We start from the raw sequence: 72,089 nt of genomic DNA, 5'->3' as shown, positions 1-72,089 counted from the left end.
TCTGACTCAGTAGTGAACCACTGACCTGCACAGTGTTAGGGGGCATATGCTTTTGCAAGGAGTTTTGAATGAGATGTAAAACCAGTTATGATCATTAACCATCTGGTTGCACTTCAGCAAGATCCAGGATGAGAAGCCTGGATTTGTGGCCTAAATCAAGATTGGGGTTATTACTTTTATCTACTTTATCTCCTCTTTAAGGACACTAGGTAGCTACTAGGTGAGTGGGAAATTCTGATATGGATTAGAAACTGGACACTTCAGTGGGTCAGCGGGTGGGGGATAGCAGGGAACGTGCTGGTATTTGTATTAAAGCAATGACAGCTTGTATTTTATAGTTACATTATTCCCTGATTCGAATATTATGTAACACAGTAACCAGAGCCTGTGGAAATCTGTAGTGTGCTGTTCTGTCCCTCCTGCCCAGAAAGCCCTGCCTTCCAAGATGGGGGGTGACCTTTTGCCTCTGCAGACACATCCTTACAGAAGAACAGCCTGTTCACCCTGAGGATGAGGGAAGAAAAAAGGTGCCCCATTTTTTTCTCTCAATAACCCTCTCCTAGTGAGAATGAATAGCTTAGCCTGGAACACATCACAGTACAAAGTGATTGGGATTAATGTTGCTACTTTTAAAAGATTACTGGTGTCCAAAATTCAAACAAAATGTTTGGCTGTATTCAGAAAGAGAGAGAGAATAATGCTGAAAATGTCCTAATTCCAATACAGTCATCTATATTGGCTCACCCTCGCCATGTATACTCTGATCAGCTTCATTACCTAATCCCAAATAGGATACAGCAGAGACAGAAAAGATCCAGAAAATGGCAATGAAATCAATAAGAGTGGGAAAACTTCCTTACAAGGAGAGATTTTAAAAAATGACAATTGAGAGAGGTCAATAAGAGGTAACAAATATCGGTGACACATAAAATAATTTATGGTCTGGAGAAGGTCAACAGAATGCTCCTATTTACCTTTTCTCTTTCTACAGCAACCAGGAGATAATCGATGAAAGGGCAACAAATGTAAAACTGATCAAAGAAAATGTTTTACACAATGCAGAATTAACTTGGGGTCTTGAAGGGAGGGATTACATTGCCTGCATTGCTTAACAGCAGGTTATTTTATTTTTGTTGTGGTATCATTTTTTTAAAACATGTAAGTAACATGTGCTGTGTGTCAGAGTGAGTGCTGCATAGTGATTAAAACAGTCTGGAGTCAGCAGTTCGAAGTTCTGTTGGTAGAGTTCTCTTTGGTGAGTCACATAACTTCCCACAGAGTTCAGTTTCCTCCTCTGTAAAATGAGGTACTTCCCCACCCACAAGTGTGTTGCACAGTTTAATTAGGGCATGCTGCAAGGCCTACCTTTCTGCCCTGCCAGCTGAAAAAGTTGGGATCTAATGAGGAATGATGATTCATGGGGGGTGGAGGTTTGGTGGGGTAAGTGCCACCTGTCAGGCTGTATTGGGGTTTCACTTTTTGCTGCAGGTTTTGCTTTGTTGTATTTTTACTTTAAATAATGTCAAATGTGCCCAGAGTAGCAGATGGACTTCTTTTAATGTGTTGTTAAAAATAACTATAATGAATTAATTAATGCTTGTAACTTTCTTAGAGCCTCCAATGGAAGGCACTGTAAAAGAGCATAGCATTATCATTCAAGTATTTATTAATGATTGCATATAAAATAAAAAATCTTTAAACACTTAAAAACAGAGAAATTAAGTTTATTTTTTTCTTAGTGTTTGCAAAAACACACACATTGTAAAATGACTTGTTCTTTTAAATTTATGTTAAACTGGTAGCAAAAAATACATATGGTTACATTCACTGCCGAAGATATGCTCTGTTGATCATCCTTTAGTGCATTTTGAATGATAGTTGGTCTATAGGGACCAGTGAAGACCTCCAATTAATTATTACTGGAGAACATGAAATCATAAACAAAATTCCTTGTAATAAATTTTTAAAATGAGATTGCATGTTTTATTTACAGTACTGGTCCATTTTGGGCTTTAAATCTATGAAAGAAAACAAACATGCTTTTTATCAAACTGAAATAAAAATATCAATAGTATTTCTTTGTTATCAAAGTAGGACACACAATATATAAAGTGGACTTCTAAAACTCTGTGGGGAGAAAAGCCAGGGATCACTGAACTGGAAGAAGAGATTTACTTTTTCCTGTTTGTGGTAAGTGAACGATAAGAATATATAAGCAGTAGGGAACACCAAATGCTTCAGAGCAATGAGATTACTTTGTAGCTTGTAAAGGTAGCTAATACTGTTTGACTGTGTTTTAGGGGAAGTTTATTTTTTAAAAGAGCTATTCTAAAAAAAAGGTAATTACCAAATTCTTTAGTAGCAGAAATTGATTTCTCTTTGGGTACAATAGCAATAATGCATAGGAGATCCTTCCTAGAGACGATTACTATTATTACAGTAGTGTTCAGAGGCCACAACTGAGATCAGGGCTCCATTGTGGTAGGTGCTGTACACATGCATAGTAAGAGACCATTCTTACCCCAAAGAGTTTACAATCTAAATAGACAACAGAGACAAAGAATGGGAGAAAGGAAGTATTATTTTCCCCATTTTACAGGTGGGGAACTGGGGCACAGAAAGATTAGTGATTTGCCCAAGAGAGTCTGTGGCAGAGCCTGTAATTGAAGCCAGATCTCCAGAATTGCAGTCCAGTGCATTAACCGTAAGACCATCTCCTCTGAGCTAGTCTACAAAGCCATTCCCGTCTCCTTATTTAAACACTTCCTGAAGACCCATTTCTTCCATGACACCAACAGGATGCTAACTGATTAAATCCTCCACCTATTTGTTTTGTTTATCTAAGTGAACATATCGAAGTGGGGGAAGAGAGTCAAACATTAAGATAGAGGAGCATATGGACACTAGGGGTATGTCTACACTACCCGCCGCATCCAAGTTGTTCGTGTAGCTGAAGTTGCGTAACTTAGATCGTTCCCCCCGCCCCTCCCCCCCACACACACACGCAGTGTAGACCAGGGCTAGGACTGAATCTTGTGAGTGATATGGGCTTAGACAAAGGGGTTGAAGTGGGGAATTAGGAAGGGAAAGATAATGTGTTTATCTTAATTTTTTTTTAAAGGAACTAATAAAACAGGTGGCCATCCTCACCAGATCACTTTGCTTGGGTCTTATATCTCTTCACTCCACCCTCCATCTGTCATTAATGTGTGTCTTCACGTCAGTCAGAAGAGCGACTGCAGCTGGGATACATATACCCAATGCTAGCATTCATCCAGCTGACCTGGCTAAAAATAGCCGTGGAGATGCAACAGCATGGACTTCAGCGGGGGCTGGCAACACGAACAGGCACCCAGTGTTCCAGCCAGGCTTGTACAGCCCATGCCGCTGTGTCATCATTGCTATTTTTAGCCGTTCTAGCTAGATTAAAGCTAGCATGATATTGCCTACCTGAGCTGACTCTGAATCACGCCTCTGAGTGCACTGTAGACCTACATTTTGTCTTCTTGAATTGTAAACTCTTTGGGGCAGGGACTGTGTCACCCTTTGTGTTTGGAAAGTGACTAGCACATCACAGGGGCTACCTCAATTTATAGAGCAAATAATAGCAAATGGGATTACGGGGCTTCTTTCAACTAAATTCACAGAAATTCCCATAATCCCCCTTCTCCTCACCACGTCACATCAATTCCTCCCATCCCAAATCAATTCATCTACTTTCCCCTGCTCCATCAAACCAATTTATCCTCCTTTATCTCATCAGATCAATTCACCTCTTTTCTTCTACTTCATCTAGTAACTTTATATAGAGCCATTTTAAGGCTTAGGCACTATAGAACTATGGCTAGGGCCTCTGCTCCTGGATCACACGCTGACACCAGAATCTCAACTTTCATTAAAAAGAAAATATATTAGCCGCCATGGCTGCAAAGGAGCATTTGTAACAGGGTGTAACCAGTATCTGCCTGAGTCTGCAGACAGCCTGAAACAGCCAGAGATGTGAACAGCCCTCCGCATCTTTATTTAGAAACCTGCTGCTTGTGAAGAGTCCCACTGATACCACTTCAATAGAAGGCTGTAAGGGAGGTGGCCCTCCCCGGTGGCCCTCCCTCATCATAGCTGTGCTGGGATGTTGTTAGCAAGGATACACACACACAAGGTATGCCTGCACTGCCAAAAAAAAGCTGTGGCAGCGAGTCTCAGAGCCTGGGGCTCACAAGGCTCCTGCTACAGAGCTAAAAGTAACAGTGTAACACCTTAAAAGTAACAGCTTAATCCTGCTCATTCTATGAGACCCAGCCTCCTCGCTGGGTTTCAGAGTCCGAGCTCCAGCCCTAGTGGGAACGTCTGCCCTGCTATTTTTAGCACCATAGCAGAAGTCACGCAAACCCAAGTCTGTAGACCCAGACTCTGAGACTCACTGCCACTTTATTTTTTTTTGGCAGAGTAGATGTACCCAAAGAGTCCTCTGCTAGAGTGAGTGGGGGTCTGAGTCATCTCTCCTCTGGGACGAGGCCTCAGCCCACCTAAGGACAGAGAGCAGTGAGCCAAGGATAGCGGTGGCCGGGCCTGCTCAAAGAGGAGCATTGGCAGGTCTCCCATGAGCCAATTAGACAAAATTGTGTCCATTGCCTGTACCACTGCTATCCCCCAAGGAGAGGTGGGGGCACAGCATGGGGGTGTGGCAAAAGGGGGGTCCTATGTGAGGTATATCTAGGATCCCAAACTGCTTTAATCCAGCAGAGAGTTTGTCAAATTTATTTAACCCCTTTCTGCCCACTCCATCAAATCAATTCATCACCTTCCCCTTCATTTCCTCTTTGTAGGCTCCTCAGCATTGCTATGTAACTGTGGTGCCTGCTACAATGTCTGCCTGCTGTGGTGACTGCCTTCTCTTCATCCCTAGCCCTCAGGCCTGGGGAAGAGCCACCAAGCAGATATATTCAGTTTTCCCTTCTACCCCACAGCCCTGGGAGCAGCATTTCTGAGATCTTTACTGTCCTTAGCCCTGAGGGCCAGTGCTGCCAGGACATTCACTTTCCCCACACCCCTAGCCTGGAAGAGTGGCATGTGGATCCTCACACACCCTCCAGGCCATTAGGGGTCTTCCTCTTTGCTCCCAAAAGGGGAAGGAGTGGAAGCTGCAATGTGGGCTCCCCTCACTCTTCCTGCTATGAGACTAGCATAGGGGGAAAGATGATTCCTAGTCACAGATCCTGCTCTGAAGCTGCACCAGCTTGGCTTTCTCGTCTCACCCCCATTATGAATTAAATGGCTTGCAGAAGAAGTGGTGGGTGATTCTGGCTTCAGGCAGGGTAACCTTGGGCTCTGTGTGGTGGTTGGGGTCTGTGTTATGTTGGAGATCAGACTAAATGATCTAATGGTCCCTTCTGACCTTACAGTCTGTGTGGTTGTTGTCTTCTCTCACAATAATCACATCAGACCATGAAGTTCGAGAACAAATTCAGCAACTCATACAGTGTCCAATCTAAAAAGCTTCAATTTCCTTACAATATTACATTCAAAAGTTTGGATGGGCTAAACATTCCACCAAGATTATCAGACTCACATATAATGATGAGGATACAGCTGTTGCAAAACACACAAGACCGAACATTCACCAGTAAAGACAAAGATAATTTAAAAATGATCTAACTGATCACAGATCTAACTGAATACCTTGGCTTTGGAAAGATCTTTCTCATACAGGATCTGAAAGATGCAACAGAGAAGCTTGAATCAAGAAAATCTCCTGGGTGGTACCTCATCAATGGCAATATGATAAAGCATTTTTCCTCTACAAGGATCCAGCCTTTCACAAATCTCTTCCCAAAGCCTTCATCTGCATTCAGCTATTTTCACAGTGACCTCTTTTGAGATTTTTGTTCAATTTTAGTCTGGCCTCCTCATCTCCAGGGTTCTGATCAACCTCAAATCAAACTTGATTCCTTTCCTTAATAAGATTTTAATGCCAGTATCATTTCAATATTAAATCTATTTCTTCATTTTGCCTCTTGGGATGCTCTTCTTTGCTGATTTCAGCACTACAGATTCAAAATCTTTCTCAAGGTTCTTCCATAGGTGTTTGAGAAATACTATTCTCACGCATGTCTGTGAAATAGGACCAATCAACCTAATAACCTAATAAACCTAATAAAAGTTTCACCTATTTATCAGCTGGGATCTCACTATCTTCCTATTCCAACAAGTGAGTACAGGTTGAGGATCACTTCCAACATCCTCTAAAACATTCCATGTGCAGTTTATGGACATGCTCCTGTTCACCAGAGGTACATCTAATGCTGACTATGTTCCAGACGATCTTGGCATATACAAACCTATGAATGACTGGACCAGTTTGTTCCTTTTTCTGGAGTTCCTGCTCTGCTCCTTTCCACAATGTACAGCCCAACGGTGCTGGAGGTGACTAACTCCTGAATAATTGGATAGCTATTATTCTTCCAAAAACTCTGGGTGCTGTTGGTGCCCAAGTCATAAAGAGATTTCTCCAAGGAAATGCAGTGCTCGGTTGTACCTATCAGGCACACACTCCTGTGTGGAGACAGTATGGAGCCACACCACCCCAAAGGAAGCACTGGGAAACCAATTGCCTCTGGGAACACAGAGGCAGTGATCCGACGACTGCACCTCTTTATGGGGTACCACTGACTACTCCCTGAGCAGCTGAACAGCTCTCTGCCCCTTCTCACACCTCCTATTGCACACCCAAATAAACAACAGGTAACATCTGGCACTAAAATGGTCAAACTGTTCATGTGCATCCATCCATTGATAGTTTGTCCTCTTGACATTAATCTCAGTTACTTCTGCATCTTTGCCCTTCTTAAATTAGTATGCATCGCCTGTCTTCCTTGATCTGATACAACAGAATAAAAAAAACATTGAGAGAACTCAGTGGCTCTGAGAATTTCAAGGCAATGGCTAAGTAGACCACCAGTAAGGACTTTAATTTTGTGTTTATATGTTAGTTATCAGAGGGTGGGAAGGAGGCAGATTTTAAATCATTAGGCTACTGCACAGCTAATCTTCACACTTGATCTCATCACCATTTCCCTCCTCTCCAACTCTTTTACTATTTCCTACTGTTTGCTATACCAACTGTTGTGTCATGACTAACTGTTGTGTCATGTCTTAACTCAAATTGTGAGCTCTTTGGGGCAAGGTCTGTGTATCTATCTAGTGCAATAGGGCCCAGATCCTGCAAGGGTCTCAAGATGCTGGTATAATCCATATAATTAATAATAACTGCATACTATGCTATATTACTGTACCTTATGGAGATCTGCAAGGGAATTTGATGGGCATTTCTTGATCCACTGGGATATCTTAATTTATCCATGGCTTTATTTGGTTCCTGGATGCTTTAAGAAGAAATGGGTTGCTCTTGGCATTTTCTTTCTTTCTATATCGAGTGGATCTTTTCTTCATCTGTTTCTGTATCTCTAATCCTTACAGTGAAAATGCTATAAATATCCTTTGTTTACAAAAATGCATGGCAGACTGACAGTGCATGAAAGGTACTGCTGTGTAGGTCCAACCAGAGATGGGAACACTATGATTGGTTCATCTCTCTAGCAAAGGCAACACCCATGGACGTTTCTGCAGATCAAAGGGCCTTGTGTGCATAAATTTGGTTTACTGGCAGTCCCAGTTCAGATTATGAACTGTCACTTTTGTTGCTACTGCTGCCGGTCAAAAATGAGAGAAAGCCATGAGAGTGGGAGAGTTCTTATGGTCCTAACATCAGAGCAATATCCCCAAAGACCAGAAAAATGCCCCAAAGACCTCCAGAGTGAAAAAGCAGATTGTCTTTAAGAAACACGCCCAGCGCTAAGAATAGTATCGGAAAGGAAAACTGTAAAAGGCTGAGGACAGGAGCAACTGAGGCCAACACATATTTCAGTATTTCTTTTAGAAGAGTTACAATATTCTCGTGTAAAGTTATTGTGCCTTTGACAGAATTATTCAGTCGTGGCTGTTTTTTCTTCTTTTAGCCTTGCATACTGATTGCTATTGAACAGGAGCCTACAATACAAACTGTGCTAGGACTGATGTCTGATCTACATTTTTAATTGCATTGTTGTCTGTGCCATCTCTTTAACACCCTTATAATTCCAGCAAGAAAGGAGAGAATAAAACAGTCAAATTACCCTGGGTACATGTCCGACAGTGGCCCTTTGTAGTACCTTGGACCAGTCAGAGCTGCAACATGCAGACTCAATTATTTCCTGGTCTTTCTCCAAAAAAACTAATGTATGTCCCCAAACCCTAATATTGAAAGTTAGGGTAATCTCTAGAGTCAGACACCCTAAGAATACTAATCAGCAGAATTTAGCCCTTCACATATGTTGTAATTTGTTTTACATCCTCCTGTGAAAGTTAAAAATGAAGAAATATTAAATAAGAAGTGAGCAATTTGCAGTACTCTGCTTCTAAGTGCATCTACCCATGTCTGTGTGCTGTGAGTGGATGAACCTGGATGTGTACAAGGAGACATGAATACACATGGCAATCAGCTAATGTTGATTGAGTTGTCAAGATTAGTATAATTTATTTGCATTATTCTGGTGTTGTCAAGTGAAGCTGTGCAAAAATATTCACCAAAAGTGAAATTCATGAGTTAAAACTTCACATTTAAAAAAAAAATCCAAACACTACTTTTCTCATCGCAGTTTTGGAAACAATTGCCATTATATAAAAATGTTTGTTTTATCATCACTAAGCTCTCACTTGCTTTACTAAAAGTGGGAAAGTTTGCACAGACTGAGTCAGACTATGAACAAATCAAAATTAAGTTGCTTAACAAGATTCAAAAAGGGATTGGACATTTTTCTGGAAATCATAACTATTCAGAATTATCATATGATGAAAAAAAATTTAAAAGGTGTAAGATATTAAATCTCATGCTTCAGGGTTTAAGCCAATCTCTAACTATTAGAGATCAGGATGAGACCTAATGTACGGGGCAGATTGCTCCACACCTGCTTACTTTAGGGTTCTTATACATTCCTCTACGATATTTGGTACTGGCCATTGTTGGAGACAGGATACTGGACTGATGGACTTTTGGTATAATCCAGTATGGCAATTCCTATTATCTGTGTTCAGATTATTTTTAGTCCCTGGCACATATAGAGGGTATGTGGGACCACACACCTTCTGGTAGTGCCAAAAAGGATTGGTACCCTCTTAGCAGCTGACCAGCTCTGCAGACAGGTGAGGAGGTAAAGGGTGGAGACATGGCATGATCCTTTCCTTTTGGGATGATTTGTGATGGGTGCAACAGTCACTGTGCTTGCTCAGTCCTCTCATAAAAAAGGATTGGCCCCCTGGCACGGTCTTCCCTCTCCCCAAAGTTGCACCCAGGCATACAACCAAGGACAATTTAACCAACTCTGAAAAATGATGTGAAGAGTGGACAACATGCCCAATTGAATCCATAATGTGAAACAAGCAAGTTTGTCAGTGCTCCTTTCCAAGCACAGTGTTGATGCTCTTTTCCACATTCTAGTTATGGAACATACAGAGTCTCATCCTTGTGTCTCTGGTGCCTTTGAAACCATCCACCACCAGTTTTCTTGAGACCCTTCCTTCTTTGGCTCCCAAGACACTCTCCTTTCTTGGTTCTCCTCCTGTTTTGCTGACTGCTTATGCAGACTTACCTTCGGTGGTAGTGGTTCTTCCTCCTGCCTCCCCCTCTCTATAGGTCTTCCCTGGGAATATGTCGTCCATGGTCTCTTCTATTTTTGCTTCTACACTTACCCCATAAAATGATAAGAGGTTCCGTACTGTGTCAGACCATGGTCCATCTTGCCTAGTATCCTGTCCCTGACAGTAGCCCATATGAGATCTTGTGGAGGAGTGTACAGATTAGAGCAATTATGGAGTGATCTACCCCATCTTTCACTCTAGGCTTCTGATAATCAGAGGTTGAGAGTCGCCCTGAGCGTAGGGTTGCGGCCCTGATCATCTCGGCTAATAGCAATTGATGGACTATCACCCATGAACTTAGTTGGTTTTTTTAAACCCAGTTATATTTTTGGCCATCACAACATCCCATGGCAATGAGTTCCATTGGTTAGTTATGTGTTGTGTGTGGGTGATCTCAGCTGCTCTCTGGTTCTCTGTTATCGTCTGTCTGATGTCCACTGTAAAATCCACCTCTCCACCATGACCGTCCTCTTTTACACAGACTCTCATCTCTTCCTGTCTGTCTGATATTTCTTTGTGGATGTCCTGCCCCTTCTTTAAAACAAAATTGGCAAAAAACAAATTTAGTATTCATCCTCCTAAGATTTCTCCTCTCCTTGCACTCTCTGTCATAGAGGATAGTTCCACTATCCGCCATGAGACTGAAGCCCCAAAGGAATTATCCCTCTGTTCTTTCCCAGGAATCCCTCCAGGAAACCAAGATGCAGCCTCATATTCTGAGCTGAGCCTAAAGACAGAGTCTAGCCTTAAGTCCTTATTAGTAATAATTACAAAATAGTTAATAACTGCAAGCATTCTACTTACTGAATAGCTGCACAAAGATCAATAGGAGAAAGATCAGAACTGAGCCTTTCTGGTCCTATCTTTGTGGCTTATGAACTTCAGGACAAACTTACAAAGCAGGGTGCAATGGCACCGTCCACACAAACCCATATCTGCAAGGCAATAAACACAAGTGGCCATTTGCATGCATGCATCTGAATCTTCGTGGAGTGACTAAGATCAGGCTGGAGGTTACACATAGCCTGGCATGCTTTACTGGTCATTTGAAAAGTTGGCACATAAAAGAGACCACACCATATGTGCTAGCCACTGAGGGGCTGGCCACACCCCTAGCTAGCACCTCAGACCCCCTTAATGTCATAGAGTTCTGGCCAGCTGGGATCTCTTCACTCTCCAGAGTGCTAGGTACAGTGTTTGATCTGATGCATGTTTGGAAAGAAGGGGCTCCCTCCACTCTCACCTCCAGCATACCTGCATGGCACAGGAGCGGTTTTGTCCCTTAAGTATCATGGGTGGGATTTTGAAAAGCTCTTGGCTTACCTCTTGGGTGTTTTACCAGTGCGTGCATTGGGAGCAGAGTTAGGCTAAGGCTAAGTGCTTTTGAAAATCTCACACTAAGGAATCATGCATCCCTTTATCATTCAATTTGAAATTATTACTGTAATTTACTTTCAACATTTTTACTGGGGAAAAATGTTAACTATCAGATTATTTCTTTCAAAAATACATTTTTAAAAGTCATGCTTTTTGGGGGGGAAGGGAGAAATAAAATGGAAAAAATATTCCTTTGTTGTAAACAGTTGTTTTATAAAAGTAAACAAATAATGAATTCTTGAAGTGCTCAGCCATCACCGTTTGAACGTCTGTGGCAGCATCTGAAAGACAAAAAGGGAAATAATTGATTAGTGGATTTTGTTTGATCTGTTCAGGGATCAAAGGGACAAAAACTGACTGCAGGGATGAAAGGGGGGAGAATTGCTTTCTGTACTGAGTTAGTTATCTGGTTATTCATATGCTCTTATTGTGTGTTAAAGTTGCATGTGCCTGACCCTCTGTCAGCCTGAGGGAGAAAAGTACAGTATACAGTCATTTTGAAAGGTCCTTATTAATCATAGCTGAAGAATGTCATTTTAAAGTGTATAGATAAGAGCATCCTGGGACTATTTTTCTTCCTGTCCTTAACAGAGCTGACACACAGTTGCCTGTATTCATAATTGTGGGCCCAACTCAGGCCATATAGGCCCCAATCCTACAAAAACATACATGTGCTTGACTTTCAACATGTGAGTAGACTCTGGGTCTTAGCCATCATACCCTGCCGGAATGATCAGACATCTTACAGTGCCCACTAAATACTGTGGGTGTAAAACGGTGCCTGCATTTACTTATACATTATAAGCACTAAAAAAAAAATCCCAGGTTTTGAAAATCTGGCCCATTGTGTGCATATCTTAGTATGATATATTTATAAAATAATTAAACTGAAAACAATCATAGCTATATCATGCCATTTCCATGTATGATATTTTGGCTGTTGATTGCTTTTTGGTTGTGTTACGTATTATGTGTACACTGTAGTAAGTTACATATTATACCTCTATTGTAATGTAGATATCAAAGTACACTATACTGTACATTATATTATTAAACACATTACACTGATTACCTAGGAAAACAGACATAAATAATATCATGCTTCAGCCTTTAACATGTCTGTTCCTTCCACTTGCCATAATCTGAATCGGTACCAGATATGTGGAGTTATCCTTAGAGCAGAAGGGGTATTGTCTGTCTCCTATTGCTACCATGAAAATGCTATCTTCCAAGTCCTCTTTGTCCTCAGCAGTAACAGCTCCTTTATGTTTCCCCTTCAAGTCCAGGTCCCTGAATACTAATCCAGCTAATTGATATGAATTCACATATAGCACATTAGTATTATTGTAGGTAGGAAAATTATGGTATATAGTATATTTTATATTAGGGCTATCCACAGAGGCTAATATCTCGGTTTGTTTTGTGGAGGTTGGGAATTCAGCTACTTGAGAGGCTTCATTCTGGGGGAAAAAACTATATAAGGCCTAAGCTTGGTAGCCCTTTCAGTGAGTTCTCCAGAAGATAAAAATGTGGGGGACTTATTTGGTTCTGGAAGCAAAACAAGCTTCTAATGTTGTCTTGTTGCCTAGTAGCTCAGCCGAGCCGAGCCATGGATGAAAAAAATATAAATTGTGTGTGGAGATCCATGCCTTCATCCTCTGTTCCCTCCTCACGTCTTTCCAAACCTGCAAGATGTAGGGTCTAACCAAGGCCAGCATGTGTCCCTAGTCACTGCCAAGGAGGAAGTTCGCTTTAAATCCCTACAGGTACTGGGAGAGACTTCACGAGAGACAACTTTATTTAAACAAGTGTTTGAGGAGATTAAGAGCACTTCCTGAAAGAGTTAGGGCAGGCAAAGGGCAGAAGACCCATAATGAAAGGGTTGTTTCCTCCTCATTCATTTGGTGTGAAGGGACTTCACGCTCTACCAGGCAGGCTGGAGCACTGCACACTTTGTGTGAGTGGGGTGGGAGGGTGACGGTAGGGAATGAAAATGTATGTTGAACAAAAATCAGGTACAGTATTTGCCTTCTGAAAATGTAGCAGGAATTAGTTTTTTTTCTTATGAAGGAGGAGTTGCATTGGAATTCTGACTTAAAGAACTGTCCTCCTCTACATACTGCATTGTAAGCAGTATTATTAATTATCTAATACTAATATCTTTAGCATTAAAGATGTACAGTAGTTAATAACGTTATCTGAGGGCCTGCACCCACTCCCATTAAAGTTAGTTGCAAAATTTCAGTTGACTTCAATGAGAGCAGACTCAGGCCCTGAACTAGAAGAAAATTTAAGTGCAGTACTTATAGAGATTATGAATACTCCTCTTCATGCTTACCATGTCATCTCATAGCCATTTTCATGATTTTGTCTCATGTCCATTTACTTACTAAACTAAACTGAGACCAAATGGATGGTTCACCTCTTAAGTAGCTGTGAGAGCTGGTAAAAAATATATATTTCAAAATATTTCAACAAAAAGGGGACACACATTTCAAAGAAGTTTTTAAATGAAATGTTCCCCATTTTTGATTAGTTCTTACTGTTCGTTTCTCTTTGTCCTTTCCTGTTTTTAAAAAAATCTGTCTTTTTTTTGCAGTGTATTTCTCTGACCCAAGAGAAAACTTTTACTGGCCTGAATATTTCCTAGTTACCAGTTTTGATTCCTGTCTACTCAAAGCTTGTATTTACTCTTTCCATATTACTTGGAGAAATAGCCTGTTCCCATGGAAGTCAACAGAAATTTTATGGGATTGGGCCAAAATATATATAAGAAATCTTTTAGATGTCTACATATCTCCAGTGTTTTGTTTAAGCTACTCAAGTAGCTACTATAGAAATCAAATAGCTTAGTTTTCTGCATCACTTTTTGATTTTCAGAAAATCATTCTAGTCCCTCAGTTTAGTGAATTAATTTTCAAATAACAGCTTTGTACTATAACTACTGAACCCAACTCTACACTGTACTCTTGAAGGATTCATTCAAGTACTCTGCAGTCCTAGTGATCCATTCCCTTCATCTCACATTGCCAGTATCACTTTGGTCCTAGAATAATTTAGACACCATTTGTATTACAAGATTTCCATACATAACATACACACCTGGCATGTTCTGCTTTCTCCCCTTTCCCATTTCTCAGTTGTTTCTTTATTTCACCTTTCCTTCTGACAGGCCTTCAATGCTCCTCTCAAGACTGGGACACTATCACTCTCTCTCTCTCTCTCTTGACTTTCAAACCTGGTCCATTTTTTCCCTATAATTGTCTTTGTAGTTCCAAATTCACCAATTTCCCTTTCAGTTCTGATACAAATACTCATCCAAACTCATTGATGTCACTGTCCCCAGCAATAGTTGCGCAACACATTTAACAAAGATGACACACAATAATTGTTCTTTTAAAAAATTAACTCATTTTAAAGATATTCACTCTCTTTCTACAAGGGGCGATTACTCTGTAACATCCTGCATGACTGTAACATTCTCAGCAATATCACTGTTTATCCAGAACTGTTCATATATTTAGTCATATGATGAAATAATATTGGCCAGGAACAGATCCCAGAGGGAAGTTAGGCAGAGGCCAGCACCACTGAGTTTCTTGTAAAGTCTAAGGCCAAGAATGAAACTTTAAAGAACACTTAGTTTTACATTAACAACCTTTCAACTCCAACACCACTTCTTTTTACATGGCCTGGCTTCAGTCCTATCGCAAAGCCTAATTTCCATGGGAATTACTAGTGGCCTTGACTTGACACTTTAATTAGGTAAATGCAATATTGAACTTCCGTAATCAGCATGACTAATGTTTTACAGTTGCTTTTCTCAGTACATTTCACGAAAACCAATTCACCAATCTGTTGTAGTAGCCAGGCAAGGTACTAACAAACTTCAAAAAGACTTTATTTTTTAAAGTGAAAACCTCTTTACCAAGCTGCTGCTGCACCCTCAAAAAGAAAAGGAGGACTGGTGGCACCTTAGAGACGAAGAAATTTATTTGAGCATAAGCTTTCATGAGCTATAGCTCACTTCATCGACTAACATGGCTGCTACTCTGAAACCTGCACCCTCAGTAGCTCTCCCTCAGCCCCTTCAACTCCTCTCCCCTCCTTCCTGTTTCCTGTCCTTTCAGACTCCCAACAGCCAGTCCTCCCAATTCTAATAATTACAAGCAACATCTAAACACCACATTCCCTCCTCTCTTAAGAAACTCTCCCAATTACAATAAACATTGTTGTTCTAACCACAGGAAAAAATAGGAAACAAGGCACTATACTGTTGACAGAAATATTACACTAAAACACTATAGATACTACATAACATAGTCTCTAGTCCAGACAGGTGGTCGTCTGGGTCTGACAGGCCATCGCTCAAGCCCTGGTTCCAGTGCAATGTCTTGTTGTGTTGATACTACGGTGAAGTCATCCAATGCAGACTGGGTGTTGGCATAATCTCCTCTTGGTGCATAGGCAGGTGCAAGATAAGAAGCATTCCATACCCACCCATCAGAAAGTCGATAGGTGTAAGGTCCCTTCTTTTCTATGATTTTAAGAGGAGCTGTGAATTTACGGTCCCCTTTGCGTAAAATTCCAGGTTTTCATATCCTAATGAAGGAACCACACTGAAACTTTGGTTCCTTAGCACCCTGCCGCTTGTCTGTGAAAGCCTTATACTTTGCTTGGTTCTGTTCAACTGTTTTTCTCACATCATCCTTGGTTGGGGCCTCAGATCGTGCCTTTAACAATTCAGCAATGTTCAGTTTAGTATTCATCTGTTTCCCATGCAATAACTCTGCGGGTAATCTTTGTGTTGTGGCATGTCATGTAGCCAGTATGCTTGCAAGAAATCAGTAGTGAAGGTTATCGACAATCGCCCTTCCAGTTTAGCTGTTTGCAAACTCTCTTTCAAACTTCTGTTAAACCGTTCAATTTCCCCATTGGCTTGAGGGTAGTATAGGGATAACCTTCTGTGTAAAATGTTCCTCTCTGCTAGAAAAGTTTCAAACTCCAGGGAAGTAAATTGACTACCATTATCTGAAACCAGTTCTTTGGGGTTACCATCCCTGCTAAAAACTGAAGAGAGGAACTTAATTACTGTAGCAGAAGAGATTTGCGATGTAAATGCTACCTCAGGCCATTTACTGAAATAGTCTATTAATGTGATGGCATAACGACAGTCAATTGGAGCAGTATCAAAGAGTCCTACAATGTCAATCGCCACTTTTTCCCATGCAGATTCAGGAAGAGGAACAGGCTGTAATGGAGGGGTACATGTCACTGCTGTCTTATCATGCATTTGGCAAGTGACACAGGATTTTATGACAGGTTTCAGAGTGCTTCAGTTTGAGAGTCCATCTCTGGCCACCAATACAGATCCCGTAGTCGTTGTTTGGTTTTGACAATTCCTTGATGAGTATTGTGTGCCAGGTGTATGAGTTTTGACTGTAATTATTCTGGCACAAGTAGCCGGGGTGTACCTCGTAGCACACAGCCATCAAGCAAAGAAAGTTCATCCCAAACTCTAAAATAAGGCAGCAAAACTGGGTCACGGTTTTTAGGGTTACTGGGTCATCTCTTTGTCAGAAATTCCCATAGGTTTTGTTGAATTGGACACGCTGAACAAGCAGCTTGAAATTGTTCTCTTGTAACTGCAGTAAGAGTGCTTGTAATAAGCACAACTATTACATCCTCATCCTCCGGTGGACCATCCGATGAAGGCAAAGGCAGGCGAGAAAGGCAATCAACTACCACATTTTCATTTCCAGGCTTATATTCCAGTTCATAATTGAAAGAAAGTAGTCTTGCAGACCATCTAGCAATACAATATCCTGCTCTTCCCAGTCCTTTCATGGTGAGCAGCATCGTCAAAGGGCTGTGGTCTGTGCGCAACTTGAATGTGCGGCTCCACAGGTAAGTTCTCCATTTTTCAGTTGCCAAGACACAAGCAAGTGCTTCTTTTTCAACTGTAGAATATTTTCTCTCAGCATTCATTAGTGTCTTTGAAGCAAATGCAACAGTCCTCTCTGTGTTGTCCTCATGAAGTTGTGTGAGGACAGCCCAAGTCCATAATCAGAAGCATTTGTGGGCAATGCGGGACTGAATAATGCAAGTACTGGACTATGTACAATCAAGTCTTTCACTGTTTTGAAACTAGCTTGTGCATCCATTGTCCACACTAAGGTTAAACTTCCCCATAGTGATTCTCGTAACGGTTCAATGACAGAAGCATAATTGGGAATGAATTTTGCATACCAGGAGGTAAGACCCAAGAAGGAACGTAAGGTTTGCAAATCTTTTGGAGGAGGAGCATTTGAAATTGCCAGGATATGAGCTGGATCAGGTTTTAGTTCAGCCTGTGAAATTGTATGCCCCAGAAAGGAGAGTTCAGTTTTTCTAAATTTGCATTTGGACCTATTGAGCTTGAGGCCTGATTTGCTGATGCAGTTTAGTACAGATTGCAGGTTATTGTCATGCTCCTCCGAACTATTTCCAAACATGATAATATCATCCAAATAGCACTGAACTCCATGTTGATTCTTCAAAATCAATGACATCATTTTTTGGAAGACACTTGGGGCTGATGCAAGACCGTATGGAACACGTTTAAAACGGAATAGTCCCTCATGTGTAATAAATGCTGTGAGGTCTCTGCTATCTTCATACAACATAACCTGGTGGTATGCGCACTGCAAATCAAGAGTAGAAAACATATTTGCTCCATGGAGTTTGGCAAATACTTCTTCTATGTGAGGAAGAGGATGGCTGTCAATCACAATAGCTTTATTTGGCTCCCTTAAGTCCACACAAATGTGAATGCCTCCACCCTTCTTCTGCGTCACTACTATAGGTGAAACCCATTCCAAGGAGTTAATCTTTTCAATAATGTCCTCTTGAACAAGTTTTTTAAGTTCCTCTGAAACAGCTTCCCTGACTGAAAATGATAAGCACCGTAATTTCTATCATACAGGCATCACATTGTTCTGCATTTTAACTTTATGCAGAAACCCATAAGCACAGCTGAGGTTCTCCTCAACCTGGTGTGTGTACCACAAGAGTGCTTTGCTGAGGAAGATCAATTTGTCCATTAACTACCCTGAGATTTTAAGTAGCCAATAAATCTCTGCCAAGGATAGAAGTTCCTTTGTGGACAATGTAGAACTCTGCAGTTACATAGCAATCACCAAAAGCAGCTATTGCTGGCAGGCAGCCACGTACTGGAATATGGTTTTTCAAATAGCACACCAAGTGAAGCTTGGGTTCAGTAAGAGGCACATCTTTAAAGTAATGCAAATAAATGGAATCAGGTAGTCTAGATACTGCTGAGCCAGTGTCCAACATTAGCTGAATAGAGTGTGATTTCCCTGAGGGTATGGCAGAAATGTTTACCATGCACTTTATTTGTTCTGGTATATGTGCAGTAGTGATTTTGTCCATGCTCAGCACAGTAACATCTGGTATTGTAACTGCATGCACCTGTTGATTGAACTGGCTCCTGCGACATACTTCAGCAAAATGCCCAATGATTGCACTGAGCTCCTTTTGCCGGACATTGTGTGTAGCTTGCAAGGTGTTGTGAGGATCCACAGTGAAAGCATGCTTTTACTGTATTTTGAATTTGCTGATTTGGTGGTTTTTCATTAGTTTTACTCTTGTAATTGTTTGTCTGCAGCTATAGTGAACTTTTCTGCAAAGGAGTCACAGCCTGGACTGTGCCTTTTTTATCCATGCTCATTATTTTGGCTTCAGCTGTAGCTGACTCAATCTGGGTAGCAATGGTTATTGCTTTTTCTAGTGTAAGTTGTGGTTCTAGAAGTAAACGCTCTCTTACACAAAGCCTGGTTGTTTTCTCAAGGAGCTGGTCTCTAATCATCTCATCTGCCATATTCCCAAAGTCACAAGTTACAATCAGACTCCTCAGGGAAGCAATATACTGCATTATAGTCTCCCCTGGTTTCTGCTTACGCTGGTAAAATCTGTAGTGATTAGCTACTACATTCACTCTTGGTACAAAAACGTTCTTTAATGCAGTGAGTGCAGTCTCATATTTATCGTCTGCAAGGGGAAAAGTGTAAAATATATGCTGCCCTTCTGCTCCAAGGCAGTGGATTAGCAGTGCATGCTTTCTTACTTCAGAAATCTCTGTAGCATTGTTCCAAGAAGATAATTCTCAAACATATGGATCCAGGCAGTAAAAGCAATTGGAGGCTCACCTGGGCTTTGCAGAAAGGGTGCAGGTGGGATCAAAGGCAGAAGATCCATCCTCATTGCCAAAATGTTGTAGTAGCCAGGCAAGGTACTAACAAACTTCAACAGGACTTTATTTTTTAAAGTGAAAACCTCTTTACCAAGCTACTGCTGCACCCTCAGTAGCTCTCGCTCAGTCAACTCTTCCCCCCTCCTTCCTGTTTCCTGTCCTTTCAGACTCCCAACAGCCAGTGCTCCCAATTCTAATAATTAGAAGCAACATCTAAACACTACACAATCACAATTTATTACCCTTGTCGGCAGTCAAAGCAGACACCAAAGACTGACATGGCAAGGAGAATGAGCTACCTTCTCATTCCCAAAGGTGGTTCCTTGAGGCATGTTGGCTTGGTGATGTGGAGAATTTGTGCTCCACCCACCTATGCATTATTGCCCATCCTGTGGATAATTAGAGAGCATCAGTGTACAGGTCAGTCAACTGGGGCACTATTCACAGACAGTGGTACATTTTAAATGGTTAAAGTATCTGTATTGATAAGATAAAGTGTGATAAAAAAAATGCATATAAAGCCCCAGGTTTATTGTGCTCTCAAAAAATGTATAAAACATTTACAAACACCAGCCCCCCCATACTTCTACTATAGGTCAGAGGAGATGCTACCTATACCCCATTGCCAGTCCTTTCCCACTAAATATACAAGTCATTGGGAACACAGTGTTTGTACAGCTTTAGTTTACAGTTTTTCAAAACGGATTGAGCTCATAAAAAGACCAAAAAATGCTCGAATTTAGTCTCAATTTATAACAGTGCCAAGTGGAGTCCTCTCCTTTAGCGCTTCATTCTTGTTTATCCCCAGTTCCTGGAGCAGAGGAATTGCTCTTCCTCTGTGATCAAAGATTTGGGGCTTTGTGGAAATGTTTGTTTATTCCTTCTGAGACAAATCCTCACTCATTCAGTTGTCAGCCAAAAAACTACTCTTGACGCTTATTCTGCATAGGAACTGCCTGAACAGCTGTTCGATGCAGACTGCCAGATCTACTCATAAAACTCACTGGTAGATGGAAGTCAGAGGAACTTCTAAACTCCCTTGTGCCAGAACACACTCAACATATCTCAAGAGATCTTTCCCCATTTCCCCTTCTCAAAAGGCTTCATAAGGGTAAGTAAATGAGATTCAGAGATTTTGCCTGTCTGGTCAAAAGGTCAGGTTAATCCCCCTCTCACTGTAAGCAGGCTTTGCCAAATTTTCTCTGTTTAGTGAATCTCATAACAGTCAAAGCTTCTTGTGCAGCGCTGGCAGCTTGTGAGCCAGATTCTCAGATGGCTTCGCTCTGGGGCTTCCCTGACGCTATGCTGATTTACACCAGCTGCAAATCTCACTTCTCACCTGAAATTTTGGAGGAAGGACAAGAGTGACTCAAGTTCTGATGCAGGGTGAAAGGAAGATTCTCTTTATTCTATCCCTGAATTCTTCTTACCTCTGTAGCAGAACTAGTTGGAAAATGGAAAACATTTTACATCATTTTTCACTCTTCCCTTCCTTCTCTATTTTTTCCCATCAGAATTCTATTTTAGTGAGAAATATCCAGTCAGTTCTACTCTGCATCAACATCATCAGAAGCAAGACTTCAGACAGAACTGAGTGGGAAGGGGAGGGTTCTGTATGTATCTATCTAATCATACACCGTGTCAAGGTTCCTTCCCCACTCTGAACTCTAGGGTACAGATGTGGGGACCTGCATGAAAGACCCCCTAAGCTTATTCTTACCAGCTTAGGTTAAAAACTTCCTCAAGGTACAAACTTTGCCTTGTCCTTGAACCCTATGCTGCCACCACCAAGCGTGTTAAACAAAGAATAGGGAAAGAGCCCACTTGGAGACGTCTTCCCCTCAAAAATATCCCCCAAGCCCGACACCCCCTTTCCTGGGGAAGGCTTGATAAAAATCCTCACCAATTTGCATAGGTGAACACAGACCCAAACCCTTGGATCTTAAGAACAATGAAAAAAGCAATCAGGATCTTAAAAGAAGAATTTTAATTGAAGAAAAAGTAAAAGAATCTCCTCTGTAAAATCAGGATGGTAAATACCTTACAGGGTAATCAGATTCAAAACATAGAGAACCCCTCTAGGCAAAACCTTAAGTTACAAAAAGACACAAAAACAGGGATATACATTCCATTCAGCACATCTTATTTACCAGCCATTTAAACAAAAGGAAATCTAACACATTTGTAGCTAGATTACTTACTAACAAGTTCTAATACTTCATTCCTGTTCTGTTCCCAGCAAAAGCATCACACAGACAGACCCTTTGTCGTCATTGTCCCTCCCGGCCCCGCCTCCAGCTTTGAAAATATCTTGTCTCCTCATTGGTCATTTTGGTCAGGTGCCAGTGAAGTTATCTTAGCTTCTTAACCCTTTACAGGTGAAAGGGTTTTGCCTCTGGCCAGGAGGGATTTTATAGTTCTGTATACAGAAAGGTGGTACCCTTCCCTTTATATTTATGACACACCTAAGCATTGATTCTGTGCTTACATCTTACCCTTTAATCTTTATGTTCTAACTAAAGAATAATAGATAATACTTTAATATCTAACCCTTCTCCTGAGGTGGTCTCTCGGCTAAAGCATACGACTGAGAATCAGGGGACCTGGGCTCTAGTCCTAGCTTTGCTACTGACTTGTTGTGTAATGTTGCACAAATCATTTAATTTCTCCACAATTCAGGTTCTCTGACTGTGAAATAGGGGTAACATTACAACCCACTCCTTCCCCACACCTGCCTTTGTATAGCACTTCTGAGATCTGTGGAAGCAAAGTATGCAAAGTGCTACATAAGTATTATTAACTATTAATGTCAAAGCACATCACAAAGATTAAATAATTCTCATATATCCCTATGGACTAGGTAAGCATTTTGAGCTCAAATTCACAGACAATAATAAAACATAGCTCTTATATAGCATTTTTCATCAGTAAATCTCAAAGCACTTTGCAAGGGAGGTCAGTATCATTGTCCCCATTTTACGGGTGAGGAAATTGAGACAAGAGAAGGTAATCGACTTGTCAAGGTCACACTTCAAGTCATTGATAGTTCCATGTCTAGAACATAGGACTCCTGATACCCAGTTTGCCCCTGTAACCTACAGATTTTGCTCCCTCCCTAGGGTTGGGAACTTCTTCCCAAAGTAACAAGGTTCTTTCTTTCTTTCCCCCATCCCCAGTCTTTCCTTGCTCCTCATATTTATTTCTATGGGAATTTTATGATTATTTGTAACTGTAAAGTAGCCAAGAGTTTCTGAGCCTTCCATCCACAGGGTCAGAAGGTCCCTATCAGAGTAATGTAACCTTCTGTAGCCACTAGTGATTTATGTTAATATAATCCTGGAACTAACAAGAAATATAAAATCCATGGTGCGTACAGAAAGAAAAGGAGTCATAGGTAAAAGTGTTCTCTTGGAATTTAACATTGCCGTATGACACAGGAAAAATAATTGGCCCCTACTTAAAGGTGTGAGTAAAACCTCCTTGCCAGTTGTCCATGGATATTAGCCTAAAATTGGTTAGTCTCTAAGGTGCCACAAGTACTCCTTTTCTTTTAGCCTAATCTCAGTTATTCAAAGAGGTGTTAGCATGTACCCTGGGGATTTGATGAAAACGGGAATATATTTTTCCCCCATCCCTCCTCAGCCAAAAAAAAATCAACCCGTTACCTGTGCTATGGTATGTACATCCAGGCACCACTGAATTAAATGTGAGTTGACTGAAAAGAGGGTTCCAGTAGTTTTGTTCTCCAGGCCACTGCAGTGTAATTAGATTCTCTCTCTGGTAGACAGAAAGATATGACCCAGATCCAGCCCTGAATGCTCTCATTGTACATAGTACCAATAGGGATAGCCGCCTCTTTCTGGATAAATAATTGTTTGCTGTAAGGGAAAGAGGGTTTGGAACCATTTTATGGAGAAAAAGTCAGCTCTTCTTAATTCAGATCAAAGATCAGTTTCCATTACGAGCCTGGCTTTGTCTCCCTTCTCTCTTAAAATGCTAAATAACAGATTCAAATTTGGTATGTGAGAGCTAAGGCTGAGGTAAACATTTTCTATAATATGTTAAGTAAATCAGATAAGGGGTTAATAAGTTATGGGATGTTAAAAAGATAGATGTTCAGAGTCCAAAAAGTCTTTTATTACAATGTAGAATGAAAATGAAATGTAGGAAGGAAATAAAATATAGTTTACTGGATTCATCTAGCTGATATCTAGGGCACAGCACAAAATTTGAGTTGATTAAACTCTGCTATAAAATTGTTAGTAACATAAACAAGTACTTTATTGACTTTATACTCTATGAAGGGCTAATATATTCTATTTGGATAATAGCATATTGTATTTGATTATACAAATATGTGTAATATGCAGAGCAATAAGACACAGACTCCGCTGTACTCTGGTTAAGGCCAGAGATGGAATACCCTATGTGAAGCAGAAGTTCATTACTCAAATCTGAACTGAAGTTATTTGTCACTGGACCAAAAATAAAAGTAGCTGCTTTGCACTCTTGACCCAACAGCAGTAGCTTACTGCATACGTTGTTTATTCACTGAAAATATTTATACAGGGGTAGGCGTACCGGAGGGGAGAACTGAAACCTTGTGGTAGAAGAAGGGTAAATCACATTCTTTATCTGAAATATTTGCCAAGCAAGAAAGAGCCAGATTTACTTCATCCTCTCAAGCGGTCCACAGTTCTCCTTCTCAACCTTCTCCTCCATTCTTCCTTTTTCCTCTAATAAGAATTTAAAATCCACACACCATGTTGGGATACTATTATGAGGGTGTCTTTTTAATCCCTCTTTAGGCATCTGAGACTGGTATTAACGCCATCAGCATACTCCAATCTCATAAATTCCACACTGTAAAATATACTGTTTTCTTTAAAATGCACATATATTTTACTCTAGATTGCCAAACTCCACCCGAAACATTTCTTATTCAATCTTCAAACAAACATGTAATTTTTCAAACATCACAATGAGCTCCTTATTTCTGAACCCTGTAGAAATCTCAGTAGGATACACTGGAATTTCCCTTTAATTAGGCCTTCTAATAGAAATGTCAAAGGGAGACACAGTTACCTTAAAGCATAACAGAAAATTAACAATTTGTTTAACTACCATATTTCTCCAAAACAGCTTCTTTTTGATGTTGGGAGGCCACGTAAATCAGGCCACATCGCCAGGAAAAAGGGGCAGCTTTGGTGCCACTTTCAAATTGAGTCAAATGGACAAATGTAAGCAAGCTTCTTGTCTCTCTATTTTTTCCTGTGCTTAGCATGAAGCTGTGACTTTTAGGAAGTGGCAACAGTGATATTTCGTGCACATTAAATGCTAGTGCATATTAAATGCAACAGTTCAGCCTCCAAACTGCATGCTTAGATTTCTAATAGAAACGCTTTTCAAGCAATGCACCGGAAATAATTATACAGAAATGTGTATTTAAGAGAAATAATTTAGTACAAAATGAAAAAAACACACAACATCTTGATACATAGCAGCCCCAAATGGATAATTTTAACTTTGCTATTTAAAGTTCAACTGGGATGTTTAAGCAGGGAAGGAAGTCAAAGAGGTTCCAGAATGAGGTTGTTATTACGGTGGTGGTGTATGTCTTGTTTAAACCCCACTACAAAGACACATTTGTGTTTTATTTCCATCTGTTTGTTATGAGACAGACTATGACACCTTTACACACATTGAGTAGAACCTTTCTTCACAAGTAGCCCATTGACTTCAGTGGGGTCCTCAAGGTACAAGGTACTATTCAATGTGAGTAATGGTGTGGCAATCTATCTCTATGTCCCTATTAACCTTTCCCCCTGGGAATCTCCTTCAATGGCTACCATTGATGCAACTCCACTGGTAGTAGCAATGGAGGGGAAATCTAGCAAAGATAAGGCAACAGATGTCCCCACGCACATTAGCTACTGTTTTGTCTAGATCTGCGCATATTAAATCCCAGTGCTTTGCCTACATGTTTGTGCCCACTGATGGAGCTGCACAGTGGGAAATGTTGAGGGTAGAGATACATAATGTCGACAAGGCTTATGAGTCCAAAGTCAGACTTGGTGTAAGAAAGAAAGGCTCTCTTTAGCTGTGAATGGGTGAAGATGACATGGTGTAAATAGGCTAATGAGATGTTACATTTCATCTGAGAAAGTGAGAGAATCCTTCTGAGAGCAACCATCAATAATACTGATAAGATTTAGTTGTACTGATTATTCTAAATGGAACTTAGAAACATAGATAAAAATAACAATTTTAGGCCTTTACTATGAAAGAAGACATCATAGAAGTGCAAAATAATTTAACGTTCATAGCAGACCACCCTTCAGACACATGTGGCATATTAAATGCAACAGTTAGTAACATGAACAAGTACTTGTTTATTGCTGTAGGTGCTTGCGTTGGACTCCCCACCCTGTGGCAATGTTTTTCGTTAAAACCTGATCAATAGAATTGGTAACCTACGATGAAGTTAATTTCAGCAAACCTGACACGACAGAAGACATTTAAAGCCATGCCCTTTTGTGGTTGAGCTCATTTCCATCTTCTGGTTTTTCATCATAAACCTTAGTCCTCTCCTTCTCTGGTGACAAATCTAGGTATCTCTTAAATTGTTTTATATCCCTGACTATATTCCCCATTCCTGGTAGCTTGTGACTGCTGTTTATTTTCCTTTACATGAAATCATCTTGATTTAAATCTGTAAAATTCTAGGAATCCCCTACCTGACTTTAAAGAAAGCCACCTGTTTCCAGCTACCTCGTGACTAAAAAATCCAATGAAGTATCTGCCATTGCAGATCTACCTGTGGCACACAGCCATTGCCAGGTTCCAAAATTAACCAGGAACCGAAAATGTGTTCTTCAAGTTTAAAACACATTTTAAAAAGTACTTTATAATCCCCAAATATCAGTCTAATGTGTATGCAGGCTTTAAAATGGCAAATAAATACATTATACAACAAAATAAACACAAGATGCCTGATTCTCACTTACGCTACACCACTCTGGCAAGATAAAGAGACCTTAAAATATGAGTCAATTACATTTGCATCTAGTCTGAGGCCTCTTTACCCTACATAACTGTATAATGCGGGTTTAACATGAGAATCAGGGTCTAGAGAGTTTCTTCTGCCTGTCTGCCGTTTTCTGAGATCAGGATCCTGCGTTTTCCCTGATTGTTTGAGGACATCCGGCCATCAAGTGTAGGGAAATGCTGTTGTTTTCCTCATCATCAGTTTTCCTATATTAGCTCTGGTACTTTGACCTTAACATTCAGCATATGCTTGAGGAATCAGCCCCTGTCTGGCTGAAAGGAGGCAGCCTTTTGGGTTGGAGTTCTGTTTTTCTTTCAGTGCCCTCCTCCCCATGGCTTTTTCTTTCCTCCCTTCCTCTAGGCCCTGATCCTGCAACATCTTGCTCATTGGTGCCTCAAGCCACAGTGTATCTACCAGCTCTCCCTATAGGGACAGCAATCTGCCTCTGGAAGTTACAGGGCTTGGAGTCTTAATATTTGTCCAGTGTTTTGGATGCTTGGATAAAAGATGCTGTATAAGTGCAAACTGTTTCCATTTTACTCAGGGGTGAAAGTAACTTAAGGGACTTACCGATACACAGGGCCGGGGTCCTGAGCAGATGGGTGGGAGGGGGGTCCCCTCGGGTGGAAGGGGCAGGGCCTTTAAATCCCCAAGCCCTTTACATCGCTGCCACTACCCTGGGGCTCCAATGGCGATTTAAAGGGCCCAGGGCTCCGGCTGTGGTAGCTCTGGTGGCAGGACTTTGGGTGCTGCCGGGAGCCCCAGGCACTTTAAATCACCGCCGGAGCTACCGGCAGCGGGGGCTCTAGCGGCAATTTAAAGGGACCAGGGCTCTGGGCGCTGCCGGGAGCCCCGGGCACTTTAAATCACCACTGGAGCCCTGGGGCTGCTGGACGCCGCTGTTATCCCGGAGCTCTGGCAGCGATTTAAAGGGCCTGGGGCTCGGGCTGCAGAAGCACCCGCCAGGAACCACAGGATGTTTAAATCACCGCTGGAGCCCCATAGTAGCTGCACAGCGGCTGGGAGGCCCGGGGCTCTGGTGGTGATTTGAAGGTGATTTTAAAACTAAGCTTCCATCTTTTTTACCCCTGTAATACATTCATCTTTTTTCTGGCAGTTCACTGAGGGTGAAAAATTGTGGACACAGTTCACCGTGAGCAAAAATTGTCCCACAAAAATGAAGGTTTGAAAATCAGGCTTCTACATCCATTGATTACCATAAAGCGCAATGTAATATAGTAGGTGAGTGCAGACCATGGTTATAAACGTCAAGGTCTATGGTAGGTACAAAAGCCAATATTATATCCATTAAAGGGGCTTGATTATTTAAAGGCATTTACACTGTTGGTTGTTTTACACAGGTTATTTACACTGTTGATTAAATTGCTTGCAAAGCAGTCAGATTTCCATACACAAGTAGTCTAACAGAAATATTATGCAGCCAGCAATCTGCCAGTTGTCTGTTAACAGAGACAGAGAGTAAGCCACTTACTACTGTTTTTACACAATGAATCATTTTTGTAAAAAATGTAGCAGTCTAATGAAAATTCAAATGTATTGCTTTCCCAGATTCAAACAGAAAACCAGGCACTTCATATACTCTGTAAATAAGCCTTGTTTGCCATCATGTATCAGCTAACAAGCAATTTCAGTTTTACATGCAAATTTCAAATAAAATTCTTCAAATGAAAACAGGTAGTTTCATTATGCCTCCATAAACAGACACTTTCAAAATATTTAGACATCTGTATATAATACCGTTTAAACTGTTTGTTCTAAAGCATAAATAGGCATCTCAGTGTTTGAGTTACTGCCTGATATGTTTCTCATTTAAGGAGAAAACATAAAAAATAATTGGAATAACCAGAGCCAGGAACAATGCTTACACAGCATGTCAGCATCTTTTATTGTGTCTTAAAGTAAATGCCACAATTGTTGGATTACTAATCCTCTAGTACTAGACATTTTTAACTCTGTACAGAATGAAGCCAAAACAAATGGTATACATAGTGGGTAAAATGCAGCCTGGTGAAGGGGGTACACAGTGTATCTGCAGAATTGTGGGCAGACTGGCTATTCAGAAATGTTGGCCTCATTGAATTCAAGGTCTCTGTGCCAGACCCATATAAGGCGACACAGAGGTTATTGGCCTTGGTGAGGGGCTGGACAGGAGTCGGGGAGAGAGCATAGGATTGCTAACCTAAGAGAACAAGGAGTCCGGTGGCACCTTAAAGACTAACAGATTTATTTGGGCATAAGCTTTCATGGGTAAAAAATCCACTTCTTCAGATGCATGGAGTGAAAATTACAGATGCAGGCATTATATTGACACATGAAAAGAAGGGAGTTACCTCACAAGTGGAGAACCAGTGTTGACAGGGCCAATACAATCAGGTGGATGTAGTCCACTCCCAATAACTGATGTGGCGGAGTCAATTCCAGGAGAGGTAAAGTTGCTTTTGTAGTGAGCCAGCCATTCCTAGTCCCTATTCAAGCCCAAATTAATGGTGTCAAATCTGCAAATGAATTTTAGTTCTGCAGTTTCTCTTTGAAGTCTGTTTCTGAAGTTTTTTTGTTCAAGTATGGCTACTTTTAAATCTATTATAGAATGTTCAGGGAGATTGAAGTGTTCTCCTACTGGCTTTTTTTTTTTTTTTTTGTATTCCCATTCCTGCTGTCCAATTTGTGTCCATTTATTCTTTATTCTACCTAAGAGAAGGATTCCTAATCCATATATAGCACCACATTCTGACCACAATGCTCACTATCGTGCCTTATAGCAAGCCCGTCTCTCCCTATTAGCAAAGCCATAGCATAGGCTTACCTTACAATTTCCTCTTTTATAGCATGATAGAAATTGTTGCTATACTTGCCACTGTCTCTGTGGATAGACTGAGCCCAATCCAGCTAATTAAAGAGAGATGTGCTATACCTGGGCATATATAGGGCTGCTAGTGGGCAGCTGAAGTGGGAAGACCTGAGACAGGCTGAACCCTGGGGAGGGAAAGCCACAGTGGAGTGGAGCTAGCTCCAGTGGTGGGTCCCTGGAGCAAGAGACCAGGGAAGCAGCCCTGTGGCCACTGCTCCAGCAAGCGAGCAGAGCTGGCTGAAGCTGGGAGGCTGCCAGGAGCTGGAGTGCCAGAGACCCCTGTGAGGGGTGGCCCTGAAGCCTGGGATTTTGACTGAGTTAAGACGGTATTCTTGTTTGTTTGTTAACCTCTGCTATGAAAATAAACCCCCTTGACTGAAACCGGGTGCGGTCGCGCATGCTCTGGAGCCAGGGAAAAGCGATAACCTTGGTGACAGTCACTAATGTTACTAGCTGATTTTTTTTTAATATTCAATTAATAAACAGTTGTCCAAGGACAATGCAGGATGAATGTCTAAAAATGTGAAAGACAGATCATGTCATTTTAAGCATAAATACTTACCTGCTGGAAAAGCGCCTAATAATGCAATGCGTGCTACAAGCCACATGTGTACCACATAGGTATGTGAAAGTGGGATGGTGTGATGACAGTGCTGAATCAAGTAGACACTTAGAGCTCAATCCACTGAAGTTAAGGGAGAATCTTTCCATTTACTTCGTTGGGAGCTGGATGAGGGCATGATAATATGGTAATTGGCAGAAATATTGTAGATCTCAACCATTTTATACATTTATGCAAGACCATAATCAACTTAAATATCACATTTCTGTCTTAAAATTTTTGGCTACTGCGATTACAAGCAATAGTTTTATCTCCTTTTCAGTTTGTTTACTTTGTGCATTTAACAACGCTTTGTGTGTAGTCAGTTCCCACTGTATTGTAAGTTTGTGTTTGTGCGAGTCTTTCACACAGCATCTGGGAAGAGAGAAACATTGAAAAAAATAGGTAAATGTGATTGCAAACCCACAGAAATAGGCACAGGGACTCAAAATAGTGACATTAGTTGAAACTGCTTTTGATGCAGTGCTAAAAACTGACTAGACTGTAAGTTGACTGTCACTTTAAAATATAGCAGAACTATCCAACAGTTCATGTTAATTATACGAGCCTTTTACAAACAGTTTGCTCTAACATTATCATGAGAGACGAAGTCATGGCCCAAAACTCCCATTGAGTTAAAGACAGTCCTGATTTCATCAAGTATCTGCAATGTTGCATTTTTGTCTTCTTTAGCAACAGAAGGATTAGCTTTGAGGTCTAATCCCTGAGACCCAAGTTCAGCATCACACTTAAGCAGAAGTCCATCCCTATTCAGCAAAGCACTCAAACATTTGTTTAAAGTTAATCACATATTTAAGTGCTTTTCTGAATCAAGGTCCATGTAAGGAATAACTACACTACCTTGAACAGATTTACATCCTGGGAGGTTTCTGTTGAGACCTTCATTCTTTTAACCCTCCTCAATATTTGTGGGGTAATGTTATACCATGCAAACATGTATGTTGTGATAACTCATGAACAAGAAGCCCTCCAGCTATGCTGTTTTAGAACAGAATCACCTAGGCACATATATGCAATTCAGTGAAAAAAAAATAATTTAGCATGAAAAAACATATTTCTGAATCAAAAAAGAATGTAGGGTGCATATGTACCCCACACATATTGCACTGTTATCCTTAATTTTTAGTGGTTCTATGTACACATTCGCATCTATTGAGAGTATCTTGTATTGTAATAGTTAGCATATGCTAATTGATAATACATTGTAGGGACAGTGGTTGCTGTATACAGTCACCCTAAAATAGGAGCTATTCCAAGGAGGTTGGTCCCTTCAAATCCAGGCTTGTTAGGTATCCTCAGCACAGAGTGGACAGGTGCTGGCTCTCTTTGGCTAACACTCTTGAAGGGATTTTCTATCTAGGTGTTGTGCTCCAAATGCTGTAGACTCAGGACACTCATGAGAGGATTTTCTGTGTTGCACACTTCGTGATGGCAAACAAACGGGTATGATATTCTGCTTCTGATCTCATTAAAATGATTTGCAACTCAAAGTGAATCATGTGATGATGACATATTGGATGACAATGACTTTCTGCCAGATTGAGTCAAGAGTTGCTCTGAAAAGGAAAACCATGTTTTCATTGACTATTCTTCAAGCTCATCTTCAGACAATGAGTTATAAGACTGGAAGATATATAGTTGGGGTTAACCTTTTCACCAACATTCTGCTTGCTGAAGATCTATTCAATGAAAATTTTACCTGGTTGGAACATTCCAATGAAACAAGTCAGCTATACCCAATAAGATGCATCTACATCGCAGCAGAAAAATTTGTCATCAGGGTTTGGTTTCCTATGTTCCAAAGAAGGGCAAGTTGGTAATAATACTATTGACAATGCATCATGACAAGCTTGTAGAAGGAGACAAAAAGAAACCCCCATAATTCTCCACTACAACAACACTAAAAGTGGTGTCAATAATGTGGAACATCTTGCAAGAATGTATTCCTGCAGGCATAAGAGGGGGGAAGGGATAGCTCAGTGGTTTGAGCATTGACCTGCTAAACCGAAGATTGTGAGTTCAATCCTTGAGGGGGCCATTTAGGCGGTTCTGGGGCAAAATTGGGGATTGGTCCTGCTTTGAGCAGGGGGTTGGACTAGATGACCTCCTGAGGTCCCTTCCAACCCTGATATTCTATGAAAAAAAAATAGGTGGTTCCTTTCTTCCATACGCTTGATGTTGATGGCATTGCAATTTGCATCATTTGGGTCAGCAACAGTCCTGCTTGGCACCACGCTTAACCAAAGAAGGCACTTGTTCCTCATCAATCTAAAATAATTACTCGTAGATGCACATATAACGAGACAAATTCTTGATACCGATTATCTCACCATGCCATTCAAAGCAGCATTCTCGTCACTTGGCTACCATCAAAAACCAGCCACCGCAGGAGTACCTAGAAAACTCGGCAGTGAACACTGCCATATTTGACCATTGTCATCTGGCCAGAACAGCCACAAGCAATGTGGAGACTGCAATGAATTTCTATACACTGACCACTCCACAATAATACTGATGTGTGGAAATTGCATATAGGCTCACACTGAATGAGACTCCTGCTAATTTTTTCAAGTTGCTTGTTAAATAAAGTTTTTTTCACCTAAAACATTAAGGGGTTGTTCTTCGTTTCTGAATGCATTTGGGAGACAAAAGTCCCCCACAACACAGTTAATGTAACTTTTTTCTTGACACTGTGAATGAAGATTAAAATAGGTAAATTGATAACCAAGCAACTACTTGAAAACTGAGGACCAGTCTGCTTGGAGAGGAGATAAAATCACAGCACTTTTTGTAACATTAGGGTTTTGCTCTGATCTTCTTAACTAAAGTCTGCCTGCCTGTCTCTCTTTCTTTTCTTCAGTGTGTTATGTACGAGTTGACTGTCATTCTTCACCACAGAGGCTACTGTATGTTTATAGAGCCAAATCATGTAATATACAATCTATATGGGCTATTCAATGGAATTTATTCCTGAGCACCAAATTCAAAATATTCATCCTTAGTAGTCCAGACTCTTTCATGAAGAACAGTACTACATAAAAAGCATTTTTTTATAATTAATAAGTTTGTGATGAACATAAAGTCTCTTGCAATTTTCCTTCATTTACCAAATGAATAAATAAATTAGGTTTTAATATCCATTTAACTATGAGTTAAAATGTTTCCTGATAACAGCAGTGACATGGCAATATTACTTGTACTGAAATGTATTTTACCATGCTCACTATATCTGTTCTGTATTTTGTTGTTCAAATATCTCTGCAACTCTTCCTTAGTTACCTAAGACCATTTAGTTAAATTCTTCACATGCACAGTTAATTAGTAATTCTTGACATGGTATTTTGTGATTCTTGTGCTTCTGCTACTAAACAGAGATCTGACGCGAACATTTTAATAGACAGCTCAGTCACTGCCTTTTGCCCTAGTTAACAGTGGAACACTGTGTGGGAGCAATGTACTTCATGCAAGTTAATAGTAATTATTTGATCACAGTGGAGTTATCGCATATCAGCTATGTGTGAGATAAAACAGCATTCTTGGCTGTATTGTTCTATGATCAGATCTCTTATAGGAGTGTAGCTTTTGGAATGTTATTCACAGAATGGCTATTAGCATGGTCTCTCTTGGGCTGTCTCACAGTGTCTGTTTTGCTAGGGAATCAGAGCCGGTCCAGTATGATTTTCTTCTATTACACACATGACCTACAGCTCTCACATGTTTTGGTGGCACAGCAGTGCTGAGGCTCACTTGATGATAATCATGTGATTATTCAAAATGTTATGCGATCCCTCCTTTTATCTTCTTTAAAGCACCTTATGGCACTACACAAATAATTGAAAATAAGTCAGAATATTTACATGGTAACTGCCAATGAACAATGAAGAAACAAACCTATAAATTGTATTAATTACAAGGATAGATACTTAAGCGCATGTAATGTATACAAAATATCCAGGGATGAATAACCATGGGCATTGTGCTAGGAGAAATACTGTCCTGTGTTCAGGTTAGACTCATAGCTTTTGAGGCCAGAAGAGGCCATCATGATCATCTAGTTTGACCTCCTGCACATTGTAGGCCACAGAACGTTACTCATCCTTTCCTGTAACAGGCCCATAATTCTGGCTAGGTTACTGAAGTCCTCAAATCTTGATTTAAGAATTTCAAGTTACAGAGAATCCACCATTTACTCTAGTTCAAAGAAGCAAGTGACCTGTGTCCCATGCTGCAGAAGAGGGTGAAAAAAACCCAGGGTCTCTGCCAATCTGACCTGGGAAAAAATTCCTGACACCAAATATGATGATCAGTTAGATTCTGAGCTGGACAGCTGGGAAAAAAAATTCTCTGTAATAACTCATAGACCTTCCCATCTAGTTTTCCATCTACAGTCATGGGAGATATTTGCTAAAAGCAGTCGCAGATAGGCGACTCTCATCATACCATACCATCCATACACTTATCAAGCTCAGTCTTGAAACAAGTTAGGTTTTTTACCCCTACTACTCCAGTTGGAAGGATTTTCCAGAACTTCACTCCTCTGAAGATAGAAACCTTCATCTAATTTTTAGCCTAAACTTATAGATGACTAGTTCCTATCCATTTGTTCTTGATATTTTATTATTCGCAAATATGGATCAAAGCTACCTCTGGGTTCAGGATTGATGGACAGGATTCCCAGGCCTGTCAACCTAACAACCATATGCTCCTCTGGCCATGTTCAATCCATCTGCATCCCAGAAGCTTCAGGATAGTGGAAAGCGAGGGGAGTATGTATGACTATAGGTTCCATTATGTAGAATTAAGAACACAGTCATGTGACTCCCAGGATGCACTACAGGGGAGACCATCCTGGGAGATGCAGTCCAGCTGAGGAGCCCAACCACTAGGAAGGAGAGGGGCATGAAGCATTCAAACTTCAGCTCCCATGTGGCACTGCAGTACTTTAGGCTGATGCTGTTTAATACAGAACTAACCCAGAATGAAACATTTCACTTCAATTTTAGGGAGGGAAAAATAAAAAAAAATCAGCAAAACTGAAATTTTGCCATGGAACATTCCAGTTATACAGAAACTTCATTGTCCATTCAAAAATCATTTTGACAGAAAATTCCCAACCAGCTCTGTTGAAGACCATATTAAATGACATGCAAACCCCAAAATGAACACTACAAGCAGACCAATAGCAAACCAGACAAAAATAGGGAAGGTTTAGAGAGCTGTGGAAAGGCCAAAATAAAAATATATATACATTAAGGTTGAGGGGGCCTCATCCTTAAAAATTTGACTGCCAAGCCGACTCCCTGTATATTATAAGATTTCAAAGTAACTCCTGTTTGCAGTGCATCCCCACCCAACACACATTCTTGCTTTCCTGTACCTGAACCTGTTAGGAAGCAGGAATTGTGCAAACAAATTGACGTGTGCCCAGTGAGGCTCTCCATACATTAATATGTTCTAAACTGAACTCCAATTTTTTAAAATTCTTACATCACTAGTTTTATATGTATTTATCCGACTGGGATCTCCCAGCACAGAGCCATGCTGCACAAGCTGGGGGAAATAAAAATGGGAGAAGTATCTGATCGGGCACGGTTAAACACAGTACAGTGTCCCTTTACTGTGGAGAGGAAAGGGGCTTGTGATGCTGATCTGAAACTTCATTAAACCAAATAAAATTTCAGGCTCTCTCTTTTCCTGTCCATTTCACTATTGCTAGGCAGGCAGAAGGGCAGTATCACATTTTTTGTGATATTGGGAGGGGTGGCACGGATGGTTTTTGTGATACATATCTCCCTTTGAATGGAGACTCCATATGATAGCTGAGAATATAGTCAATTTCCAGTTGAATTGCCTCCCAGTCCTGTAAGCATATTTCAGCCAATTTCTGGTGTAGCAGAAACTCAGCTGGGTCTTGAGGTCCACAGTAGCACAAATCTGCTTGGTCCACCTTCATAGCTAACCAGACCTCTCCCTTCAGTAATACATAGAGGGATGACTATTCTCAGAAACATCTCTCTGACATAGATTGCTGGATCTCCTCCACGGCAGTAGAAAGTCACCTTTCTTTTCCATTCTGGTATTTGAAAAATGCTATGTTCTACAAATGTTGGCTGCCTTTAATAGGGAAACTGAAAACTTGTAACATAGCTCCTTGAAGGAACTGACACACATGACCCACCCCTCCCCGAGACACTAAGAAAATTTTATTTTTTTAAAAACACTATTCCATGTATCTTACCATTAGTAGTGTCTGCTCCTTCCCCATGGTCTGCAAGAGTTGTCTAAGAACTAAGGAGAGTCTAACAGCCACATTCCTGGGATGCTGAAAAATATCAACATTATGGGCTTATACAGCAAAGTTAAGTTACTGAGATGGATTTCTTGGCTTCTTCCAAAGAAAAAAAATATATAGTGCTTCCCTTGTCTTCGATTTGGCAGCTCCCAAGAGGAAATTCATTCCAACAGGAGAGTAGGAGCAGTACCCCAGAAACAGCAGAGGCAGACAAGGACCCTGGAGGAGCTGCTCATTGGCACAGATAGGAGGAACCAGGAGCAGTTTGAGTCCCTCAGGGCACACGAAGATTGGGCTCTTCATCAGGAAGAAAGACTATGAACCAGTTCATGAAGCAGGAGGCACACTATAGGGAATGGGAGTATTCCCTAATGAAGGGTCTGATAAAACTGGTGGCCAAATACGTTCATGGCCCACTTGCTTCCATGGCCAATGCACTTGTTCATCAACCACCACCATCTCCTCCTCTTCTGGTTGCTGCCCAGCATGCTATTGAAGCAGAGAGCCCAACACCCTAGGAATGACCAGGAAAAGCCTGCAGGACTCCCACAACCAAAACCTCCACCAGCACCCAAAACCCCTCGCAGGTAGATCTCCTTGAGTGTTTAAAAGAGGAACAGTATATCTACAGGAGTTCCTGAACCCACCAAGTGCCTGCCGCCTAACCCAGCAGAGGAAACATCCCCATTTGTCCCCAAGAATAATCCCCCCCCCCCTTATCAGGTGGAAGGCAAGGAGACAAGTTCAGAGATATTAACATTTGGCCATTGTTCATGGATTCAGTCCCATTATGTTTGTTTACATTTATTTTTTAAAATATTTTACTTACTTGTTCCATATAGTACTTTTAATAAATATTATAGTTTCCTTGACTTGTGTGTGGATCCTCCTCCTAAGTATGATGAACCTAAGATGTTTTTCAGGTTCAGGGTTGGGCCCCACAATTCATTGCATGAGAATTGGAGTGGTGTAACTGTCAAGTGTCATCATATTGTAAACATGTTTCTGTCTGACCCACCTTTCCGCTGTTTCCCATGTTTGTATTCATGAATCTGCCTCTATGGCCTGCTAAGAATTGCAGAATAAGTGAATAATAACATTTTTGGCTCACGTATGCACTTGCCCTTTCGGTGGGCAAAGTATTTGGGTATGACTGCCACTGATGGCCCCTACATACTTAGGAAATCCCAGCCTCTCAAATCCAGCTATTATTTCTGGAACTTTTCTTATGGCAATCATCCCTGGGTAGATCACAGTATTCACTGTCTCACAAACCTGCACAACCAAGGTTTGTAACAAACCTTGTCTGGTGTTACCAGCTTCCACAGGGCAATAGCAACCCACTTCTGCACTTGTATGACTTCCCTGACTCGAGCATTCTGACATAACAATAACGCTGGTGGGGATGCAGGTATATGCATGTCCACAACATTATACCCACGTCCATTAAAATGTATGTGGCTAATTACGGCGGGTATAGGGAATATGTACAGCATGTACACTGCATATTGCTGCAGTCATAGACTTAATTACTGTGCCTAAATGTGGTGCTAACTTTTCACAGAACCAGCAAAATAGTAAATGCAGAACTGTCCGCTGAAAGACAGATAAAACATTTTCACAGTATACAACAACATTTACTTATTCAGCTAATTTTGTAGTCTTGTTTTTAAAAGTCCTTAAAAGTTTCATTCAAAGTTGTGGAATTCAAATAACATACAGAGAAGCTGATTGGTGAACTTAAATAATATAAAGTCACATGGGCATCTACACATATGCACATGCTCGCGCACACACACACGGAATTCTGCCTCCATCTAAATCAGTGGGAGTTTTGCTATTGACGTCAATGGAGACTTGAACTCAGTGGGAATGGGAAAGCACTCAGTGCCTCTTGAAAGCATTCAGGACCTTGCAAGGTGTGGTCTATAGTGAATACATATCTAGTAGATTATCTATTCTAAAATGTTTCTAATAATGTTACTGCTTTTCAGGGAAATACATTTTAGTCATTATCAGGATATCAGACTCCCTTTGTGAATCATCATTACAATTAATTATTTTGTAAACCCCCCAAATTAATGTAAATCATCTGCCAGAAGAAAAGAGAGTGTACGTGAACCACTTGTGCTTTTGCAACAGAACTCAAACATCTATCTGAACAGCATTTCCATCAATGTAACTGTTCCTTATTTTCTCTGATACATATACCAACATTTCAGCCGGAGTCTACAGGAAAGAATCTCATTTACAGCTGCCTGAGAAATACTTAATTTACTTTTTAATGAAGTTCATTTCTTAAGACTTTACATGGAACAATATTGCTGGGAGCTGGAGCCTGACCCTACTTTTTCTTTCTTCACATATTTGCTTTTATCATGCCAGTTTTACTCAAGTGACACTGAATTATGAAGATTTTTCAGATTTTTTTTTTTGGAAGGAGCTTATCAGTTGTAAGACATAGATTTTGAATGTAGACTTTGATGTAACAGCCCCAGTGCCTTTCTTTTTTATTTGGGGCATTAAGTTCAATCACATATTCAAATTATCTGTTCAGGGCTTTTGCTAGAATTTTTCAAAAACGAAAATAGTGAAGGTGGGTTTTTTTAGGACACTTTCATTGATGTTTCATACGTTTTAGGAATTTGACTCAAGTCCAGCACTATCCTTTTTTTCAACTGCAGTAATTAAGTGTATAGCTGTGGTTGGTGCTCTCATTCCTCTGTAGGTGTTTCAAATGCAAACTGGTTAAGAAAAACAATCAGTCTTGTTAAGAAAAAGTTGCCTTGTGATACAACAGCTGGAAGAATGTTTGGTCTATTTTGTTCTTGACTGAATAAAATCCGGCACTGAAAAAGAACTACAACGAGGAATTCTCTCTCCTGGAAAAATATGGTAAGTCCAACATTGACATTTACTGACCAACGTAATGAAAAGCAAATTACAACAATCTTTGTGACAGCTGTTGTGCTTTATGTAAAATCAGCTGCATAATTTCTTTATGTTTAAGGTGCTGGAAAAACAACAACAAAAAAATATTTTAGCAGAACCACCACATATGATTCCCGATTAAAGAATACATTTGGCCATTAAACCTTTTAACCAGATTTTTGGGAGCTGTTCACTGAGCACAGTTAACATGATAAGATAGCTGAGTCTTTTAAAAAGAAATTTCAAAGCAGATGGAAGAGCTGTGTGAGTCTGGAGATATTCTCTTTCCACTTAAAGCTTTCCAAGCAAACTCAAAGCCTAGCCAGTTTGCCTCCAAAGTCCCCAGTTGGGAAAATACGATCTTTTTTAAAAAAGTCTCCTGGCATTATAGCCAGACAGTTATTTTTTAAACTTAGAAAACATAATCAAACGTCATTTAAAACTTTCATGAAGATAAAAGGAACACAAGGGGAAGTGGAGTAACAGCCAGTAAGTAAAAACCAAAACCAAGGTGGCAATCTAACCACAGAACAGTGGCACTGTTATTATAGTCACCAAAGTCTGAAACACTACAGAAGGATTTACTGTAGTTACTGTTGCTATTGTTGCTGGCAAATGTTTTTGGGCTTGACATTTATTCTCTCATAGTTTTCCATGCCAGACCTTTCCAGTCCTTTTCCATCCCTTGTTATTCCTCCAGACTTCTGAAAATGGCCATATTTATAAAGCTTTTTATATTAAAACAAGAAATAGTTTTAAAAAATAGTTTGATTTTCAAGGGTCAGGTTCCAATAGAGTTACTCGTGTTGAGTAGTATCTTACTCCACAAATAATAGTCTATTGGAAGTCAGTGTGACTGCTCATGATATTAACTGGAGTAAGGGTATCAGAATCTGGCCATGAATGAATGAGACTGGAATAGAGAAAGACTGAAACATGCCAGAGCAAAGAGAAAAATTAGAGATGAGCCAGAGGTAGAACTTTCCACCTCAACTCCCTACCTCAAACTTAGCTGGTTCAGATGAAAACGGAGCACGGACCACAACCACTCCTGATTCTGGTTTTGAAAAACACAAAATCCAAGTAATAACATTTTGCAAAACCAAAGCATGACTTCCTCGGCTCATTTCTACTAACAGATAAATATGAAATACAAACAAATATACTGTCATGCCTAACTTAAGGAGGAGAATACATACAACTATTCATTTGAAAAAGTCAGAAAGCCAGTGATATAGCAAACAGGAGTGAAAGCAATTTTAAAGATAAGATGTAATCACTGTTCCCTCTAAGCTGTGCGCGTGTGTGCACTCACACAGAACCTAAACCTAAACACGGCGAAATACCGCACGCATGAAAATTTGCACAGAAGCACAGCAATTTGCACAGAAGAAATGTTTTGCACACACGGCCTGTCAAAAATTAGAGGGAACATTGGATATAATATATTCAAAAAGTTGGTAATTGAAAACTGCAGGGTTTATTGTTGTTTGTTGTTTGTAGAATGGGAGTTTTTCTATTAATATACTATCCATTCTAGGTGAGCTGCAGAAGTAGTGCTTTTCCACGTGCTAATATGTTAGTGTTGTTTTTTACTGTCAGAGCTGCAGTGACCACATCTCAACTTTCATTAGTGATTCAATATTTTATTGGAGTTAAAATAATAGTTGTCCACATTTTGGCAAGAGAATACACAGAGCTTTCGGCCCATTGCTCAAGAATTTGCAGTGACATCAACAGAGAAGGACATAGCAGCTGCAGCTTTTTGGACATCAAAAGTGTCAGCATCAGAAGGAGCAGCAGCCTGAGCAGACTGTACTGATGGCACTTCTTTCTTGCTTTGCCTTGAAAAAACTGTTACTTTCGTTTGACTGTCCGAGCTCTTCCAGGCCATTTCTGCATACCGTGATTGCCATTAAAAAGCCAACATGTCGCGACAGTTCTCATACAATGGTACCTGAGTTACCACAGTTATTTCCTATCCTAACTATCAGGCAGGAGTTCGTCAACATTTACATACACATCTTAGTGGTTAACTCTCAAGATCAGGGTCTGATTTAGCATTATTCATTATTAAACCATATTGTTTAAGGTAAAAACAATGTATGTCAGCATCTATTTCACTATTAACAAGCATCCATTAATATTTTTAGTTATGAAGTGGTATTTAATTTATCCAACAGTAAGCACATGTTTATATATAAATGGCGAGATTTCGTTTCAAATGCTTACTCTATGTTAAATCTTAAGTAATTGTTAAAATCATATTTATTGCACTATGACTACTGTGTATCTAAGATACTTGTCTTATTTAGTTATTAAATGTTAAATATTTCATCACTTTATTATTATACAATGTCCAGTATTATTAGAGTTGTCTTAAGTCTATATTTAATCTTTATTTAAGACTTTATGTAGGACACAGGGTAAAACTGCCTAAGAGTATGTCTACACTACGAAATTAAGTCGAATTTATAGAAGTCGGTTTTTTAGAAATCGGTTTTATATATTCGAGTGTGTGTGTCCCCACAGAAAATGCTCTAAGTGCATTAAGTGCATTAACTCGGCGGAGCGCTTCCACAGTACCGAGGCAAGCGTCGACTTCCGGAGCGTTGCACTGTGGGTAGCTATCCCACAGTTCCCGCAGTCTCCGCTGCCCATTGGAATTCTGGGTTGAGATCCCAATGCCTGATGGGGCTAAAACATTGTCGCGGGTGGTTCTGGGTACATATCGTCAGCCCCCCGTTCCCTCCCCCCCCCCCCCGTGAAAGCAAGGGCAGACAATCATTTCGCGCCTTTTTTCCTGAGTTACCTGTGCAGACACCATACCACGGCAAGCATGGAGCCCGCTCAGCTCACTTTGGCAATTAGGAGCACATTAACCACCACACGCATTATTCAGCAGTATATGCAGCACCAGAACATGGCAACGCGATACCGGGTGAGGAGGCGACGTCAGCGCGGTCCCGTGAGTGATCAGGACATGGACACAGATTTCTCTGAAAGCATGGGCCCTGACAATGCATGCATCATGGTGCTAATGGGGCAGGTTCATGCTGTGGAACGCCGATTCTGGGCTCGGGAAACAAGCACAGACTGGTGGGACCGCATAGTGTTGCAGGTCTGGGACGATTCCCAGTGGCTGCGAAACTTTCGCATGCGTAGGGGCACTTTCATGGAACTTTGTGACTTGCTTTCCCCTGCCCTGAAGCGCATGAATACCAAGATGAAAGCAGCCCTCACAGTTGAGAAGCGAGTGGCGATAGCCCTGTGGAAGCTTGCAACGCCAGACAGCTACCGGTCAGTTGGGAATCAATTTGGAGTGGGCAAATCTACTGTGGGGGCTGCTGTGATGCAAGTAGCCCTCGCAATCAAAGATCTGCTGATATCAAGGGTAGTGACCCTGGGAAATGTGCAGGTCATAGTGGATGGCTTTGCTGCAATGGGATTCCCTAACTGTGGTGGGGCTAAAAACGGAACCCATATCCCTATATTGGCACCGGAGCACCAAGCCGCCGAGTACATAAACCGCAAGGGGTACTTTTCGATAGTGCTGCAAGCTCTGGTGGATCACAAGGGACGTTTCACCAACATCAACATGGGATGGCCGGGAAAGGTGCATGATGATCGCATCTTCAGGAACTCTGGTCTGTTTCAAAAGCTGCAGGAAGGGACTTTATTCCCAGACCAGAAAATAACTGTTGGGGATGTTGAAATGCTTATATGTATCCTTGGGGACCTAGCCTACCCCTTAATGCCATGGCTCATGAAGCCATACACAGGCAGCCTGGACAGTGGTCAGGAGCTGTTCAACTACAGGCTGAGCAAGTGCAGAATGGTGGTAGAATGTGCATTTGGACGTTTAAAGGCGCGCTGGCGCAGTTTACTGACTCGCTTAGACCTCAGTGAAACCAATATTCCCACTGTTATTACTGCTTGCTGTGTGCTCCACAATATCTGTGAGAGTAAGGGGGAGACGTTTATGGCGGGGTGGGAGGTTGAGGCAAATCGCCTAGCTGCTGGTTACGCGCAGCCAGACACCAGGGCGGTTAGAAGAGCACAGGAGGGCGCGGTACGCATCAGAGAAGCTTTGAAAACCAGTTTCATGACTGGCCAGGCTACGGTGTGAAAGTTCTGTTTGTTTCTCCTTGATGAACCCCCCCCGCCCCTTGGTTCACTCTACTTCCCTGTAAGCTAACCACCCTCCCCTCCTCCCTTTAATCATTGCTTGCAGAGCCAATAAAGTCATTGCTGCTTCACAGTCATGCATTCGTTATTCATTCATCACACAAATAGGGGGATGACTACCAAGGTATCCCAGGAGGGGTGGTGGAGGAGGGAAGGAAAATGCCACACAGCACTTTAAGCACAGCACTTTAAAATTTACAACTTTAAAATTTATTGAATGACAGCCTTCTTTTTTTTTGGGCAATCCTCTGTGGTGGAGTGGCTGGTTGGCCGGAGGCCCCCCCACCGCGTTCTTGGGCGTCTGGGTGTGGAGGCTATGGAACTTGGGGAGGAGGGCGGTTGGTTACAGAGGGGCTGCAGTGGCAGTCTGTGCTCCAGCTGCCTTTGCTGCAGCTCAACCATACACTGGAGCATACTGGTTTGGTCCTGCAGCAGCCTCAGCATTGAATCCTGCCTCCTCTCATCACGCTGCCGCCACCTTTGAGCTTCAGCCCTGTCTTCAGCCCGCCACTTACTCTCTTCAGCCCGCCACTTACTCTCTTCAGCCCTCCACCTCTCCTCCCGGTCATTTTGTGCTTTCCTGCACTCTGACATTATTTGCCTCCACGCATTCGTCTGTGCTCTGTCAGTGTGGGAGGACAGCATGAGCTCGGAGAACATTTCATCGAGAGTGCGTTTTTTTTTCTTTCTAAGCTTCACTAGCCTCTGGGAAGGAGAAGATCCTGTGATCATTGAAACACATGCAGCTGGTGGAGAAAAAAAAAGGGACAGCGGTATTTAAAAAGACACATTTTATAAAACAGTTGCTACACTCTTTCAGGGTAAACCTTGCTGTTAACATTACATACATAGCACATGTGCTTTCGTTACAAGGTCGCATTTTGCCTCCTCCCACCGCGTGAATGGATTTTGGTTGAATGCCAGCAAACATACACTGCAATGCTTTCTTCTACAGTGATTCCCGAGTACGTGTTACTGGCCTGGAGTGGTAAAGTGTCCTACCATGAAGGACGAAATAAGGCTGCCCTCCCCAGAAACCTTTTGCAAAGGCAGAACCGCAAATGCCAGGGCAAAGTAATCCTTTCACATGCTTGCTTTTAAACCATGTATAGCATTTTAAAAGGTACACTCACCAGAGGTCCCTTCTCCGCCTGCTGAGTCCAGGAGGCAGCCTTGGGTGGGTTCGGGGGGTACTGGCTCCAGGTCTAGGGTGAGAAACAGTTCCTGGCTGTCGGGAAAACCGGTTTCTCCGCTTGCTTGCTGTGAGCTATCTACAACCTCCTCATCATCATCTTCTTCGTCCCCAAAACCTACTTCCGTATTGCCTCCATCTCCATTGAAGGAGTCAAACAACACGGCTGGGGTAGTGGTGGCTGAACCCCCTAAAATGGCATGCAGCTCATCATAGAAGCGGCATGTTTGGGGCTCTGACCCAGAGCGGCCGTTCGCCTCTCTGGTTTTCTGGTAGGCTTGCCTCAGCTCCTTCAGTTTCACGCGGCACTGCTTCGGGTCCCTGTTATGGCCTCTGTCCTTCATGCCCTGGGAGATTTTCAGAAAGGTTTTGGCATTTCGAAAACTGGAACGGAGTTCTGATAGCACGGATTCCTCTCCCCAAACAGCGATCAGATCCCGTACCTCCCGTTCGGTCCATGCTGGAGCTCTTTTGCGATTCTGGGACTCCATCATGATCACCTGTGCTGATGAGCTCTGCATGGTCACCTGCAGCTTGCCACGCTGGCCAAACAGGAAATGAGATTCAAAAGTTCGCGGTTCTTTTCCTGTCTACCTGGCCAGTGCATCTGAGTTGAGAGTGCTGTCCAGAGCGGTCATAATGGAGCACTCTGGGATAGCTCCCGGAGGCCAATACCATCGAATTGTGTCCACAGTACCCCAAATTCGAGCCGGCAACGTCGATTTAAGCGCTAATCCACTTGTCAGGGGTGGAGTAAGGAAATCGATTTTAAGAGCCCTTTAAGTCGAAATAAAGGGCTTCATTGTGTGGACGGGTGCAGGTTTAAATCGATTTAACGCTGCTAAATTCGACCTAAAGTCCTAGTGTAGACCAGGGCTTAGTGACTTTAAGTGACTTAGGAATCTAAGGGCCATATTTTAAAAGATATTTAGGTGCCTAAAGATACAGATAGGTGCCTACATGAATCTCAAAAATGCCTGACTCCCATTGAAAGCAATCATTTTTGAAAATCCCATTTTCAAAAGTGACTTAGGCATTTAGAAGCCTAAGTCTTATTGATTTTCAAGCATTATCATCAGCTTCTTCTTTAACAGATAGATTCTATATGCCCTTCAATGGTGTTGCATAGGCTGCGGAATAAAATTAAGCCTGTTAATGGTGTGCATTTTGTTGTTGCAGGTGCTAAAATATCCAGGATAAAATCTTGGCCCCACTGAAGTGAGTGAGAGCTTTGCCATTAGTATGCAAGCATAGAATGCCTCAACATTTTAAAATAACATTTTGAAAATAGGAAGGGTAATAATTCCAGAATGCTACCATTCAACTGAGAAATTCCTAAGGGCCCTCTTCCATTAATGAGATTTTACCCCTACCACAAGTCCTAAGTGCCTAAATCTTGCCACAGGTACAGCATGAAATGGTAAAGAGCTAAAAGCAGGAGTTCACCAAGTGTACAAATGATTTGCTTGTCACAAATCTGTTACTGCAAAAATCCGGAATGTGTTCATCTGACACAGATGACAACAAAACTAGTTGGCTGACAGTCTAACCTGAAGCTCTCGAGAAAGCTTCTGTGGAAACATGTGTTGCTAGTCTATATAATTCTGATATAATGACCTTACTTGGTGTGAACTGTACTAGGATTGTTACAAATATATTTGTAATAACCAAGATTTCTCACATGTGTGTGTGTGTTAATTCTTTGTGACCCCCCACAAATGAGGGCTGAAGAAGTAATGTATGAGGAATGAGGATGATTCTTGGGGATCTCTGACTGTGATTAATAGGATGTCAGGAATGTTTGTGACACCTTCTTAGTCTATAACTATGTCTCTTTTCTTCTGGGACACTCAGCTATTTGTTATCTGCATAAAATGTTGGCTCAGTTTACCGATTAAATATGGCCAAAAAAATGATAAAGGTAAAAATACCACAGGCAAAAATGTTTGCAGGTCTGTTTTTGATTTATGTTTTGTCAAATAATTATTAGATTAATGTGGTAGCAAGTGCGTTACAAGTAAATTCTTTATGCAACTGACGGACTCCCATTTTTAGCCACTTCCAATTTGAAAAGTTAAGCGTTTCTAAATCTTCTGGCACAGGCTAACTGCAAGGCTGCAATTATGAATATAAAGAGTGTTTTTGTATTATTCAATGCCCGTCCAAACTCACCTATTAGAAAATCAGAAAGAGAAAGGGGCTATAATAAGCCTTAGGCTTAGTGTTCAAGTCTTTCCCCAATGAAAGTCTTTCAGTCTCTTTAAAAAAGTAAAGCAGAGACAGAAATAAAACAAAAGCAGATCTGTAGTGCTGCAGAACATCTCAAAAACCTCGCTTCATTGCTTTATTAAAGTTCTGAACAGGTTCAATACAAAGGGTTTCCTTGCCCTTTCTCAGATGAATAAGCCTTTCACAATCTGTTTAGTAAGTGGAAAGGGGGAAGGGTAGTTAATGTACAACAACAGCAGCAACAACAATGCAAGAAAGATTCTATTCATGGGGGGGGAGAGGGTGGAAGAGACTTGAGGGATTGATGAGGTTTTAGTTCACAATTCAAGAGAGTGCTCTAACCAGGTCCAGACCTATCTTGTAGCTTGAAAGCTTTTTTGTCTCCAGCGAATTGATGTAGTTTGGGACCTAAAACTTACTTGCAGCTAATGCAATTACAAAGAGCCTTAAAATGAGAGTTGGTAACATATTTTAGTACTTATTGTATTTTTCTCTTCATCTAGTTTAATTTTTCTATGTCTAAGACAATTCCATGAAGAATAGCATACACGTATTCAGTCCAGCCTCGCAAAAATGTTAGGGGAATAGTACCTGGCTGACCTTTTTCTTACCTGCTTTAAAGACACAAAAATCTGACGCAAATATCACATTTGCACTAACCAAATCAACACTAAATGCTCTGTGAAGTGGATTAAATGTGTTTTTGTAGCTGAATACAGCTTTCTTTGAGTTCCTTTTTGGGGCACGTTGCCTTTGGCTACACTGAGCATACGTTTTACATTTGCCAGAGTATTTTGTGATTCTGAAGTTCCTTGTGAAGACAGTATCTAGTCTGTCTGTTTCTAAGCAAACAGAAAATAAAAAGCCAGCACACAGTTCTTTAAACAAGGAATTTGACCCACCACCACCTTAGGAACAGAGATAAATTGCATGGAATTGGCAGCTAAGGTAAATTTTTTATGAAATTCAGAACATGAATATAAGAGTTCAACAAGATAATAATAGACCATTTTACTTCCTCAAATACTGTGGAAACACTAATTAACTAATCTTACAACACTTTGGTAAAGTACAATTCCACCCTGGAAAATGACTTTAGGAAAATAGCATTGTGGGGTTCCACATTCATTGTGTCTCGCTGATTCCTGTTGTGTTGCATGGGCAGAGGCATACAACAAATCCTGGCTAGGGTAAAACAGGAACAGGTATATCAAGGTACATTACTCACAGAGGAAGTGACTCTCTGCCTAACTCATCCCTGTCCAGGACTTCAGAACTTCCTGTACTTGCACAGAGTCAGAGAGAGACGCACAAAGGAAGTTCGTAGGAAGGGTAGGCAATATACAGTCACTTCAATTTCTGAATCAAATGGGCTCTTTTTAATGTTTTTTTCTAATAACTGTGAAACCAGCACAGCAACCTGTGTGTTCTGTGAAATCTGGGACTGTCAAGCATGGTATTTCTAAGCCAACTTTGTAGAAACAGGTTAATTAATCATGGCAATTTGCAATCCTATTGTTTGAACTATACAGCAGGTAGCATAGTAGCAGGCCGTACACGGAAGTGTGATTGCTGCCAATGTTGCTACTTATTCTGCACTGCTAGGACACCAAGGAAAAGCTATCTGCTATTTGTATGAGATGACCTGGACTTAGTAAGCTGGTGACATGGTTAAAAACACACCATTCATTGTTAATTTCTTTACATGTTTCTCTGGACTAGGCTGCACGGTGCTAATGGCCGGCACAATGCAATATGATATAACACTATTGTTGTGGTCTAAAAGAAGCTTTAAAGCATACCATTTTCACATTGTCTTTTTGTTATCGATTGCTTTCTAATAACCTAATAACACTCCCAAACCACATCTCTTACCAGTGTAGATACTAATATGTCCACACTACCTACAAACTTTGTATCTGTTTGGCATCAACAAAAATTATTATATATTTCATTACTCTGGCACTTTCCAGTTAGAAAATCACAACCCTAATGTTAACTTTTTATAACACCATAGATGCTGCTAGTATAATTACACAGAGGGCCTCTCATTTCACAAGTTAACCATAATCAAATTATTATATTTTACTAATTCAATTGACTAATTATTGTGATTTTCATTGTCAAGCTCTTACCTTTGTGATAAGCACATACTTTTTTTAGTTTAATTTCAATCCTGTATTATAAACATATTTGTGATTCTTTTCATGAATTATGTTTATATTGTTTTTTCCTGCATCAAGAAACATAACGCTGTCTTTTCATTCTATGACATCACATTCAGAAACACTGTGCCCTTTAGCCTAACAGGATACTAAACTATATTGAAATGTATAGAATTGATTACAGAGATGGAAGAATTTATTTCAGAAAATTTTAAACCAGTGCAAAGTTTGTGGATTCAGAACTTTTGTTGGATGGACACATTTTTTGAGGTTAAAATTTCATTAAAATGTAATTTATTGGGAAGCAATTTAGACCATTCAAGAAATGAGTGGCAATTTAGATCCATCTGACCCTAGACCTAGCTTAACCTTCATTCTCATTCTTATGCAAAGTCAATGAGACTGTTAGTGGAGTAAGGTACTACTCAATGACTGACAGATACATTGTGTTTTAAGGATCTGCCCAAGCAAATTTTGAATTCACTTTCTGCGAACTTGCTTTGTAGTGAAATTCAGTCATTTGATTGATCACGGGAAGCGACGTTCAAAGGAAGGGTGAACGTGACCAACAGTGAATTCATTTAAAAATTCACATGAAACATTTTGGAAAAATTTTGCATTATTTACCCAGTGCTAAAAGATTCTAATTTTACTATGTCTAATTCACAGAGGAGTTTCATGGTACTAGAGAGGATATTACGCAGAGCTGCTTGAGAAGGCCTGAAGTAAACTAGTTAATTATCATAGTATAATACATTTTAATACGTTGTGTTGTGTTTTCTTGTGGCTCTACTGTTGCGTGTTAGCTCAAGTCCAGACAACTTTTCTCAGCTCTGTCCCTATATATTGTCCATGTCCTGCTGCATGTTTATTTAGTATTTTGTTAAGGACTGAATCCTACAAGCCACTGAAAGAAGCTTGGGAGTCAAAGCACCAGCACTTAACATTTCCTCAGAGCCCGTGCAAGGTTGCTTCTGCATAATACAGAGAAATGAACATGACACTCAGCAGTGGGAGAACACCTCTACCCTTGCCCTAAACTGAGCACTGGTGAGTTAGCGATTCAAAGGGCATGATAGGAGGCAATGTAGGATTTTGAGAAGGAACAGAGGTTTAGGTATAGTTCAGTAAATGCAGATGGTGTGCCCAGAATTTGCAGATGCTCTTGCTGCAAACCAGAAGCAGTGCACTCAAGGGTGTTTAAGAGCTGCACTTGAAATAGAGAACAAGAGGAGCCATGAGGACCACACACTGATACAGGAATGTGTCCGATGAGTATAAGAAAATGGATTTCTTACAGTCAGCTGCTCAGTGCCTCATGACCTAAAATATTGTAATTTTCAAACGGAAGCTTGGTAAGCATCTTTTACCACCTAGCCCATTTATTTTTAGTCCATGGAATTTCATGTTGTTATTTAGAGGCACTATTTTCATGCCACTTTCTTTAAGGTGATACCAGCATTTCAATCCTTTAAGTATGTCTCACACATGTGCATCGCTCCCAATGACAGTAAATGCAGTATTTATAACTCTGTAAGAAAAATGTTTCTCTGGACTAAAAATTGGTCAAATTGCTAAAAAAGCAAATGGTCAAATGAGGAACATATTTTTTAAAAATGTTAAACATGCCTGGCCATTTACATGAAAAGAGCTTAAAAATATGTTCTGATGTCTTTCGACTTTTTCCTCTCCTTTCTTTTTCTGAATTCCACAACTCTCAATGCTTCTGTTTATCAAAATGAAACCTATAATAGGACTGAGCCTCCATTGTCTTGCACATGCTGTAGTCATGTATATGTGCACAAAGTGAAGGAAAAATGGGTGTGACATGTTGCCAGATCAGGATAATACAAAGTTTGAAAATAGATATATACACAAAATACAAGACTGGGGAGAATCAGACCAGTCATCTTAACTGTGGATTTTTCTGGAGGCCATTTTGTTTGAGTAGTTAAATGCTTAGCCTCATAAATATATAAATAAAATTTACCAGTCAACATAGAAATTCAACTAGCTTATCCTTTACCATAACAATTATTAATAATAAAAACTAATGATTTATTACTCACCCATAGAAAAAGGAACACCTGTCATGGGCAAGTTGAATTTTGGAAGATTGTGGTTGAGTTATTTCCTAAATCTACGGGGAGTGCTTTGTACAAAACCCAGTGTAAGCAAGAACTTTTTTATCATGATTTTTATGCTACTAACTTAGCATGTATGCAAGGCAGCCAAATTGACACAATAAACTTAATAATAGAAACGTGCTCTAACTCCAAATGTAAACTGACTACCAAAAAAGAATCATGAAATTATAAAATAGACAAAAATAGGAAACAAAATTAATAAGTGAACAGGGAATCCAGAGCAGAGTAAATTAACCTCGCTGTTTTACTCTATGTTCTACTAGAATCTTCAAAACAGTATTTTTGGCAGTATCCAGTGGGCAACAGTGGCTGTTATTGAGTAGGCTAACTACCTTTAACTCCCTCCTGGCCAGAGGAAAAACCCTTTCACCTGTAAAGGGTTAAGAAGCTAAAGATAACTTCTCTGACACCTGACCAAAATGACCAATGAGGAGACAAGATACTTTCAAATCTGGGGGGACGGGGACGACAAAGGGTTCTGTCTGTCTGTGTGTTTTTTTTGCCGGGACCAGAGCAGGAATGCAGGTCAGAACTCCTGTAAAGGGCTAATAAGCAATCTAGTTAGATATGCGTTAGATTCTGTTTTGTTTAAATGGCTGCTAAAATAAGTTGTGCTGAATGGAATGTATATTCCTGTTTTTGTGTCTTTTTGTAACTTAAGGTTTTGCCTAGAGGAATTCTCTATGTTTTGAATCTGATTACCCTGTAAGGTATTTACAATCCTGATTACAGAGGTGATTCTTTTACTTTTTCTTCAATTAAAATTCTTTTTTTAAGAACCTGATTGCTTTTTCATTGTTCTTAAGATCCAAGGGTTTGGGTCTGTGTTCACCTATGCAAATTGGTGAGGATTTTTATCAAGCCTTCCCCAGGAAAGGGGGTGTAGGGTTTGGGAGGATTTTTGGGGGAAGGACGTTTCCAAGCGGGCTCTTACCCTGTTATATATTTGTTAGACGCTTGGTGGTGGCAGCAATAAAGTCCAGGGGCAAAAGGTAAAATAGTTTGTACCTTGGGGAAGTTTTAACCTAAGCTGGTAAAAATAAGCTTAGGGGGGTTTTCATGCAGGTCCCCACATCTGTACCCTAGAGTTCAGAGTGGGGAAGGAACCTTGACAATCCAGTGGGCAACAGTGGCTGTTATTAAGCATGACAATGTAATTTTCCATTAAGAAACCATACTTGCTTATTTCTTGACAGAGTACCATCGAGTTCCCTAATAAAATGGTTTTAATCAAATGTTTGTGAATATTTTCAGAATGTGACAAATGATAGTGTGATGCAAAAGGAACAAAGAGGAAGAAATGTTACTTGAAAGAAGTGCAAAGAAACTTCACCATGGGGGAAATCTCGCCATGGGGGAAATCTTGCCCCATAGAAGTCTCCACATGGAGTTTTGCTATTCACTTCAATGCAGTGAGGATTTCACCCAATATTTTGATCCTAAAATAATTAAGGGATGTAGCTTTGCAACACTGACACAGTGCTAAAGGGAGGGCAATACTGAAGTGTTCAGTGAATTGTTTGTCACATGGCCATTCTAAAGACTGTGCTGTCAGCAGATGTAGCAAACAGAATTGGCATTTAAATTAAACATGAAAGGCCAGATCCTGAGACCTGTTAGTCTGTTTATGGTACAGCCAGCAGAACTAACCTTGGCCTAACTCACCAACTGAGGATTATCCTAGTTTCCATACTCAGGCGAAACTCCCATTGAGTTCACAGTCAGTGGGAGCAGTTGCAAAGCAATGGGAGACCACTCCAATCTGGCCCACTGCCTGTTGTCACTCAGCAAAAAGATAGTATAGTTGCTGCCCCATTTCAAGACTTTGTTGTTGCTATCGCTATCTTATTGCTCCAGGTTGACCCTCTAAACCAGCCAAATCACATGATGAGGAATTTCCAAGGGCACCAACACCTTTGTCATTTCTGAAGATGAAACCAGACTCCTTGCCCAGCTCCAAACCTTCATACCCTGACCTGCTGTGTGTCTGTGTATAAGTTTTAAATGGGTGTGGGACTGTCTCTGTGTTGCACTTTCCCTCCCTAGCTTCACTCCATAAGCCAAAGATGGCTGCCATGGTACCTCTGTGAAATTGTGAATGTGTCAGACTTTTGAGCTACGTATGGATTTTGCAAGCTGATCTGTGAAACATTTTGGGTTCTTGAAATTTCACAGACACGTAAGTTCTAAAAGGTTAAAAAAGAAAAAAATATAAAATGAACTGGCAAAAAAATAATACATGACTTCATGAAAGATTTTTCAGCCATTTTTCCCAGCTCTAACTGTTGGATCTGGTTGGAAAATGGATTTTTTTTTTCCATGAAAATTTGACAAAACCAAAAACCAAAATTATTGTAATTTAAATTTCCCACAGAAAATTTCAAGTTTTTCATCAAAAACCTGAAAACGTCCTGCTTTTCATTTTCTGATGAAAAAGCAAACTTTTTTGAGGAAAGCAGATAGTTTCTGTGAAATTTTTCATTTTGCCAAAACCCCAGGTTTTTTTCCAGAAAAAACTTGGAGCAGAAAATTTTGTATAAGCCCCACTAAATATCTCAATGAAATACTTTGGGGGAAGAAGTTAGCAGAATAAAACAACAAGTGTCCTGTTCATTACATCAGCAGCTGATTTTTCGAGGCACTCATGCTTGCTCCATTAAGTTGAGCAATGGAAATGATGGATCTGCTGACTCAAGCGGGTTAATGTTGACAATGAACAATTATTATTTTTGACAAGAATACCAAAGGGTTTCAAGATGACTGTTCTAACTGAAAGCAGATTATGAGTTGAGTTTTATTACTAACTGTCAAGCATAGCTGTCAGGCATATAAAAGTGTGATATAAAGGAAGATCATTTTATTATAGTAGGAGACAAAGCAGAGATCGAATGATGACCTTTCTTGTGGTAGTTTTTTCAATTACCCACAGGAAGAAAGAGGCAGAGCCCCCAGCATCTTAAAAAGGGAGATGAGGGGAGAAAACATCCGGAAGAGGACATTTCCCTCCAGATAGAAAACAGTGACAGCACATAGCACAATGTGATCTTAATGAAGTCAGGATTTGTGTTTGGCTGTGGGTGCTAGTGTTTGACTTCAGTGTCTTTTCTTGTTGATACAGTAGGATTGTACGAGGGGGTGATGGGACCCTCTCATTAGCCTCCTAGGGAGTAGTTCTCAGGGACTGAGATAATCACAAATGCAAATGATGTTTTAAAGTGGGCTTTAGTGGGGCTGACTTTCCCATGGTCTGTCAGTACATGTTGTAAAACAAACTTACCTTGATGTTAGAGCTGTTGGTCTTTGTTAGGGCTACCTGAAGGACCACAATACTGCAGATAGAGATGGAAAATGAGAATAGAGCATTGAGTCTGTTCTTCTTGCTACTCTCTGGTCAACTGTGTTAACAGCTCGACAGGTTCCAACTGCCACAGGAAATAGTGTCATAGAATCATAGGGTTAGATGGGACCACAAGGGTCACCTAGTCTAACCCCCTGCCAACATGCAGGGTTTGCTGTGTCTAAACCATTCAAGACAGATGGTTATTCAGCCTCCTTTTGAAAACCTCCCGTGAAGGAGCTTCCACAACCTCCCTAGGCAGTCCGTTCCATTGTCCTACTGTTCTTACAGTTCAGAAGTTTTTTTCTAAGATTTAATCTAAATCTGCTATGCTGTCATTTGAACACATTGCTTCTTGTCCTTTCCCCTGTAGCTAGAGAGAACAACTTGTCTCTATCTTTCTTATGGCAGCCTTTCAAGTATTTGAAGTCCGCTATCATGTCCCCCCTTAATCTCCTCTTTTCCAAACGAAACATACCCAGTTCCTTCAGCTTTTGCTCATATGGTTTGCATTCTATCCCTTTGATCATCTTTGTTGCTTGCCTCTGGATCTTTTCCAGTTTCTCTACATCCTTTCTATTAATTGGTGACTAAAATTGGGTGTCCTTTCCTTTGTAGAAGGGACCAGCTTCCTCTTTGGCATCTCTTAAAGGCATCATAATCTATGTAATAGGGGATTCATCACATTTGTAGATTAACCAAAGAGCAGTTCTGATCTTAAATCCCAGATCTAAAGGCCTGGGAAGTTTGAGTCTAGACCCTAACTTCACTGCTGACCTCTACCTGAATAATGGGCAGAAGCAGAATGCTGGAGCAGAACAATCCTAAATTTTACTGAAGGATCTGAACTTTGCTATTTGCCCATCCTAACTGTATACAAGAGGGAAGACAGCTATGTCCTTACCTGAATGAATCTGGAGAAAGTAAACAATTCTGAAGGCAAAAGAGTGCAGCATGGCACGGAGAAGCCAAAGGCTGGTTCTGCAGAGATATTCAGGACCTTACTGTATCTGTCATGTCATACTAGCTGCTGACACTTCCTGATTCATATCCAATACCCTGCCAGGGAACATAATCTTGTTTCCCTGAAAAGGTTTTTCTCCATTGATAGAATAAGTTATGACCCTGTTTCTATTGACTGGGCAGTCCTGTGGAAAGCTTCATTTGGGCCTACACTTTGAAAGCAAAGGGTAAAATCCTGGTACTTACCCCCATTGACTTCAGTGGGCCAGGATTTCACCTAAAGTCACCAAATAAAAGGAAAAAAGGAAAGCAAATAAAATGACTTCCTAGCCCAGCAAGCAGACACAAGGAAGGTAGGCAAAGCTTTTAGAAACTTTTAGAAACTGTGTGGCTCAGCAGAGCACAGTGAAAGAGTTCAAGTGCACATTAGCTTCGGACGACTATCTTATTTCCCTCACAGGCAAGACTTTTGAAACAAGGACTGATTTTATTAAAAAATGAAATGAGGTGTCAGATGAGAAAATAACAGAAAAAAAAAATAGCAGGAATGGACAGAAGAGAAAAAGAGAGGCAAAAGGGGAGGTGCCTTAGTGCAAAGATGAAGAGAATTTTGAAAGTTTTGCGTTCTTTTTTTAGTCCTTCCTTCACCTCACACTATCTTCTTTGCACTTCTTTCAAGTAACATTTCTTCCTCTTTGTTCCTTTTGCATCACACTACCCCAGAACTCAGCTGGGCCACCAGGCAAAGCACTTATACTAGACGTGGCTATTTTGGCTGGTGAAGTATTGTCATATATGTTGCATGGAAATGTCTTGCAACATATGGACCATCTGTTACACTCTCCTTGTTTGGGGGGGTGAGTTTTCCAGACATTTATGTATTTAATTTGAAGAATATGTAAAGAACCGTTTCATGGAATTGCTGACATCTCTGACGTTTTACAAGGGAACTTCCCAATTATGCATAGAGAAAATGAATAGCCAAAATAAACAAAGGAAAGGAAGACGGTTTATAAATGGTACATTTATATTGAATTTGTGCCTTTGCAAAAATGTCAAAATTACTACAGTGTGAGCTGAAGGTGCCTGTCTGATGCCAGCCTTCCTGTTAATTCTTCTGGAGAAAATCACTGCACTTTCACAAAGGTTTTTTTTTTAAATTGCGTGCTCAGGAAAACTTCCGTTTGTCTATCTGAATTCATAAAAGATCGGCTTTAAGTTTACATGCTGTTGTAGCTCTTGGAGAATTTGTTGTCTGCGTATGTACGTAAGCTCATCGCATGCATGTACAACTGGTGGAATTCTGACTGTCTTGACTGACCCACACACAGCACTCAGTGCTCTGCTGTGTCTAGTCTCAACTGGGTGCAACAGAGTTGGGGAGCTGCAAAGGAGTCAGTTGCATCTCCCCTATCCTGAGGGCAGCCAAGGTCAGTTCAGCCCCCAGCATAATTTAGAAGTGCTTCAGTAACACTCCCAAGGATATCCTGGCGCAGTGGACTTCATGGGGCCACCTGCCTGCCAGGAATGACTGAAACACAGCATGCTCCAGCCACTTTTCCTCCTGCCCTGGCCTGGCTTCTGTGCAGGGGGCATATGTAGGGCCAGCCTCCCGGGCTTTACACCATCCCAGGATACTTCACACACATAAGGGTTCCCCCTATAACAGCTCAAAGGGCTTGAGAGTAAGTCTACAGTATGTGCAAGCTTGGAGAGAAATATCACTAGACTCTTTGCCCAAAGAAGTGAGCTGTAGCTCACAAAAGCTTATGCTCAAATAAATTTGTTCGTCTCTAAGGTGCCACAAGTACTCCTTTTCTTTTTGAGATTACAGTTGAACAGCAGTCAAGAATTCATAATACCTCTTGCTGCTTTTTTTTTGTCCGTGATCATTTGCTAATCAGTCTATCTTTAAATTGTATGCTGAATTTTGCCTCCATTTCACTCTCGCAAATGATGGTCAGCTTTGTCCTCTCTCTTGTCCTCAGTCCATGAGAGCCATGTAATGGTGTATTGCCTAATCTAAAATGTGCAGTGTAAACACTTTTGCAGCAATAAGAAGTTGTGTTAAAATGCAATACTGGCAGAAGGGGTGAAAGTTTTCTGAAAGGAATAAACTGATTCTGAACAGTAAATTTAAAGCTTTGCATTCCTTCTCATTTCAGAACTCACCCATGTATCTGATTATTCTTTGAGACAAAGGATGCTGCTGCATGGAATGCCTTTGCATTTGGCTGCATGTCATTAGTAATGATAGAAAGCAGAGCACATGCTGTTCACCAGTGTGCTGTAGATACAGGGCTTTTGGATTATGACACAGAAGATGGTCAGATATTGTTGCTTCTTGCCAGTTGGCACTGGAGTTGTTTGTCACAGGCCTGAAGGACACATAGGACAACCTGTCTGGGAGATCCTGTTGAACAATATACTTTCAATGTTGCTGATAACTTTTTCCAAAAGATCAAAATTAATGCATGTAGGAGGAAGACAGGGAGCAGAGAGGCAGCAGGAGGTTCAGAGACTTCACACAGATAGTTCCGCCTTCTGATCCCCAGGATCTATGGGTGAACGCTGTGCCTCATTCCATGGCGTGGTGGGGTTGTCTCCTTTAATGAAAAAAATTGAGAGAAAGTCCTCAAGGAAAAACTTTATAGTCTTCCTTTACACACTATCAGAGATTTTACCTCATAAGGCGATGATCAGGCCCTTAATAAAGATATCAGCTTTTGCTGATAATAATGTCCTCTCCCTCCCTCTCAGCTCATATATATGTGTGGGTACACACACACAAACTTTCTGAGGAAAGTCATGGTATATAGGGGAAATTATGTGACTAATTAAGCAAAGAATAGTATATACTCCAGCAGACGGAATACATCTTTTTATTTAATGAAGTTTTTTGGGGGTCATTTTTTTTTAACCACCAACTTGCTGCAATTAGGAGGTTGTTGGAGAGATATCAATTGAGATTTGGGGACTGCTTTCTGAAGATGTTTTGAATTAACAACTAATTGGTAGCTTTCTTTGATAACTGTTTTATTGTTGGGTTCAGCTAGATGAAAATCGACCACAAAGGGAACTCAATTTTGTTTGTCATTAATTTTAACTCTGTTTCACAGATGATTTACATATATGATATTTTCCCAATTTTTTGTACCACTCTTGAACTCCAGCTAGCAGCCGTTGGACTGATGTAGTGTCATTTTCCATGTATTTATATTACTTAAAATATCCTGTGTTACATTAAGATGGGTTTGTACAAAAGGGTGAAAAAAGCAGTAAGAAGACCAAAATGGGAGTTCTTGAAATTTATGACAGACTAGGAAATGAGTGGCCCTGAGGACTACATTTATTTCATCCCAAGTTATGCTTGAGCATTGTGGTCAAAGGAAAGCAGACATACACTATGGGTATGTAGCTGTACTTTTGGGGAAGACGTTGTACATGTACCACATAAATTAAAAAGAATAAATTTGGTGCTGAATCTGCAAACCCTTGTTCATCTGAATTATGCCATTGACTAGGACTCTCTCCTGTAAATAAGGAACTGTAGGATCAAGCCTATGAATCATGTGAGTTAGGACTGGCAGGATGGAACTCTCAGAGACAGCAGAGAGGACATCTCACTAATGATAATGCAAAGAGACCTGGGCATACGGCACCTGATTCAAAGCCCACAGAAAGACTCCCATTGACTTCAATGAGCTTTGGACCAGGCCCATGGGAAGTAAGAGAAAACAGCCTTTTTGGCGGGATTAGACTCTTACAGGAGGGCACATTTGATATTTGTCTGGAATTAATTAAAGAAGTGATTAGCACAGACAAAAGCAGGTGTGTATGGGGTCAGTTGCTGTAGAAAAATGAACATTCAGATATTTTTGTTCAGGATTTGAGTTTGTGTGGCCAGCCATTCAGCAGTGGACTGAGTATTCAGAACTGGTTTCTTCCTTTCAGGCTGCAGCTGAATTGCAGTTCTATTTAGCAGAGAAGAGAGGGTTAGCATCTAGATGGAGAACACCATTTGTGCACTGGTGTCGGGAATCTGGGCCACTCTGTTGTGATTCATTTAGGAGTACAATAGAATTCACTTATGTGGTACCTTGATAAACAATATAGTCAGTGATCCCTACTTCAAATACTCACTAACCCTGCAACCACAGGGGTGCTCCACTTCTCTGGGCCCTTCAGTGGAACCATATAGCCTGAGCATACCACTCGTGTGGAAAAATTGACAGGGGAACTGATACAGTGCACTGCATTTCACTCGTCAGTGAATACATGGCACACCTAGGCTATTTATGTGACCTGTTGGGTGCTGTCTGCAAGCCAGTTTATAATTGTGATTTGGTGTCATTAACTTCCTAGTTTACAAACTACTGCTTCACTTTAGGTTGCTTCTCTGCTGTATTTTAGTTGTTTAAATTGTAGTTCTACTCCAAAAAGTATCGATGTAAAAATGTAATCTTCTCACTTAACAGATGTGCCTCACAAATGTATTCAGAGTCATAGGCATTGCTGACTGGGGTGACTCAGATATGTTTTTAGTTCTTTTTGGCTATGATTGCACACCTAAGAGAATGAGCTGGGTTCTGTTACTTCATGTATCATCAGCGGAATTGCACAATTGCTCACTAATATCCAGTCAGTAACACGTTTGCAATGGAAGGACTGGAGTTGTACAAATGCCACTGATGGCATAATTTGGATTACAGGACACTTTTTCTCTGGTGAGGCTGTGCAAGAAGGAAAGAATCCAGCTTGACCCAGATCCCATTTGAATCTGCAGCTCAGGCAGTTAGACAATAAATCTTTTAAGTTGAAAACTGAGCAGATATGTTTTAGAAATTGCTGAGAGGCAATAACCACGGATTACTCCCATGCCATGTTCACAGCCACTTTTCAGAGATGAACTGTTAATTAAATGGTAAGCTTCTATTATATATATTTTAATACATTTCAAACTTTTGTAAAATAGATATTTTTAACAGTCATTCATTAAAGTAAATGTTTCCCAGGGGGAAAAAGTGCCTTTGATAATTGGGGTGATTATGTAAATTGTTTGCAGTGAAACTTGGAGTTAAGCAAAGCTCATCTGGTTTTGAGTTGCCATATAAACTCGAAATTAGGACCTTGTTTTTTTGAAAATGTTGCCAGTGTTACATATATAACTGTGCTCATTTAATGTACCAATCATAGTAGTATCTAAGTCATGTGCACAGTTAAGAAAAGTAATATTTTGTCTCAAAGGACCATACATACAATATTCCTGTTGTTTTCATCATTTTCTGGGGCAATTGTCACAGTTCAGGGCAGCTGCATCTCTGTTCCCTTTCTGTGGTGCCTCAAGGGTGTCCATTCTAGGTTCCTGGCTCCTCAACGGTCACCTCTGTTGGGTGGAGATACACGTCTCTCTGGGGTTTTTCCAGGTTGCACGTTTCATACTGTGATATCCCCAGCAAGCCAGACTGCCTAAATAGGTCAGCATCTGTGCTTTGCTTTCTCTCCAAAGACTATGAACAGCTGTTACAGTCACCAGGCACAAGCTCTTTATAAGCAAGCACATTTGTTCTTAAGGTGAAAGCATTACAAACAAACAAACCAATAAAGGTTTCTATATGCATGGTAAAAGCTTACAAGAGGTCATCCATAGGTAGGCCAAAGTCCTTCCAACACCTTCCGGTAAGGATTGCCCCTCCCTACCCCCACCTTGGATAGAAGGTTTGCTGGATCAAAAAAAAGGGCCCCGAGTCAGTTTAAACTCAGGCTATTTATTCAAAAGTCCTTTCATTGTCCAGATTCAACTAGTATAGAAACTCTCCAGGTGGTGGTATGTCTCTGGAGATGTTACAACCTATGTGAATTTGCCTTATCACCTCCCCTTCCCCCCCCACACACACTATTCTTAGTTCCTAGAGGAACTGTGGTCACCCTCCTCCCTGGAATTACATGCAATCCCTGGCATACAATGATACGTAAACATAATACAGGAAATTGCTCTATCTGTCACAGGGGTCATTTGTTCCTAGGCAAAGACCATGACAGCTAGTCTGTAGTTGTCATTATCGATGGAGAGTTTAACTAAACAAAGGTGCATGGCATTGTTCCCGCAGTTGGCAAAAAAATGTGGGATCATCCTGATCTGTGGTGATAGGGAGTTCCAGAGCTGAGGAAACGCCATGCAAACACCCAGCTGCCAAGAGTTTATCTTGTGGGCTATCACCCACACCATCCCTGTTAATCACACTGCCCCATGGAGAAAAAAGAGGCCTCTCAGATCACCAACCTACTGAGGGCGATAAAGGTTTTCACCAAAAGGCCTCTTTTAAAGAGCAGAGTGACTAGCTATGATAAGAAATAATACATAATAACAGCTATAAAGAACAAAAGGCACTTCTGAATAATACTTCTATCAAGTGTTTAAAAGATTAAGATTTAGGGCAAAAGTCTGAACTTCGTGTCCATGTTAACAATCTGAACAGGGTTAATTAGGCCATTACTTTATAATTAAACTTCTTTAATTGTTTAAAGAAAAGCTTGGATTCTGGAGTCCAGTTCAGGGAAAAGGGTAAATTTCTGGCGTGCATGGGACCATGCATGCAGGTTACGGTTCCGCATTCTCATAGTACGACATATAGGCTGAAACTTGAACAAGGGAGAATGGATTAAGTCCCTTGGAACTCCAAAGTAGAGACCACTCAGGGAAGAGGAGTAAGTGCCCATCATGACCTTTGGGGGCCTGACTGTGAGGAATGAGCAACGCCTTCACACTGTGACTATCTAGGTTTTGTCACTAAAATTATCATTTCCACAGCACTAGCACAATAACTTTGTATGAAGCTTCACTGAGAGGGTCTAGGGTGTTGACAGAGGTCAGTGTCTACTGGGTTCAGCTTGCTGGAAAATATTTGTTTCCACCACGGTGTGCCAGTTAAGCAGACTGTAGTCTATTGTTGCATAAGGATACAAAATGGCAGGTAAACACAGTGTGTAGAAACTGTAGTGAAACCAGAGCTTTTTTTTCAACTCATTTATCAAAGCACATATTAAGGCAGGTAAAATAATAAATCTTGAGCAAAAAAAAGAGTATTTTAATAAATAAAGGATTTTTTTTTAAAAAATCAACGCAGATGTGCTGGATTTTTGCCTCCTCTTGTTTTAACCCATGACTGATACATAGGCTGGAGTTTAAAGACTCAAAACTCCTTATAGTAGTTGATTCTCGGGGGCTATTACCTTAAATGTAAATGCTTAACACAGATATTGTGAAGGTGGGTTTTAGAAAGGAGACACCTAATTTGTCAGCAATACAAGACAGTCTGTTCATACAGTAGGTTAGAAAAGTGAAGAATGTTAGAAATCAGAGATTCACAAAAGCCTCCCAGAATTGGCTGTGAATGGAGTCTCCCATTGTGAGTAATTATAAGAAACACACTGGGTAAGAGCCTGTGATGGACTGAAATATCAGAGCTGCTCCTTTAGTTCAACAGGCAGAGCACTTACCTGTGATGCTATTTTCTGAAGGGTCTACATGGGTTAGGCACCTAATTCCTCGTGCCTTTCAATGGCAGTTGAGCACCTAACTGCCTTAGGTGCTTTTGAAAATCCCTCCACCAATTTCTAGTCTCACAATCAACTTCTGCTTGTGAACAGATTATACTGGAGATTCTGTCACGGTTGGCCGGTCAAAAGTTTAACCTGCCTTTTTTTCCCCCATCAGCAAAGATAATCACCAAAGGTCACCCATAAGTCTTATGGGGCCTCAACAGGGCAAAGTCCTTCCAATCTTTTCTTTCTGCAGATGATCACAGTTATCTTTTTTTCCAATTATGTTATTTCTTAAGGAAATAAAAACATGAAAGAAAAATATACCAGTCAGGAGGTCCACACTCATAAACAACCCTACAATAATAAACCAATGTGCCCACCTGAATAGGGGGGAAAAAACCAAATTGACATCAAAACGAGATTTCAGTTTCCGTCTTCCAGAGATTTATTGTCCAGCACATCAAAGACCAAGGACATTTTTTAAGTTCTGAAAAGCAAAAACCATAGGGGGTATCCCTTTAATTGCCCCAAATGCCTGTTTGTTGAAGAAGGTGTATAACGGCCTCTCCTGGTGGCTATGAATGATCCTCCGACTCATCATGGACTGTTAGATAGGAGGTGCTGCTTGATAAAATACTACATAGAATCATAGAATATCAGGGTTGGAAGGGACCTCAGGAGGTCATCTAGTCCAACCCCCTGCTCAAAAGCAGGACCAATCCCCAATTAAATCATCCCAGCCAGGGCTTTGTCAAGCCTGACCTTAAAAACTTCTAAGGAAGGAGATTCCACCACCTCCCTAGGCAACGCATTCCAGTGTTTCACCACCCTCCTAGTGAAAAAGTTTTTCCTAATATCCAACCTAAATCTCCCCCACTGCAACTTGAGACCATTACTCCTTGTCCTGTCCTCTTCTACCACTGAGAATAGTCTAGAACCATCCTCTCTGGAACCACCTCTCAGGTAGTTGAAAGCAGCTATCAAATCCCCCCTCATTCTTCTCTTCTGCAGACTAAACAATCCCAGTTCCCTCAGCCTCTCCTCATAACTCATGTGTTCCAGACCCCTAATCATTTTTGTTGCCCTTTGCTGTACTCTCTCCAATTTATCCACATCCTTCTTGTAGTGTGGGGCCCAAAACTGGACACAGTACTCCAGATGAGGCCTCACCAATGTCGAATAGAGGGGGACGATCACGTCCCTCGATCTGCTCGCTATGCCCCTACTTATACATCCCAAAATGCCATTGGCCTTCTTGGCAACAAGGGCACACTGCTGACTCATATCCAGCTTCTCATCCACTGTCACCCCTAGGTCCTTTTCTGCAGAACTGCTGCCTAGCCATTCGGGTCCCTAGTCTGTAGCTGTGCATTGGGTTCTTCCGTCCTAAGTGCAGGACCCTGCACTTATCCTTATTGAACCTCATCAGATTTCTTTTGGCCCAATCCTCCAATTTGTCTAGGTCCCTCTGTATCCTATCCCTGCCCTCCAGCGTATCTACCACTCCTCCCAGTTTAGTATCATCCGCAAATTTGCTGAGAGTGCAATCCACACCATCCTCCAGATCATTTATGAAGATATTGAACAAAACCAGCCCCAGGACCGACCCCTGGGGCACTCCACTTGACACCGGCTGCTAACTAGACATGGAGCCATTGATCACTACCCGTTGAGCCCGACTTTCTACCCACCTTATAGTGCATTCATCCAGCCCAAACGTCTTTAACTTGCTGACAAGAATACTGTGGGAGACAGTGTCAAAAGCTTTGCTAAAGTCAAGAAACAATACATCCACTGCTTTCCCTTCATCCACAGAACCAGTAATCTCATCACAGAAGGCGATTAGATTAGTCAGGCATGACCTTCCCTTGGTGAATCCATGCTGACTGTTCCTGATCACTTTCCTCTCATGTAAGTGCTTCAGGATTGATTCTTTGAGGACCTGCTCCATGATTTTTCCGGGGACTGAGGTGAGGCTGACTGGCCTGTAGTTCCCAGGATCCTCCTTCTTCCCTTTTTTAAAGATTGGCACTATATTAGCCTTTTTCCAGTCATCGGGGACTTCCCCCGTTCGCCACGAGTTTTTAAAGATAATGGCCAATGGCTCTGCAATCACAGCCGCCAATTCCTTTAGCACTCTCGGATGCAACTCGTCCGGCCCCATGGACTTGTGCACATCCAGCTTTTCTAAATAGTCCCTAACCACTTCCTTCTCCACAGAGGGCTGGCCATCTATTCCCCATGTTGTGATGCCCAGCGCAGCAGTCTGGGAGCTGACCTTGTTAGTGAAGACAGAGGCAAAAAAAGCATTGAGTACATTAGCTTTTTCCACATCCTCTGTCACTAGGTTGCCTCCCTCATTCATTAAGGGGCCCACACTTTCCTTGGCTTTCTTCTTGTTGCCAACATACCTGAAGAAACCCTTCTTGTTACTCTTAACATCTCTCGCTAGCTGCAGCTCCAGGTGCGATTTGGCCCTCCTGATTTCATTCCTACGTGCCCGAGCAATATTTTTATACTCTTCCCTGGTCATATGTCCACCCTTCCACTTCTTGTAAGCTTCTTTTTTATGTTTAAGATCTGCTAGGATTTCACCGTTAAGCCAAGCTGGTCGCCTGCCATATTTACTATTCTTTCGACACATCGGGATGGTTTGTCCCTGTAACCTCAACAGGGATTCCTTGAAATACAGCCAGCTCTCCTGGACTCCTTTCCCCTTCATGTTAGTCCCCCAGGGGATCCTACCCATCCGTTCCCTGAGGGAGTTGAAGTCTGCTTTCCTGAAGTCCAGGGTCCGTATCCTGCTGCCTACCTTTCTTCCCTGTGTCAGGTTCCTGAACTCAACCAACTCATGGTCACTGCTTCCCAGATTCCCATCCACTTTTGCTTCCCCTACTAATTCTTCCCGGTTTGTGAGCAGCAGGTCAAGAAAAGCTCCCCACCTAGTTGGCTCCTCTAGCACTTGCACCAGGAAATTGTCCCCTATGCTTTCCAACATCTTCCTGGATTGTCTATGCACTGCTGTATTGCTCTCCCAGCAGATATCAGGAAAATCATCATCATCAACGTTTAAAAATTGTTCCAATTAAAGTGAAACAAACAAAACATCACAGCTGCAGGTGATAATTCACATGAGGTATATTAAACATTAGAACTGTTGCAGTCTTCACAAGTGATTGTGAAAAGGCCTGTTATTATACTCAGTGAATAGTGCTCAGGCTTATGAGAGCTTTTTTAATTCAACTGATTTATTTCCATTTTTGTTCTTTAAATATGTACCACAGCAGTTCACTGTCTGCTGCACTATGTTTTTTCCATTCGAGCACAGTTGTTTCCCCACTTCCCGCCCACTGTCATTTTTTTAAATTGTGGCTGCTACACAAGTGTCCACTATTGATTTATTTACTAACTTAAGACCTGAGCCTGCAGTCATCGCACAAGGCAATTGTGGCTTTAGCCCATGGAGACGTGGAGGGTGAAAGGACAATACAGCATTTAGAGCCCACGGAAGGTTTCTGGATGACTTGTCCACAGTATTGCCAGTCCCAAATGTTCAAAAACTCATGAGTCAGTCTTTCCCCAAATAATGAGATTGGATTAAATGTATGAGATATTAAAACTAATAAAATTAGGGTTCTCTATTTGCTTTGAGCTCTTAGAATTCATGTTTTCAAGCTGTTCTCTACAACCATCAGCACGAGATTTTTTTTTTTAGTGAAACTTGAGATTCTCACACAATCACATGCCTCCAGAGGTCAGTACTTTTGGCAAACACTACATATTTTGAAGGTCATGATAAAATCATTAGAGTTGGTAACACTGTATCTAGAATTCTTCTTAGTGTTCTGGGGAGTGTACACTGGAGATCTTTTAAAAGTATGGAGTAAGTGTTTTCTCCTTTGTGCTGAGTCCTGGTTCCATCACCACCCTGCGTCCAGTGGCTAGTTCCACCACCAGCCTGGAGCAGCCCACATTAGTGTGATTGTGACTGGCCTTTTCACAAGAGGGTAGGAGGGGAAAAGGCCATTATAAATCATTTCTCCAACTTACACACTAATTCAGAGTCATCCATGATAAGGACCACAAGCAAAATCCCTGTTGATTTCAGGGTGCATTTGCTTGAGTAAGGACTGCAAGATCAAACTCAGACTTAGGAACCACTTTTACTGCCTCAGTCACTAGAGGTTACTGGGAAGTGTCAGTTCCCCAGCAACTAACGCATTCTCGCCTGCTGCTGTTTAATGGAAATGTGAGAAGCTGAAGGAATCTGGGGTTCTCAATTTCTTTCAGATCCTTTCAAAAAAAGAGAAAACAAAAAAGCCAGATGTTTCACAAAACATTTTAAGAACTTTATTTAAAAAACATTTTCTTTTTAAATGGAATTTACACCAAATACAATTAAACATGTTTTTCTAACTAAACACACTAGTTTATATCTTGTGGCAGGGAAAATAAATATGTAAAAATAAAAACAAGCTGAGACTCAGAGCTAACGGCTCATGAGTTGGCTTGAGTTGGATCTGCTGCTGGAGCGTCACTCACTCTCTCCTGTAATCTCAGACCTTTCTCTGCTGCCAAATCCACTCTTCCAGAATCACCTTGACCTAGAGGGACTAATAGGGTAATGTAGTCTTTATTCTCCATTCATTGCTTGGCTTATTTTTAGAGACAACCACCAAGAGCTTAGTTTAGGTTGGGTTTCTGCCCTCTGTGGAACAATTTATGTTGCATTCGCTCCCAGAAGAGTAATAAAATGATAACATTTTTTGGATACAATTGATCAGGGTGGGATTTATTCCATAGTCTAAAGGGGAATGTCTCTGAAGCCCACTTCCAAGTGTCTCTCCATCCTCAAGTGTCTCCCCCCACTGGCAGTCAGTGTTTTGAGGACAATACTAGGGGAATTCCCACCAGAAGACTTGCAGGAGAACTTGAAAGAGAAGACTAATGTCTTGTTTCATGGTGTGGATGCTGCTCCAATTCTGAGAAGTATATCCCAAAATTCCACTTTGAAGTCTCAATCCCACTTGCCCTCTGTTCATTCTCAAAGTCAGCATCCATCATACACACTCTTAGTCATGAGCTAATATGGTGGAAACCCATGTGTAGATTATAAAAACAGAATCTTCAATGCAGGCGTTCCTCATAGCATGACACAGCCATCCCCTACGCAAGGACATTGGGTGACAACTGTGACTTGTATCATTTTGTATACAAGAAGCCAGACTGGTTTTGTACATTTCATTATGAGCTTCTTCAGAGACACAGTCTTAAACAGTGCAGAAAAGAAGTCGTATAAAATAAGATGTACAAAGCAATCTAACCTTCCTTTGCACTCAAAAGTCCTTTTCTTTTTTATTCTATTTTCAACCATAGTAATAGCTATATTTCTTAAACCAAAGATAGTTTTACTTTTCTTGTTCTCACATAAACATGTTGCATAGTAAGTAGACTTAGAACTGTGGATCCTAATGTGCATCATGATAATAATGAACAAGTACAGTGGAAAGTTTCTGATGAAGTCAACATGCTCTTGTGTTGGCTTGAGTCAAATTACAAACATCAGCTGATTCTCAATTCCTAGTGTAAGGTTGGATTCAGATGGCACTGTGCTCAATTTATTGAGGTTCAGTCTCAGATGTCTGCAACTCTACATTATGCCACAAGTATCATTTATCTCAGTTAGACAGTACAAAAACTGTCTGTGTTTATCATAAAGCTTATAATGGAAACAAGTTCAAGTACAACTGAAGATTCAAATATGCCCTTTCTTTATAAGGTTATTTACTAGAACACTTTCATGGAAAACTACTATATTTTACCTTAGTTCCAAACAGTATAGAACTGCCCGCATTATAACAAACTTCTTTATACTTGACTCATAAGATGGTGATATGAAGATGATGCACTACAGATATACATGTAGTTTTACATTTCCACTTCCTTGTCAATAACTTTTTAGCTTATTTGCATTCGTGTTGTCTCTCTGTACAAGCATCTCTAGTACAAAGCTGACGCTTTCTTTGATTGGATTCTATTGTGCTGTCATGCCTGGTTTACAACATAATAATCTCATGGACACTTACAATTATGAACGTCTTATGAGTATTCACGAACACGTTAAAGATGTTCAGGTGGCAAATTAGCTGCGCATCTCAACAATCTGCACTTACAGTAAATACCCTGCTTTTAGAGAAGTAGCTATCCTCTAAAAGTCAGTAGTTGTTTTGGAAGCACTTTGTCACATTTATGAAGAACTGCGTCACGTTTATGGCACATAGTGTCATGATAAGTTGTCTAAAGTGCCTGTTAGCTTCTCTCAGAAACTGAACAAAAATGTACACCAGAAGATAAGCTAATATAGTAACATTAGGTGTTCAGAGGCTGCCTTTTTTTTCTTTTCCCCAAGACTTGAGCTATATCTTTCAACTTTCCTCCCTTGCCCTGTTTCATTACGGCAGTGCAATTCAGTAGAAAAGGGCCCATTTTAATTTTGCACTATGAAAAGTTATAGATAAAGACATTTTAAAAAGTCAATAACTTTTAACAGCTTTTTTTAAAAAAATAAAAGGAATGCAGCTGTTCTAACATAGGAGATACTGATTAGTTCTTTTTTTCATACAAACCACAAAGAGGTAAAAGAATTTGTATTATTTTAACTACTCATTCATATTTAATACGAATTCCAACTATGTATTCATGTTATTTCTTTGGGCACCTTCAAAATGCCAGCAGGTATCTGAGTAACTTGAACTAATGGTGGTCTATGTCCGGTGCCGAAAGAAATAACCTGAAAATGGCTTTTTGCATCTACTTATCGTGTAGTCATGTTTCATAGCTAAGAAGAAAAAAGAAACCCAGAAATATAAGAAGTGAGAAGACGAGCAAAGTGAAAATGTAAACATTTTGGCTAAGGATTTTTGTCTATCATACTTTTTCTGTCAGCTCCTTCTCATACCTATTCTGGTTCTGCCAAAAGAGATATGATGTGTTCAGTACAAAGAGTAATGGAAATTCACATACAATAGGGCAGCATTTCCCAAAGGGTGGGCCACTTCTCCCTGGGCTGTGTGAAAAGGCCTCTCAATTGGAATTTCAGCATTCCTTTTTTTAAAAAAGTCACTCTCTAAATGTTATGGTTGCAAAGAAAACCTTGCAAGTGTGACCCATCTGTAACCAATGCAGAAATGCCTGCCTGAGTTTGCAGACAGCTTGATAAAGCTCTGAGGTGTGAACGGTTCCAGCCATTCAAAGGTGTTAGCTCTGAAACCAATGATGATACTTTCCTTAGCAACAACGTTGCCTATTTCACTGCTCATCAAAACATATAAGAAATGAGAGAAAGTTACTTTCGGATGAATGTCTACACAACCTAGTCTGAGTGACCACTCATTTTGGGTGGTCTTTTAAGAATTTGTGGCAAGTTTTATAAGGTACCAAGATTGACTTCGTTGTCCTGAAGATGAGCTCCATTTTCTAAAGTTTGGAAAATGCTGCACAAGGGCCTCTCCTGCACAGCTGCTAGTCCATGAACCATTCCCAGGCTACATAGTAGAGAGACTGCTCCCTAATGTGATGGGATACTACACATGCCAGAATTCTCCATATAATACTGCTTTGAGCATTATATGATCTAGATGGTACATTGTATGAGTCCCAAATATGAGTCATGGATTCTTCCTGACTAATTCCCATAAGCTTTACTTTCTCTGAGCAGCTCTGTATTGCCTGATATTGGAGATGGTATTTTTGGTTGGTAGCCTCTCTCATGACCTTTCCACTGGCTAGACTAGCTCCCTGTCCAGCCAGCATCTGCGCTTATTTAAGGCTTGTGCTCTTTGAGGTGACCTCACATAATTTCTTCCAGTAAGGACACATGGAGCTGTGAATCCTGAGCACACAAGTCTGTTCAGCTGGCATTTGCTAATGAGAGAACCAATGACTAATTTCGGGAGCAATCCCAAAAGATATTTTCCAGCAAGTCTTTTACCTAAGTAAATTAATAAACAAAATCAGCTTCGCTCCCTCTACTGCTGAAGGAGAAACAATAAAGAAAGATTTATTATGTAGGAAGACTTCCAGGTCTAGCCTGTGAGTAACAAAGACTGCAACACAAACAATTGGAGTTTAAATGATGCTTTATTTAAGCTTTCTCCTCTGCCCTCTCTACTAACCCACTTCTGTGCCCTCTGTGCATCTTATTGATAGGCACCTGTCTCCCTATTAACACCTTGTTAAAGCACACACCTGCTGTGGTTTTACTTAATCCCAGTCCACTACAGCCATTAACCCCCTACATTTCATTATGAGGCACTCACCACAATAGCAGCACTGAGCAGAGCTCATTAACTGGTTGCACAGCCACGGAAAATTGGTTTTGTAGGGGTGTCTCCTTTCGATTCAGATTCCTTCTTTAAATAATTAATTTGTATTAAATATTTTCCTAGAAAAAAATACATTAATGCCCATGCATTAAATCCAGCTGAAACAGCACAATGTTCAAACAGAACAGATTAATACAGAGCCATGCAATACATATTTACAAATGGGAAGAAGGGCAGTCTTTCAATGAAACCCCAGAACTAGGGCTCAGGAGACATGGATTCTATTCTGGGATCTGCCACACATTTGCTGGGGGATGTGGGCAAGTCGAGTAATCTAACTTTGCCTCAGTTTCCTCCTCTAAAAAAATCAATGTATGTGCTCAGACTGTAATTAGTACTATAACACGCATGCATAATAATAAGGGAGAATGTACAAAGGTAAGTGTTAGATTTTACAGCACTAACTACAGGGAAATAGAGACAAGAAGGAGCAAAGTTCATCTATACCATCACAACAGAAAATTGGCATGAGCATCTGATAATATTAATATAGGGTTCAGATGCCAAATTTCAGAGTAACAGCCGTGTTAGTCTGTCTTTGCAAAAAGAAAAGGAGTACTTGTGGCACCTTAGAGACTAACCAATTTATTTGATCGAAAGCTCATGCTCAAATAAATTGGTTAGTCTCTAAGGTGCCACAAGTACTCCTTTTCTAGATGCCACATTGTTGTTGCAACTCTTCAGCAGCTTCATCTCACCATGACCTTTTCAAAAACAATTATATCTTGATGTCATTTGATTTGGAAGAAGAGTTGGACAGGGCATAGAGATTTGCCCATGTACTCTAATCCACCATTTGATCATCATTCCCCCACAT

This window comes from Caretta caretta, chromosome 6 (genome assembly GCF_965140235.1).
Source record: "Caretta caretta isolate rCarCar2 chromosome 6, rCarCar1.hap1, whole genome shotgun sequence".
Taxonomy (NCBI): Eukaryota; Metazoa; Chordata; order Testudines; family Cheloniidae; genus Caretta; species Caretta caretta.
Note: the sequence above shows the minus strand (reverse complement) of the source record.